We start from the raw sequence: 72,089 nt of genomic DNA on the forward strand, positions 1-72,089 counted from the left end.
ATTTCCCGCAGGTTGAGGATCAGAGTGACAATTAACTGGTAAATAATATGTACATCATAATAGTGCATGTGCATTATACTTCATTATTTTTGTTTGTTTTTAACATCATCAATACAGTATAGGTTGTATAAGTACTTTCAAGCTTTTAACTGATGTGGGAGGACATAGGGTGCCCCACTATGCATAATTTCCAACACTAACGGGCACCTGAGAAGAACCAACGACAATCCGTAAAGTAGATGAATACATCTCTCATGAAAAATAATCCAAAGACGCTAGCTTAAACTGACAGCGTTGACAGGAATGCGATTTGACTTCAACGACATTGACCATTTGGCCATGACCGCCTACATTACACTCACATAAAAATACGTTTTATCAAGACATTATGTATTTTTGCTTCACACTGAAGCGTACAGAGTTCAGTTCGGACAAGCGCGTTTTGTGCCAATTACGACACTTCAATGTTAACAGCGCAAATATACGATGACAAAGTACAACATTACGATGGTGACAATATGACAGTACGATGGCGAAGCACAACAGTACAATAGTGACAGTACATTGTTATGTCGTGTTGTTACAATCGTACTGTCGTAATATCACCATCGTGTTGTTACCATCGTATTGTTGTGCTTAACTATTGACTGTCGTTATATCATCATTGTACTCTCGTATTGTCACCATCGTATTGTTGTACTTAACTATCGTACTGTCGTTATATCATCATCGTACTCTCGTATTGTCACCATCATACTATTGTGCTTTAAAATCGTACTGTCGCGCTTTGTATATGAGGAAAGCAAGAGTACGATGGTGAAAGTACGACAGTACGATGGTGAAAATACGACAGTAAGATGGTGAAAATACGACAGTACGATGGTGATAATACGACAGTACGATGGTGATAATACGACAGTAAGATGGTGATAATACGACAGTAAGATGATGAAAATAAGACAAAAAAGATGATAACAATATGATTGATTCGCCATCGTTCTGTCACCATCGTTCTTTTGTGCTTTGATCTTTTCGTTCCCAGAGAAAACGCTCTGGTCCTATCAGAACACCGCAGAAATGTACTTTCTACTTATTTTCACATTCGTCTTATTGTTTTTACACTAAATTAATGTGAAGACTTTGGTATTTTAGTATAAACGGCTCAATCTTCAGATCAGTAGTTTTATTGCTAAGATTATAAAAATGGAAACTATTATTTTTGAACCTGAAGTTTCTGGCAAATACCACTTATTTAGGGAAAAGCTTGAGGTCACTGAAATAGGCCCACTTTGGACCATATAGGTATTTCCATGAGAGATATAGGCGGCGATCATTGTCTTTTACTGTTAACTGTTAAATGGATATCTCGGAATTAACATTTTTTTCTAGACATTTAACACATTAAAATTAAAGCAAGCCTACTTGCATTTACACATGTTTCAGTAATAGTCTGTCGTGTTCCGATATTTAATCTCTCCAGGCGTTCTTTTGATTAAAATATAATAACTCTTATTTATAACGATTCACCGTACATTTTCTGCATGGTATTTATTCACGTATTTTGTACCTTCCTTAATATCATCGTGCGTGTCATAGTTTCATGTTTTTGAATGAAGGTTTGATATCTACTATCAATTACCTAAATCCGAGTGACATAATCAATGAATCGTTTATTTGCAGATTATCGATTCAAGTATCTTGTAACTCCCTCGGTACCATGTACGTTTCATAGTACAATGTACGTGTTACAAAATCATGTACGTGTTACAATATTATGTACGTGTTACAATATATATAATGCATGTGTTACAATATCATGTAAATGTTACATTGTGATGTACATGCCTTAAAGATACGTATGTGTCATAATACCATGAACGTGTAACAGTACAATGTACGTGTTACAATATCATGTACGTGTTACAATATCATGTACTTGTTACTATATCATGTACGTGTTACAATATCATGTACGTGTTACAATATCATGTACGTGTTACAATATCATGTACGTGTAACTATATCATGTACGTGTTACTATATCATGTACGTGTTACAATATCATGTACGTGTTACAATATCATGTACGTGTTACAATATCATGTACGTGTTACAATATTATGTACTACGTGTTACAATATCATGTACGTGTTACAATATCATGTAAATGTTACATTGTCATGTACATGCCTTAATGCTTCGTATGTGTCATAATACCATGGACGTGTAACAGTACAATGTACGTGTTACTATATCATATAAGTGTCAGAATATCATGTACATTTTACAGAGTCATGTACGTGTACTGATGCTGCTTGTGTCATAAATCCATGAACGTGTTACAATATCATAAACTTGGCACATTCGCGTTTTGTATACATACCGTGTTTTTCCAGTTAAATAGAAAAAGTTCGAAATTTAGATACAATTTGATGGAAAGGCCCTAGAAGTTGTGAATACCAAATGCGAGGTGAGTTTGGCGAATCTTCATCTATTTTGACTACAGAGAATACCGCAGTGTCCCATACCGTACATAAATTTATGTTATATGTGATTGAAGGAATTAACGGGCGCTTGTTTTATTCGGGAGATAAAACACTTTTCTTCTTTTTCAATTTTGTCTGCGTACTTGTTAAGTCACTTTTAAGACGTCTGGATATGTCGAAAACAGATGTTGAAGGCTTACTGAATAAACATTTGAAACATTTATTTATGTTATTATCTATGTTTATGGTATTTTTGTATTTTTAAAGCAGCACGCCTCCAAAAGATGATAGAAAAACTACCGTCCTACTCACATTTCAAAAACCCTCTTCAAAAAACAATACATAGTTATAAAAGCAATCGAAATGACTCTTAAAAATGATCATATTTTACATTTTTGCTCTTGTTTTCTTTTTTTTTTTTTCCCCTCAAAATCGCAACCTGTGTTCTAGAACGCACCCAATCATAGTATGTTTTCCATATAACCTTGAGTGCAACATTCTTGTCCAATTTTAATCTTTTTCATCGTTATTTGCAATTTGTCTTATATAATGCTTTAGAATAGAATTTTGAAGCTATAGCTTTGTTTTTGTATTTTATAAAGGTTTGGTTGGTGCATTGTAACAAGCTTTTTGAATAATCTGAATGGAGTTTTTTCAGAGATTTTTGTGAAATGTTTGTTTTATTCATCCCATTATAACGGAAAATTGGGCCTCTGTGGCAGGGTGGTTAAGATGATTGATTAGATAGACACAGTGAAATTTAATTCCGCCAGGGATTACATTTTAAGATCAAATGTGAGGAAGTAATCTAGCTAGTGTATTGAAGGTCTGTGGTTCGACTCGGAGATTTGTTCATGCTTGTGATTATTGTACATGATCATGATCAAGAGGAAGTAATGTACAATGACTGACCATTTTCAGCCAAAATTAACATTATATAATAATGTTAAGTTAACATTCTACGAAATGAATTCTAGTAAACACTTTATGGTACTACTAATTCAAGAATAACATCACAAAATGTTGGTTATTCTATTTGAGTAACTACTAGTGCCTGAAAAAACGTTTTTAAAAAAGGGCAAGCAAACTGAAAGCTGACAAATTTTTTTTCAATTTTTAAAAAATTCCAAGTTAAAATTTTAATTTATCCGGCCCTCTTGAAATAAAAAAAATTTTTGGTGAAACGTAAAGAAGCTAATGTTTGGGAAATATTTGGGGTTTTTAAATTTAAACCCCTTTGAAACATTTTGACCAACAAACAATTATTTGAAATTTTTTTCGTGAACCTTTTTAAAAAAAAGGTTTTTTATAAGTTGTCTATTGTTAATCATAGAAAATGGCAAGCTTGGGGAAAAAATTAAAAAAAATTGGTGAAAAAGACCCTTCTGGAAAGGGGGTAATTAAAGGGGGCTAAAAAAAACTGGGGTGAGAGTGTTGCGAAACATATCCGATCTTCAAAAGATCAACTTGCTCAAGATATAAAAGAAATACATGTAAATATTAGACGAATTCGAGATGAAGTTATAAGAATGTTTGATGATTTAATAGATTCCGTCGCCTTGAGAGCTGAAACATTTCAAAGAGAAACATAGGAAAATCAGTCGAAGAAACAAACACTAAACGAGAAACATTTGGCTCATGATTTAATAGATTCCGTCGCCTTGAGAGCTGAAACATTTCAAAGAGAAACATAGGAAAATCAGTCGAAGAAACAAACACTAAACGAGAAACATTTGGCTCATGCAACATCTACTTATAAACGATTGAACGCATTTTCAAAAATGGGAACTCCTATGCAGAAATATATATATATAGAAGAACAGAAAATGGAGAGCAATGTAAATATCCTCTGCTTTTAAGTTTGAGGAAACATTAAAAATATCGCCATTACCAATTATTGAGTATGTTCCGGGACAATTTAAATGAAAGTATTATAGCAGGGAAGGTGTTATTTCCGTTGGCAAGGCAATGACTTTAAAGTCGGTTTCTGTAATTGATTTGAAGAAGACTGGAGATTATATTGGAGAACCCCTCTATTTGGGGATAGATTTTCTACCTGATGGTAGAGTGGTGGCTCTGGACAAAATAAAAACAAGAAATGTTAAGTGTACAATGAGAAGCTTGAGAAAGTAGAATCTTATCAACTTACAACCCATTATCTGTCGTTGTAGTATCTGAGGAAGAAGTAGCGATAACAAGAGGTAATATAGAATTTCTATTTGTTAGTAAATGTAATGTAATGAAATAAGTTCAAGTAGGAAAAAATAAGTAAATTATGATGATCCAAGACCTGTTCGTATTGTACAATTGACAGAAGAAAATCATGATTTTAGTGTTTACTTTCCAAAGAAGACATAGCTATAGGCACTAGCGCTAGTATTTATATAAAGAGCAGTGGTAAAGTGGTGATAACAGACAGAGACGAGCATACATATACGATAACAAGATAGGAACGGGAGTCGTAAAGAAGGATGATTAGATACAGGAACCACGTTGTGCAGCAGTTGGTCCTTCTGATACTATCCTAGTGTGCAGTCAAAAAACAAATACCATTGTACAGATATTACAAACAGGTCGAATACTATCATCGTGCAAGAGAAATATGGAATGCCCATATAAAGTTCATGTCTCACGCGATACATCATTTCTTTTTGCTACGAATAGCTGTTCTGAAAATTAGAAAATGCAGAAATTCAAAATGGTAACATACAGCATCATCAGTAATAAACAATTCAATATTAAAAATTTCAATGTTTCAATTGATATATTCTTTGTATGCCCCTACAAAGTGGGGAGCATATAGCGTTGCACTTGTCCGTCCGTCCGTCCGTACGTCTGTCGGCCCGTACGTCTGTCCGTACGTCCCGAAATATTGTGAACGCAACTCCTCTTAAACCGGATGGCAGATTTTGCTGAAACTTCCAGGGAAGAACAACCTTAATGTGTAGATGGTGGTAAAGGAAGGAATTTTTGCTGCGACCAAATTTAACAGAATTATGGCCCTTTGTTGATTTTTTCACTATATACTATGTAGAAATTTTGTGAACGCAACTCCTCTTAAACCGGATGACAGATTTTGCTTAAACTTCCAGGGATGAACAACCTTAATGTGTAGATGGTAGTAAAGGAAGAAATTTCTGCTGCGACCAAATTTAACAGAGTTATGGCCCTTTGTTGATTTTTTCACTATATACCATATAGACATTTTGTGAACGCAACTCCTCTTAAACCGGATGGCAGATTTTGCTTAAACTTCCAGGGATGAAGAACCTAAATGTGTAGATGGAAGTAAAGGAAGGAATTTTTGTTGCGACTAAATTTAATAGAATTATGGCCCTTTGTTGATTTTTTCACTATATACCATATATATGTTGTCAGTGGGGGCATCCGTGTCCTTTGGACACATAACTAAATTTCATTTTAGGGAACATATGCATTAAAATTGAAATTCATAAATTAATCGACACATTGAACTTTTCATGTACAGACTCAATCAAACCGAGTCTGCCATTTTTACGTAAGCTTATTGTGATTTATGTTCCGAAGGATCACCCTTTCTCAAAATGTTTATTTAGCACGGCTTATATGTAAGTAATTATGTTCTTTACCAGAGTTATCTTATTTTTTCATCATCACATAATGTGAACTTTATAACTCATGTCTACATTTGTTTCTAAATATCAATTTGCCGATGTTATCATTGTTTTTGCTCAAACATACGCCATATAATGTCAATTTGTTCTTTAGATACCTTTAATCCGTATATCTTGCCTGACCCGATAGTGATTTGCCTCCACAATTAGTTTACAGCCGATCAACACTTTTACCTATGTCTCTGATAATAATAATTCACACAAAAACATATTGTTTGAAAATTTTTGTAATATAAGCCCGCGCATTGCGTAGCTCATCTATACAAACGCTATCACTTATCTATTTGACTTTAATATTTTAGCTACAAACCTGTATTAAACAACATTAGAACAGAAAAGGCCCAACATCGTAAATTATTATCAGGGGTTTATAATTTATTATCTCTTATGAACAGACTCCAAAGAAAATAGAGACTGCAAGTGTCAACTATATATATTTGGTTTGGAATATTGCTCTTCAGGGATCTCCACTTTTACAGAATACAACAAACATCCAAACATTGAAGAATTTGTACAAACAGTAAAGGAATTATATAAAAGTCAATACAAAAAATAAACTTGTTACGAGCTCGAAGAGCATATACAAAGGGCCTGCTAAAATGAGCATTACTGTTACGCGACCAAAAAAAAGATAGTAATGTATATTTTGAACTGAACTTGTACTAACTATGGAGGGTAGTGATGGCTGGGGGATAATGCTGTTTCTCCAATTTGGAGATCAAAATAAAATTTATTTTTATATATATATATAAGAAGTTCATGAATGTAGGAGCACATTTGGCACGAATCTTTATGAGTCGATCAATCTGTTTTCTATTCAGAATGATTTTTAAGTATTTTTTTCCCCTTTCCCCATTTATTTATTTGCATTTTGTGAAAAATGGCTGTTTACCTCCTGTTTCAAGTTCAAATTGCTATGAAACTATAAAAAAGGTTTCAAAATTGTTCAAACTTAGCACAAATGTTGACTCAACCATAGCCTTTGTAACGGCATACTTATTCTATTATAAATTCGTATTACCATGGCAACGAGGCGACATCTCAAAATTGCCAACAATAACTATTTTGCGTTGATTTTTCCATCAAAACTGATTTCAAAGTGCTGCAACTTCTAAATGAATTGAGATAGAGTCAAAGGCTTTTCAGCGTTGGTTACACATTACCTGAAGATTTACCTGAGGATATTTTAGGTGAATAATTGTGTACAGGTATAAAAATATTTGATGGCTGTGTCGGTTACTATTAAAAAAGTGTTGACTTCCCTGATTAGTACCATCCTGTTCTATTATCTGATAGTGTCAATTATCTTGAAGCAATTGTTAAAAGAAGTTATTTGGAAGGTTATTATTTTCCATAGCGAACTTTTTTCACAAATATTCTCCGTAATCTGTGGCACACTTTTACTCTTCTTCCGTTTTTTCCCATTTAGAACAACAAAAAAGCATAAAATTTACTTTCCTCCTTGACTACATAATTATCCAAAAGCTACCTTATCTGTCAATCACTTTAGAATGCATATCACTTAATATATTTTAACGAAATTTTGGAAAATTTATTTTCCACAAAAAATTTGAAAGTCCATTAATTTGATGCATGCGCATATCATATATGTAATGCGTAGGAAAATACCTTCAATTTTTCCAAAACATAATGGCTTTTTTGCTCACCCGACCACAAAGTTGTCAAGGTGAGGTATAGTGTTGGGGCTATGTCAGTCGTCGTGCGTCGTCAACTTTTTGGCGGGCTGTTAACACTCTGGCAGACACATTTTTGATTGGATCATAATCAAACTTTGTCAGAATGTTTGTCTCAATAAAATACAGGTCAAGTTCGAATATAGGTCATCTCGGATCAAAACTAGAACACATGTGCTAAAAATATATAATAAAAAATGTTAAAACACTAGTGGCTGCAGTTTTAAACCAAATATCCTGGAAATTAATGAGGAATATTGTTTTGATGATTTCTACGTCAAGATTGAATATAGGCTATCTCCGATCAAAAACTAGATCACGGAGCTAATAATAGAAAAATCTTGTTAACTCTCTAGTGGCTGCAGTTTTGATTCAAATATTCTGGAAATAAGTCAGGAAGATTGTTTAAATGATTCTATGTCAAGTTCGAATATGGGTCATCTCAAGTTAAAACATAGGTCACAGAGGCTAAAAGTAGAAATATCTTGTTAACACTCTAGTGAATACAGTTTTGATACAAATGTTCTGCAAATTGATGAGGAAGGTTGTTTTAAAAATTTCAAGATCAAGTTCGAATATGGATCATCTCTATTAAAAAATATGGCAAATGAGCTAATAATAGATAAATCTTGTTAACGCTATAGTGGTTGCAGATTTGATTCAAATATTCTGGAAATTGATTAGAAAGGCATTTTGTTGATTTATAGGTCAAGTTCGAATAATGATCATCTCGATCAAAAACTAAGTCACAGGAGCTAAAAATAGAAAAAATATTGTTAACAGTCTAGTAGCTGCACTTTTGATACAAATATTCTGTATTGTTCAGAAAGGTTGTTTTGTTGGTTTCTAGATCAAGTTAAAATATGGGTCATATCCGGTCAGAAAAAAGGTAAAATAAAATATCTTTGAAATTGATCTGAAAATGTTTTTCTTAATTTCTATGTCAGGTTTGAATATTTATCTCCTGGCGTCAATAACTAGGTCACACCGTCTAGATAATTGCTTGGAGGAGTTTGAAATGGGTCATCTATTATGAAAGGCTAGGTCACAGGAGGTAATTGTTAACTCTCTCGTGGCTAATGTTGTTATCCAAATATCCTGGAAATAAGTCTGCAAGTTTAAATTTCATGATTAAAAACTAGGTCACACCGCCAAAATATGGAAAAACCCTTTCAACACTCTAGTCCATTTTGGACTTAATTTTCTTCAAACTTCGTGAGGATGCTTGCCTTAGTAATTGCTCGGATGAGTTCGATGGGTCATGTGAGCGATCTTGTTGATATATAGGAACGTGTTTTATATACAATTTATTTAAAATAATTCAATTTTTCCAATTTTAAATGCTTCGTTTTTATATACATTAATCTGAGTATAAATAATCAAAAAGTTTGAATGTATAAAATTTGTTTATTAGTTTGATTGGATTTTACGTCACACCGACACAGTGTATGTCATTTGGCTACGTTCCAGCTTTACTGGTGGAAGAAGACCTCAGGTGCCATTCCGTGCATTACTTCAGGCACCAACGATTACCTGAGTAGAACCACCGATGTTCCGTAAGCTAGCTGAATAGCTTACTCACATGAAAGAATCCAAAGTCCCTGTTGGGATTCAAACCAACAGCGGTGAGGGGCAAGTGGTTTGAAGTCAACGCCCTTAATCACTAGGCCACGGACGCCCCATGTTTATATAAAGTTAAGCAAGATGACGAACATCTACGTTACACTAGAAATCTAAGTGGAAATAGTATTCTAGATTAAATGCAATCAAATGAAAAAGATAAGAAAATTATTTAAACTACAAGCTGCCGTAATCTATTTAATTCTATTCTATTCTCATCGTTGGTTACACGCGGTATATATTAAGTACACACTACATAATCTACCACGTAGATAATGTAGTATGTAGGGAATATATACCGTGGGTAACCGACAATGTTCTATTCTGTTCCATTCTATGAAGCCTATGAAGTATACGTATTGCATCTAGATATTATAACATTTTAGACTACGGTTGGACATAACACTTGATTTCATAGGCATTGTTGCCGGTACGCATATGGAGAGACATAAATGAGTGTACCTTTGCCTCGGCTATGGTCACGTGCTTATATTATATGAAATGAATATAACATTGATCAAAATGTCACTCATTTATATAGTTCCATAAACTGTCTGCCACTTGATTACCATTTAATGAAGCACATTTGTTTGTGATGAATGAAAGATGATACAACTTTAACCTGCATATAAAATGGAAAGGTTTTTAATTTACATCCTCTTGTACGGTGGTGAAATTTTGATTTCATAAATTCACGATCTCAAAATCACTAATTCAACATCATTATTTTGTAAAAAAATTCGTGAAGTTGAAATTATGAATTTGTAAAGTTGAAATTGTGAAACTCTAAACGTAAAATCGTGACTTTGATTTAATGAAAAATAATTGTGTTGTTGAAATTAGTGAAGTTGATACCGTAAATTCAAGTAGCAATTAATTCCACTTTTAAGTATTGTTTGAAAATTATGATCGTTTAACAGAAAAATAATCGATTTTCTTTCTTAAAAGTATTTAACAATTTTTTTAATTAGCATTAATATAACAATGTCACAATGTACTCAGGGGGTATATTTTAAATGTTTAGCTTTTTCATTTTCTTCCCTTTTGAATATTTATTGGAGAAATATGTATGATATTTAGACAAACAATGTAATTGGAATATAAAAACACAAATACTATAACTCCAGAAAGTTATCTCTATTCATCCTGAAGAGCATGATGGAAGATATATGATAATACACAATAAAATATATATTTAATTTCTAACATAACTTTCATGTTATCGTTAACAATAATTGTATACATATAAATTACATTATGATATATATCACAGAAAAGTCAACTGAAACCAAGAAACTGGTGTAAATTTTATCTTATTAACTTCCTTGTTATTAATCCTGGAACTGTTTAATTCATGAAATGAATTTGCCTTTTTTGAGTTTGGCACAGTCCATTTGAAGTGTTTAAGATTTCAATATTAGAATAGAAAAAAGCTGGTCAGACAGCTCGAATGTACATGTTGGCTTGAGTGTATACTGGTGGCAAAGGCTAATCACTTTCTGGTCAGGCAGGATATAAGGGTTTATGTATTAAATAATAATAATATTAATTTAAGATAATAAAATTTGAATAACGTAGTGATATTATATCACAAATATTTGAAGAAAACAATCTTCGGCAAATTGATATTTACAAACTCATATTATGATTCTAAAGTCAACATTATATGATGATTAAAACATAAAATAACTACTACAGAAGAGACAAATATTTGAAGAAAACAATCTTCGGCAAATTGATATTTACAAACTCATATTATGATTCTAAAGTCAACATTATATGATGATTAAAACATAAAATAACTACTACAGAAGAGAACTGCTTTACATAAAAGCAAAGCTTAATGATAGATCCTTCGGAAACATTAATCACAATTAACACGGTTTGATTGAGTCAGTACATGAAATGTTCAGTGTGACGATTAATTGAAACAATGCATATTTGCTTAAAATGAAATAAAATAAACAGTCAATGAAATCATACATATTAAATTGTTTTCTCCTGATGTTAGCGATGTTAATCCGTCATAGCATTCTTCGGCTGCATTTTGATAAGCACACTTTTTCTAAGAATATTGTTTTATGTAAATGTCTTTTTTTGTCATGAACAGCTACTATGTTGATATTTTGAATTTCTGCATAGTATTATTTCCAAGACAGTTATTTGTAACAACAAGACATGATTTATCACGCGAAACACATACTCTATATGGATATTTCATATCTATATTATACGATGATAACATCTGACCTGTTTGGGATATCTGTACAATGGTGTTTGTTTTATTGCTGCACACAAGGATAGTATCAAAGGGACCAACTGTTACACCACGTGGTTCCTGTATCAAATTATCTTTCACTTCGACTCTCGTGTCTGTCTTTATGTCACATATGCAGACAGTATGCTCGTCTCTATCTGTAATCACCACTTTGTCGCTGCTGTTTATATAAGTACTAGCGCTAGTGCCTATCGGATATGTCTTGTTTGGAAAGTTAACACTAAAGTCATGCTCCTCTCCTGTCATTGATACAATACGGACAGGTTTTGGTTCACCAAACGTTCCAACTACAAATTGTTTATCATCTTTCATACATATGGAGTAATATTTCGATTTCACTCTACATGTCTTACTTGAAGTTATTTCATTACATTTACTAACATGTAGAAATTCTATACTGTATTCATTACCACGTGTTATCGCTACTTCCTCCTCGGATACTACAACAACAGATAATGGTATGTAAGACAGCTGATGTGATCCTACTTTCTCAAGCTTCTCATTGTACACTAAACATCTCTTGTTTGTGTTATCTACAGCCACCAGTCTACCATCAGGTAGAAAATCTATTCCTGTATAGAACGGTTCATCGATATCATCTCCCGATTTATCCAAAACAATAGCAGAAACTTGTGTTAAAGTCATCGCCATGTTAACAGAATTTAGATCTTTTTGGCGATAATACTTTAATAGCAATTGTGCTGGAACGTATTCAGTAACTGGTAATGGCGGAAGTTTTAATGTTTCATCAAAATGAAAAGAAATGTTCACCGTCATTAAATTCTGACATTCCTTCCTGATGTTTCTGCAGAGGGCATTGATTTTACTCTCCATTTTCTGTTCTGCTATATATTTCTGAACTGGAGTTCCATTTTTGAAAATACTTTCAATCGTCTCCAAGCACGATGTAACATCAACCAAATGTTTATCGTTTTGTGTTTGTTTCATTGTCAGATATTCTGATGTTTCTCTCTGAAGAGTTTCAGCTCTCTTGATGACAAAATCTTCTAAATCGTCAAACATTCTCATTACTTCGTCTCGCATTCGTCTAACCTTAACATGTATTTCTTTTATATCTTTAGCAAGTTGGTCTTTTGAAGAACGGATGTGTCTTGCAATACCCTCAGCATCTTCTCTAGCTTCCAACAATTTCTCCCCTAATTTAGAACCTACTGACGTCATTTTCCCTGCAATCTTCTCAATTTCTACAACGCTGTGACATTTTCGATGATTTACAATAGCACAAGTACTGCAGCAAAGTATGTTTTCATCTTCACAGAAGAATTTAAAATGTTTTTGATGTTGATCACATATATCTAAGGCCTCCATTATAAACGAAATACTTGTAGCATTAGTTTCTTTCACGCTCACCAATTCATGATTTATCAAGATGTTGAGCACGTTGTGTACATTTGAACAATCATTACATTGGAATTCATTACAAGTTGAACAAAACTTGTCAGCTACAGTTTGCTTATCCTTACTTAAACATGGTTGACACAATGTTTCCTTCACACGACCAGGAATTTCATCAACCTCTCCTATTTTATATCCACTTTCAGTCATTTTGTGGAACGATTATATTGTCTTTATTTGAGATATAACATATATACATGCATTTAAATCTCAAGGTCATTTTCGGCGGCACTGTATTACAGCTTTACAAACTTAGATACAATAAAAACAAGTCAGGTTTTAAGACTGATTTAAATTATGAAATGTTCATGCAAACTAGTATATTGTTCCGATCTAAATGTTATCTCTCTCATCTCTCGAATATTAACGTGTGGTTGATATAAACAATAGATCAATTTGGAACGCGGAGTTTATTTGGAGTATATGTTATGAAGCTATTAGGATATGAAACGTGTTTTTTCGAGATCAAATCTGCAATTGTATATATTGTTTTAGTATTTGTTTTCATTTTCAGAAGATATATTTTTTATGGTTTGTCATGTAAGCTCTCTCTCTCTCTCTTTCATATAGCTTAATTAATTCAATGTTTTGCACAATTGACCATTAAACTTATAATGGTTAAAGTGACATTATGCCCATCCAAAAGTATTTTGTCAATGAATATATAAAAGTCAAAAGAATTTTACATTTTGTTATTTATAATTTACTTCATATGAAAGGAGGTAATTGAAATATCTGTAAATGTCCATCGCAATAATCTGTAACTTTAAATTAATAAAATAGTGGGAATAGCCTTTTTATATTTCAGGTAGATATTTTGTTATCCTTAACATTTTACAATATCAACAACAGTCAATCTTAGGAAATAAACAGTCAGTTCAGATGCGCTTGACAATTAAAAAAATGAGCATATATTATGTAATTTTAGCAGTCATTGAACAAATTGAATATTATTATTACTCTACTATATGTGTATAGGAAGTATCGACACCCCTATTTGTCAATATTGATGTAAACAGATAATTGAAGGAATAAAAAATCTAGCTGTCAGAAATATGATATATTTGTTTTGACTGAATACGAGTAAGAACGAACGCTGTGACAGTATTTTAATTCATAAAATACATAAATATTCTTTTCAGTATGTTGTGCTCAATGCAAATATGTTACCTCAATGATACATAAGTTTAATAAATTAATGATATTAACCCATTTCAAGCTAAATTTTTTAAAAGGATTTATCAATTATTAATTTGAATAGTTCTTTTGGCAATTACGGATCTTTAAAATATATCAAAATATAAAAAAGCTACTAATAATACAGATTTAATAACGATGGTGACAAAATGATAGTGACACTATGACAATACGATTTCAACAGTACGATGGTGACAGAAGGATTGTAAAGCAGGACATTTTTGATGGCGATAGTCCATCGTAAAATCACCATCATAATGTCGTCCTAGAGAAAACGTGCTGGCCAAACGGATCACCGCAGAAATAAACATTCTTTTTATTCCTACTTTCGTCATATTAACATTAAATAAATGAGGGGACTATGGGTTATGTGTTTCCTGTGTAATTGTTTCTTAATCAAGGAATTCTCACAATATTTTATATGTATTTTAAAAACAATACAGCAGAAGGTCTGAAGGATTTTCCTTTTTACAAATACTTACTTCTTTCTTTTCAAAATATAGCCATTTTCTGTGATTTCAGTTTGTTGGAACGAACTATGTCCGTTGTGGTGACGAACAATGTCTCTGCAACTCGTTTAAGACAGTCATTGTCCGCTTTGGCTATACCCCCTGATTTTGATTTTATTTGCAATGAAGAAGAATAAAATTACATATAGGTATATAAACCTGAGTAACATAGTGGTAAGATAGTTAAGATCATGAAGTGCTCAGCCTATCAAACTTTAATTTCGAGTTCAAATCTGCAATTGTGCAAATTTTCAGTATGTTTTTTTTTTTTTTTTTTCAGAAGACATATTCTTTTTATAGTTTGGGATGAAAGTATTCTTTTTCTCTTTTATAAACCTGTAATACATTAACTGCCTTGCACAATTGAAAGTTAAACTTATAACGGATATAGTGACATTACGCCGATGCAAGGGTATTAAGTCAGTGAACGGGCAAATGTCAAAATAACTTTCTATGTTGCTATGATTCATTCAACTTTATAAATTATTTCGCATATGACATTAAGTTAGGGGGGAAATATCTATAAAGATAACATAAATACAAAAAATCTTTTTAAGGATTCAAACATAAATAGAAGAATTATCGACACCCCCATATGTTAATATTAATGTTATCAAATTCAGAAAGCAATTGAGAGCTGTAAGATATTTGATTTTCCTTTTGAGTGATTATGAATTAGATCGAATACGGTTTAAAACTGTTCACTTTGACATCTTAGTCGGCAGAACGGTATTCCGAGGGTACCGGGTTTAAGTCTCTGTTAGGTTGCACATCTTTCGCACCCTCTTACATTTGACGCCAAGCGGGGGACCGTGAATGCATATAGCTCATAGTTTAATTAGCATTCAACTGTAACCGTGAAAAAATCAGGTACGAATTTCAGTATAACGAGAGAGTATGTCACGGTTGAAAACTGTGCAATATTTAGGAGAGAAGAGGTGTAAACGGCCGGATAGCTCAGACGATAGAACCGTTGAACAGTACTCCGTGGGTCTTGGGCTCGAGTTCCGGCCAGGCTGCACATTTTGCTCACCCTGTCACATATGACAGTATCTCAATTTGCCAATTTATCAGCAATAATTAATAATGGAGAGCTATATGGTACCTCTTGAAGTGAACTTATATAATATTGCAGAATAATGTATACTTATGTTTTCCGCTTCAAAGGGAATCGCCTGCCATTATAACTGACTCGTCTACTGTTATTAATGTTAAAAAGATATCACACTGTCACTAGTAAATGAACATTAACTTAAGGATTTTACAACAGCCGTGTTATATTTCAATGTCACGTTTCTATACTGATCAGGGGAAGTTACCGCTACGAGAAGTATATTGTATCAGCAACGGTTACTTTTCCTTAGCAGTACAGAGGTGAGAGGAGGATGTTGTAGCCGAGAATATATTTACTGGTATGAGATAAGAAACCGTTAACTTTATACCTGTATTTAGGGTTAAATAGAAATGTTGAGTATCCTGAGAAAATAATTAATTGAATAAATTAAAGTGCAGAACTTTAATGACCTAAAACATACCTTTATTGGGTTCATATTGCGACAATGTAAAACTATCGGTTTTGAAGCTCGGACCGATATTAATTTATAAATACTTTTAGCCAAATTTCACCCATTTATATACCATAAAATGAATGCTTATTGTATGTCATTAAATTTCTGTCATTTATGTTCTATGAAATGCCTCCCATTTTATATAAGTCTGATATTTGCATAGCCACTTTAAAGCGTGTCAGTAAAGTAAAGGAAAATACCCATAAAATAGTTCCAATACAATATTTTCTCATCTCCTACGTTGTCCTTTTGAATAATAGATTAAATTATTTAATTAATATGAAGCACATTTGTTTGTGATGAATGAAATATGTTTGAAAATTTACTTGCGTATAAAATGGAATGGTTTTTAATTTAGATCTTTTTGTACAGTGGTGAAATTTTAATTTCATAAATTTACGATCTCAAAATCACGAATTTAACATAATTTTTTTTTCAAGAATTCGTAATGTTGAAATCATGAATTTGTCAAGTTGATATTGTGACACTCAAAACGTAAAATCGTGCAGTTAAATTCATGAAGTAGAAATCGTAATATCGTGTTGTTGTAAACGTGAATTTGTGAAGATGAGATCGTAAATTCAAGAGGCAATTAATTACACTATTAAGAAATATTTGAAAGTTTGGGAGTTTAAAAATCATTCTGAATAGAAAAATGATTGATGGACTGATTGATTGACATTAAACATATTTAACATTTCTTTTTTAAAATCTGCTTGAAATTCAAATATAAAACACAAATACTACAACTACGGTTAGTTATTTTTATTTAAACCCAAAGAGTATAATATAAGATATATAATAAGACACAATAAAATATATACATTTTCTTACATAACTTTCATGTAAAGGCTAACAATAATTCTATACATATCTATTATATTATGATATATTTTATAATAGGAAACTCAACTGAAGCCATGAAACTGATGTAAACTTTATCTTAATATCAACTTTCTTGTTATTTATCCTGTACCCGCTTAATTCGTGTTCACGAAATGGATTTGCCTTTTTAAGTTTAGTACAGCCCATTTGAAGTGTATAAGATTTCAATATTATAATACGAGGACTGTTCAATATATGAGACTGTCCTCATATATTTTTATTCTAACATGAAATATAACTAAATGTGGTATCATTATTACATATAACTTATTCTTGATCAGATTAGCTGATTGCTAGAAAAAATATAACGTAACATAGAAATTATTTCCATTTCAATAACCATAGTAAAGCGTTATCGCCCAGCCCGTTCTGTCTTATAAAACGTAACTAATTATATAAAGTAAAGCAAGAAACATTTTTTGCAATGACGTAAAACTCCGCCAATAGTTTGTACATTATATCAGTGACGCCATGTGAAAAAATGACGTCATTGCATCGTAAAACATTGATGTAATCAACATTTGTTCACGGTACCCTGACACGTTGTCACGTTAAGATTATGACGCAAGAACGTCTTGAAGTGCGGGCGAAATTAAGTTTTGCTTGCATTTAGGCAAATCGGCGACGGAAACATTTACAATGTTGTAAGAGGCTAAAGGGAAAGACAGTGTTTGTCGAATGTTAGTGCTTAGGTGGCACAAAAAGTTTTCTGAGGGACTCACATCTATAGGTCCGGCAGGAAAAGTCCGTGAAGCGTCACGCGTCACGTCAATTCAGTCAGCGCTTAATACGGATAGGCACAGCTTGCCGAAATTGCTGACGTGAGCGTAGGAAGTTCGCATCGTATACTGACGAAAGATTTAAGCATAACTATTATAGTGTTGAATAATCCTAATAGAAGTTTAGTAATTTATGTATAACATAACGACGTTTAAACTGCGCAAACGACGTCGCTGACGTCGCGACATGTTGTGCGGGGGCGATAGTGCAAACATAACTTTCTTATAAATTCTGTAACTTTAAAACTGTTTTATGAATTACTTTAACGTTTTCAGATTGTATTCAGAAATGAATGATCTTTGTTATTATGTATTGTATATAACCGTTGAATGTATCAAATAAAAGATATGAACAAAGTCTCATTATATATTGAACAACCCTCGTATAAAAAAAAACTGATCAGACAGGTCGAATATGCAAGCTGGCTTGGCTGTATACTGGTTGCAAAGGCTAACCACTTCCGGGTCAGGGAAGATATTAGGATTTAAAGTATGAAAAGTATGAAAATAATATGAGTAATACCTGAACAAATAACTTTGATAAATTGATATTTACAAACTCAAACATTATATTACAAAGCCAACATTATGTGATGTTTAAAACATAAGATAACTATGGTACAGAACATAACTGCATACGTATAAGCCATGCAAAATAAAAAAAATAAAGAAAGGGTGATCCTTCGGAAGCATTTATCACAATAAAATTACATGAAAATTGCAGACTCGGTTTGATTGAGTCTGTTCAATGTGACGATTAATTGATTAATTCCAAATTTATGCACGTATGCCTAAAATGAAATAAATAATAATATCAATTGAAATAATTGAAATAATTAATATTGAATTGTTTACTCTTGATGTTTGCGATGTTAAATCTGTCTGTCAAAGCATACATTGGACTACATTTTAACGATTTTGATACGCACACTTTTTCCAAGAATATTCATTTGAATATCGTTTTCGCTTAAACAGCTACATTGGTGCTAGAACAAATATAATTCCACGATCCTTCCATCATATGTAACCGATAATTTCTCGTTTCATTACTTTGTGCATTAAGTGTGTAAATCATCATTGTGAACCAGTAGATTGTGTTACTAACATGATATTTTGAATTTATGCAATTTTCTCTTTCCAGGACATCTATTTGTAACAACAAGAAATGATTTATCACGTGAGAGACATACTTTACACGGATTCTCCATATCTATCTTGTACGATGATAGGATCTGACCTGTTTTGGATATCTGTACAATAGTGTTTGTTTCTAAACTACACACCAGGATAGTATCAGAAGGTCCAACTGCTGCACCACGTGGTTCCTGTATTTGATCATCCTTCACTGCGACTCTCGTGCCTGTCTTGATATCATATATGTAGACAGTATGCTCGTATCTATCTGTTATCACAACTTTGTCACTGCTCTTTATGTAAGTACTATCGCATGAGTCTATAGGATATGATTTGTTTGGGAAGTTGACACCAAAATCATACTCCTCACCTGTCAATGATACAACACGAACAGGTCTTGGTTCATCATAAGTCCCTACTACGAAATGTCTATCATCTTTTAAACATATAGAGTCATATTTCGTGTTCACTTTACATGCCCTACTTGAACTAATTTCATTACATTTACTAACATGTAGAAAATATATATCGTTTCCACTTGTTATCCCTATTTCCTCCTCAGATACTACAACAACAGATAATGGGTTGTTAGATAGCTGATATGATCCTACTTTCTCAAGCTTATCATTGTACACTAAACATTTCTTGTTAATGTTATCCACAGCCACCAGTCTACCATCAGGTAAAAAATCTATGCCTCTATTGAACGGTTCATCGATATCATCTCCAGTCTTCTTCAAATCAATGATTGAAACTGGCTTTAAAATCATTGCCTTGTCAACGGAATTAACATCTTCCTGCAAATTTAACTTTAATTGTAATTGTCCTGGAACATATTCAGTAATTGGTAATGGCGGCAGTTTAAATGTTTCGTCAAAATGAAAAGAAATGTTTACCGTCTCTAAGTTCTGACATTCCTCCTTGATGTTTCTACAGAGAGCATTGACGTTATTCTCCATTTTTAGTTCTGCTATATATTTCTGCGCTGATGTTCCATTTTTGAAAATACTTTCAATCGTCTCCAAGCACAATGTTACATCAGCAACATGTTTCTCGTTTCGTGTTTGCTTCTTTGTCAGATTTTGTAATGTTTCTCTCTGAATTGTTTTAGCTCTCTTGGCGACGAAATCTTCTATATCGTCAAACATTCTCATTACTTCGTCTCGCATTCGTCTAACCTTTAAATGCATTTCTTTTATATCTTGAGCAAGTTGATCTTTTGAAGAACGAATATGTCTCGCAACACTCTCAGCAGCTTCTTTAGCTTCCTTTAATTTCTCCCCTAAGGTAGAAATTGGTGAGGTAATATTCCCAGCGATCTTCTCAATTTCTACAACGCTATGACATTTTCTGTGATTAACAATAGCACAAGTACTGCAGCAAAGCTTCTTTTCATCTTCACAGAAAAATTCTAAAGAACGTTGATGTTGATCACATAGATCTAAGGCCTTCATTTTAACCGAAATACTTGCAACATCAGCTTCATTCACGCTCACCAATTTATGACTTTTTAAGATGGCGAGCACGTTGTGTACATTTGAACAATCATTGCATTGGAATTCATTACAAGGTTGAACAAAAACTTGTCCGCTACAGTTTGCTTATCCTTACTTAAACATGGTTGACACAAATGTTTCCTTCACACGACCGGAACTTCATCATCTTCTCCTATTTTACTTCCACTGTCCGCCATTTTGTGTAAACGATATATATTGTCCCTTATTAGATATTACATATATACATGCACATATATTTTACATCTCCAGGTCAATATTCAGCGACTTCAAACAAACTAAGATATTTAAATGAAACAAATCCGGGGTTTAAACTGATTTAACTAAATAAAAATGATCATGTTAGCCGTAATATATTGTTCTGATCCAAACGTTATCTGTCGTTATCTGTTTACTTTAAACTTGGGACTCGGATGAAGTCTATATCTAAATTAAAAGTCGAACACGATAACGTTTACATTATCCGGTCGTACCATAATGAGTTATTCAACTTTTACATGTCACGGTGTATAGCAAAAGTCAAATAAGCATTGCTGTTCAAATTCGGTATTTACTGCATATGACCGGGTACGAAAAAAAGGTAGTATATTTTCAGTATAAATGAAATTTTAGGAAAAGCTGCAAAGCTTCACACCATCTAAGATAATGAGCATAAAGTATGCTCAATAATTAAATTCTTAAAGACAACAACAACAACAACAACATTTATTTAGCAATTAAGCATTACAATGCTTTTAGCCATAATATACATTTGACATAAGGTGACAAATGACACGAGAAATCATTAGCAATCAAATATTTTCTGCATAGAGAAGCTTACACAATAAATAAACTAGTTTGACATAGGTAAATTTAAATCGCTACCAATATAATAATTATCAAATTTCTAAACTATTCCTTAATTTATTTGAAAAAAAATTTATATTTTGATAAGTTTAACAATTGTCTTTCATTATCTGTGGACATCAGTCTATCGAATTTATTAAGAGTTGGCCACCTACAAAAATATGGTTTGAAGTATTTTTTCCTTATTTCTCGATTATATTGGGCAGACAAGAAGCAAATGATACTCATCTTCAATTATATTATCTTGGTTGCAAAAATTTACATATTCTATTAGTTCGTTCTAAATATTAAGATATCTACCTCTTTCTATTTTCTAAATTATGCGAAAGATAATCTAAATCTACTTAAGGGCAATCCGAAATTTCCTTTCACTTATTGAATTTAAATATGTTTCAAAGTTAAAAGATTGTTTAAACCTACAGAAAGGAAGTAAACGTTGTGAATTTTTTATGTTTGCATTACCCAAGCTTGATAATAATTATCTAATATCCTTTGTTTAATTTCTAAAAATGTTAAAATTTTCCCCATTATCTTGATTTATCCATATATTTGAAAGTCCTAGATTTTTTTAACATTGTTTTTATATGAAATGCCCAATTTTAATTATTGTATGTTATATTATTATTGGCATCATTCTTAAGCATGATATAAATTTGTTTTTGCAAAGAGTTGTCTGATTTCAGTAAATGGATCCAATATCTTATCATAATTATTTTTCTAAAATAATCATAGAACTCTCCCTAATTCTCCGTAGAGACCAGTAGTATTAGTTGATTTATTAACCATATAAAAGTTTTCGACAGAATTTTGTATGAATAAGTTCTATATCTGTTCCTGCATTCATTCCCAGGACTTCTGAACAGTAGTTTAGTACAGTAGCAACTAGCGAATCAAACAATTACTTTTTTTCACTAGTAGAAAAATCGTACTTATCAAAAAATTGAAAATAGTTTATGTAAAGATTTAGATGCATGTTCTGCAATACATTTTTGGGTTCTATTCCAATTTGCATTTTTGAAAAAATATACGCCTAAATATTTAAAAGAAGTAACATTTTCTAGTAGAGTATTATAAAGATAAAAATCATAATTTGTATGTCTACTGCCTTGTTCAAAAATCATAACCTTAGTCTTTGAAGTATTTATTTTTAGACCCCATGTATTACATTACAAGGAGAACTAACTCTAAACAAAAGACACAAAAATATATCAAAATTTGATACTTGTTTATTTTATGAATGGGAGAATACGGCCATCGCTCAATGAAAACTTAATTATTATTTTACATACAAAAGAGCGAAGAAAGCCCTGGGAACAGATGCTGACTCGTTCCTTTTTACTTAATACAGCACAAAAAAGGCTGGTGGCGAAAACTAAAAAACGCCACATGCGCAATTCACTTAGGTAGAAAAACAACTGTCCTAAATAACACAAAATTGTCCTTTTTATACTTTCTCATCATAACAAAAAGTCATTTCACTATTGCCGATACACCAAAAAACTCATTGGCTGTTACATCACCAAAGAATCTGTTCTGAACACAATGTCGCATTACCATAGCATAAGGTCTACCAAACTATATGTGAGCCATGACTTGCCTTGACAATCTGAAAAAAAACACATTCAAAAAAACCAGCAGCAAACAGAAACATTTGTTAATTTTAACATATTATTTTGCATAAACACGGGTGTGTGGAGGGCGGGTGACCAAAAATTTCAAGATACATTTAAACTTAAACATGATTATTTTACAAAAATATACCACCCTGTCCAAAAAGTTTGACCTTCCCTTGTACAAGATGGCGAATGGAAAGGTAGACTGCTAAATTCCGGTACAACCGTCATCTACCGTAAAAAATTAAACCATCAAGAATTACTCCCCTTGTAACGTGTTCAAGCATATAGGGCTTAAACAGTAATATATTTTAATATCATTTATCATTGATTGTAAGGATTCTGGTGATGTTGCAAATAACACCTTATCATCTGCGTATAAAATTAAAAAAAAAATTAAATCTTCATATGTGAATAATCCATCTAGATTAGTATTTATATTGTCAACAATATCATTTACAAACATCATAAACATCAAAGAAGAACTCGGGGGTCTCCCTGTTTCAACGCCAAGTGTGAGAGAATTGGCTCAGAGAGTCTATTATTAAACCTAATACGTAATCGAACAGTTCTATACATAGATTTTTATTGCGTTTACCATTCTAGAGCTAACGTTTTCACTTAATAACTTTTGCCAGAGAAATGATCTATTTTTCTTATTCAAAACATTTTTCATAATCAATGAATACACTATATACTTTTTTACCAGAATTTAATAATTTTGAAATAACAGAATGCAAAATGAAAACACAATCGACTGTACTTTTCCCTTTTTTGAAATCCGAATTTGAGATTATTAGCAATTTTCTCATATTGTTATAGTCCATTTAGTTAACCTATTTAAAAGTATCTGAGAATATATTTTGGCTATTATATTATTTAAAGTTACACCCCGATAGTTTTTTGCGTCAGTTTCGTCTCCCGCCTTTAAATATTGGTATAATATATCCATCTCCCCAAGCTTCAGGGTAATCAGAATTTAAGAATAATCTATTTAAATATATTAAGTAAGTATGGGAAATGATATCATACGACGACTTAATAATTTCTGCGGATATACAATCGGGACCACATGCCTTAAAACTTTTTTGTCCATATACTGCGTTCCGAATTTCATTCTCGGTAATATCTTTATCTAAATTTTCATAAATATTGGTTTCTTGTCTAAATTCTGATTCTTGATCATTAGTTTCAGGTATTTCCCCAAAAAGATTATTAAAGTGATCGTAAAGTTCATCTATTTCTATTTTTTCTTCACAGCTGTTTTTACTTTTATAGCATTTTTTTATTGACTTCCAGAATGTACGCGGTTGTGTTTTTGCAATTTCTTCTAAACGTTTCGCTTCATTAATTTTAAAATTTGTTTTTGCTTTTTTTTTATTAGATTGTATTTAGTTCTACTTTTGGTGTATTTTATTCTATTTTCATCAGTTTTATTTCTTAGAAATAAATTCCTAGCTATTTTAAATTCTTTTTTAGCCAAGAAGCATGATTCATCAAACCATTTCGACTTTTTATGTGTCCGAATTTGACATCCTTTCCGAATATTTTCATAGCATTTGAATACAAATATTTTGAAAGTGTCTCGGTCTGTGTTTCAACAGTATAGTTATCCCCAACGCAGGAATCTATATCAGTTTTATTTGCAAGTAGAAGTTCTAAAAAATCTTTTACTTTGTCATTATCCCAAATTATTTTGTTTTCAGTAACATTTTCTTTAACCCTGCTATATGTCTGATCATTAAATAGACGACATTTTCTATTAAAGGTAAAACATAAAGGTGCATGATCCGAAAATTCATTCCATTCTAGAATATCAAAATCAGAAATAAAACTATAATTCAAAAAATGTGATAAAAGATAATCAGTTACACTAAGTCCACGTGCTGAGCAGAAGGTAAAGTCACCTTTACCTTGATCTCCATGTATTCGACCATTAAGTATGATATATCCTGTACTTTTACACATAGAAATTAATTTTTTTCCATTATTATCAATACAATTATCTTGATTTATACGTATTGGTATATTACTAATTTCAACCATTAAATCATCATCATTATCAATATCAAGGTATCTATCATACTCTAAAATATCATTTAAATCGGACGTTCTTGAATTGAAGTCTCCTATTACATAGACTTTTCCTAATTTACTATATTTTTGTATACCTTTTTCAATTTCTTCAAAAAAATCTACTTCTTTATGATTTAATACATTTGAGCCTTTCGGCGGAATAAACAAATTACATAAAAATACATCTTCATTGATTTCAAAAACATCATGAGAAATTTTAAGCCATATAAGTCCATCATTGTTCTTTTCAATAACAGATATTTTACTTTTTAACTTATTACGAAAATATATTGAGAGTCCTCCACTATATCGACCTTTCTTAGTTCCTATGCTTTTATTACCAAAAATATGAACACTGCTATATCCTTCGATATCTATATTGTATGTATGTGTTTTACTTATCCATGTTTCGCTTAACAAAATTAGGTCAAACGAATTTATGTATTTAATAAATTCATCATCAGTTATCTTTCTCAATAAGCCATTAACATTCCATGAGATACACTTTAGCTCCTCTCGACATCCCTAGTTTGTAATTTGCTTAAATTCCTCACTGTCTTTATGTTGAACAAAAAGTCTATCACCGATCCACTTGATCTTATTTCCGGCTGCTTTTTCTCTCCGCATAATATGATTTAACGCTTGCCTTTTTTCTAGAGTGGATTTAGTGAGTTGTACTCCTACACCAGTTTTCAAAGATTTTAAATGCTCTTTTCGTTCAAAAGATGTTTTTCGGATCAATTCCCTATCCTTTAGCCGATTAAATTTTACCAAAATAGGCCTGGGTCCCTTTCCTTCTTTTGAACCAATTCTATTTACGAAATCAATTTGTATATCATCCGTTATATTCAGATTGTCTTTAATGAACCTTTTAATCGTTAGCTCACAGTCCTCGTCAACTTCTTCTTTTAATCCATAAAACATAAGATTTTCTCTTAATCCATGAAATTCCACATCATTAACTTTTGATTCGAGTTGTTGGTTTTTTTGCTTCAAGATTGTTCACCATTTCCTGGAAATTTTTACATTTTTCACCTAGCCTTTTAATTTCTTGCTTTGCCGACTCTAACTTCTTCTTACTTTCCTCAGTTTCCTGATTTATGAATGTACATGATGCTTCAGTTTGTTCAACTCGTATGTCAATGTCTTTGACTTTAGTTTCTAATGTATCAACTTTCAAACATACCCTATTTACGGCTTTTTCAATACTATCAATTTTAGACATTGACTTTTTAATTTGTTTCATATCGTTTATCAAATCAGCAGCCCAAGGTGGCGGGCTGATACCCTGTACACCGGCATCATTGAAAGGCATGTATGACTGTGGTGGCATGAATGTCATGTTTAAAGGGTTCGGAATGGGAGGGGTGTATGCCATACTGGATGGTATATTGTTATCCATTTCATAAGTCTTTGCGCCAAATTTGAAATAGTCCGGCGAAGAAGTATTAAGTCGTTTGTTTTGTTTACTCACACTTTGTGTACTGTCCGTTTCCTGACCACTGGTCAAACCGGTTTCCCCCGTTATATGTGTAAAGTCTGTGTTATCTAAGTTTATCGGTGAAATAACTTTCCTTTTTCCTCGCTTTTTCTTCGACTCTGAGTTCGCTTTATCACTATTTATCTTCGGAGGCATCAAGTATTAATCCTATATGTCACTCAAATAATATTCCTGTCACTTATTTTTAAATTTAACTATGCTTTAAATCAAGTTTTATTCCAAAATTTTACTGCTCGAAATTTCGTGTCCACACCCCATGTCACGTGATCTTAAAATTCTTAAAGATCCTTTTCTCTGTGAAAAAAACAACAACAACAAACTGGGCATCTATGAGTAGATGGGGGAAAACGTAGAGGTATATTAATCACTTGCAATATTACTTTGCCAATTAGATTAATTAATACCAGAGAAAATGTTTATATTTGGAAGTAAACATTTATGAAATAAATTTTAAAATGGCTGCATTGAAGGAAAGTAATCTTTTTAATATTTGTTTCAATTTACCGAAAGAAACGGATATCGTTTGTTCTTTACATCGGACAATACCAGTCCCACCTCTATGTTTAAACGCTTATAATGCCTCTTCTTTTTTATTTTAAGAGTATACATTGATAGTTAGTTTATGAGTTATAAATCTAAAGATCGTATTAAGCCAGTACCAATAAATGAGTCGTATCATCTGTGGAATCTGTTTAGCTAAGTACGAGTTTCATTCAACTGACATGATAAAATAACAATGTCACATGCAAATGCATTAACTAATGTCTAAACAAGATGAATAAAGATATCTATTCGGTGTTATAGTATTTATGTTTCAATAACTATTACTGTATTTAAATATCATACATCTTTCTCTAGAAAACTTCCAGATAAAAGAAATAAAGAATATTAGATAAATGTAAAAATTATAAAACTACATTATATTGATATATTACTACTGTTAAGTACATATAAGTTAAAAGCGATCATTCGATCAAATCTGTTTTTCTGTTCAGAATACGAATGGAAATTTCAAGCAGTGCTAAATTGTTTTGTGAATTTCATCTTTATTAATTCACGATCAGTTCCATAAATTCACGATTTAAAGTTCATGTTCACGAATTCATGATTTCAATTACAAGAATTCATTTTTTCAACTTGAAGAATAAGATTTTTCATTTTTCATTTTCATTAAGTTTAGTAACTTAAATTTTTCAACTTCAATTTCTAACATTGAGAATTCACGATATCAATTCCGTTACTTTACGAATTTACGATTTCAACAACACGAATTCATGACTCAACTTCATGATTAAGATTCCAAGAATTCAACCTGACGAGTTTATATTTTAGTTTAGTTAATACGAATTTATTTTAGTTATATTGTATTTGAAGCTATAAGCTTATTAAGACATTTTCGAATCTGTTCCTGGAACCAACTAGTACTAAGAAATGAATGTAAAGCTTATCACAGGAACAACAGCAATCCTTATGAAAATCACTAATTCCAACGTCATGTCGCGAAAATGTACATATTTTTCTTAACTTTGAATTTAAACCTCACAAATTCAACTTTATGTACTCTTAATTTCAACTTTATGAATTCTTGATCGTAAGTGTTTAACTCTTATACATGTACTTATACATGCGTCCAATTATTTTTATCTACATGTGTTAAATTCTGATAGACACATGCGTTTGATACTGATATGCGCATGCGTTAAATACTGATATGTCCATGCCTTTAAAATATGTTTATTCCTTAAGTACTTATCAATATGCTCATGCGTTTAGTACTTATATGATTATGTGATTGGTGCATTGTTTACCATGCTTATATGCCAAATAAGCAAGGGATGTGTCGAATCTGTACCACCGAACCGGCGTCTAAACGTACTTCCCGCGGGTTGAGGACAGAATGACAATTAACAGTTGAATAATATGTACATCATAATAGTGCATGTGCATTATTCTCATTATTTTGTTTGTTTTTACATCATCAATACAGTATAGGTTGTATAAGTACTTTCAAGCTTTAACTGGTGGGGAAGACATAGGGTGCCCAACTATGCATAATTTCCAACACTAACGGGCACCTAAGAAGAACGCTTGGTTTGATCACGGATTTATATTGTATAAATCCGTGATTTGAGTGAACCCATTTATGGAAACTGGGACGGACCTGTTACATTCTGTCCCAGATGGACAGTACTGGAAAGTGCAAGCTACTGATCACGCCCCCTGCCACCGACTTTAAAAGCGGTATTCAAAATTTAAATGCTGAAATTTCTAATTAAGAAACAGGAGCAGACAGAACAGGCCGAGTTAGCTGGTGGGGTTGGGGGCTGACCTGTCGACATAAACTATATGACAGGGGAAAAGCGCGTGTTTTTGGAGATTTGGCCAGGAATTTGTGCATGTGACAAAAATGTAATAGACGTCCTTATCTCATGAAAGGCAATTTATTTCTTATAATTAATTTGTCTATACTACTATTCGAGTTTTATTTCTCTACATTGGTGAAATTGAAATAAGAATATATGCACATGTATGTGAATTGGATCTCACCAATGTTCTGCAGTACTGTATTGTCTGAAATTATATTTTTTATAAACAGTCAATTTACTTGACAAATAATTAACTTATTAGCCGATTTACCAAAGTAAATGTGTTATTTGAAATACTGCTTTTTATTCTACAAAAGATAAAAAAAAATAAAACACTTATATTAAATAAGCATTTTATTCCATCAATGAATCTATTAAATTTTTTAGATATTTAAGAGGTAATTACAATTTAAATTTATTCAAGGCAGTCTGAAATATGAAATATTAATGCCAATGCAGGTGACCAGCCCACATAACGAGTACAAGACTTGTAATCACGTTATTGGGAGTTCGATTCCCGGGCTGGCCAGCTAAAATTACTAATCAGTCTTTCGGATGAGATTTTAAATATGATTGCTTAAACACTTGGCACTTTCACTTGGCACGTTAAAGAACCTCCAGATTCATGCAAATTTTCATGAAAAAATGAAAATGTGTTTAAAAGTAACATAACGTGAAGTGAACAAAGAAAGTAATTTACACCTTGCAAAAGGCACTTACAATCTACGTAAATTACCAGAGAGGTCAAAATATACATAAAAACCTCTTACTGCGTTAGTAACGCAGTAGAATTAAAGTGATTTCTACCGCAATATCAGTCATTAATCCCACATAACATGTAAATAATAAATTAGATATTTAATCTTTTTATTTTTCCTAAGATTTGAATACATGTTTCTAAAAATTGAATTTCTTGAAATATTTTGGCTCATCTGGAGGCGTGCAGCTTTAACTGTGTCCTCAAGATACAAGAAGAGATACATATGTAAATCTAAAATGTAAAAAGACTAATACATTTCTGGAGGACTTGACCATACAGGCAACCGGTGGCGAGTATAAATAGACTCAAAGTCACACACACAGCGTGTGCGACAGCATTAAATGATTTGATAAGGGTGTACACTATGACTAATATTCCATGAAACTCCAGCTCATGAACGTATCTTTGTATCTTTTGGCTGAGCAGGGGGTGGGTGCAGCTCTGAAGCCAGAGCCTATATCCGCCATGGAGAAACATTATACGGATATGATCATATAATCTTCAATGTGGCACTTTAGTGCCATTCCATGAAAAGCGACGTAACCACCGAAGTAAAATTTGTTTGTGCCTTAAACGAGAAAACTATGGGCGGTACTAGAAGGTGATCAGAGCTCGAGGTTATGAGGCCTATATGATAAGGAGCATATTGTATATGTATTGCGTCTAGACATAGCATTTTTCCATAGGCATTATTGGGGCGTATATAAAGAGACATAAACGATTGTACATTGAATAAATATACCGGATTGGAACTTGGCCCAACGAACTATTGAGAAACATTTATTTTACGATTTACCCTGGGCCTTGCTCACATGTTATATAACATGACATGAATATAACTTTTAGCCAAATATCACCCATTTATATACCATAAAATGTCTGTTAATTGTATGTCATTAAATTGTTTGTCATTTATATTCTATGAAATGTCTGGCATTTTATATTATGTCTGATATTTGTATAGCCACTCAATTTAAGATTTTAAAGCTACATGCCTCCAGATGAGTCAAAATATTTCAATGAAGTCAAACTTGAGAAAAATGAACTAAGATGAAAGGAAAGTAAATTGTTTCAAGATTCAAGTAATATTTTAAATATAATATGTGATTAATGACTCATTTTTCAGTATTTATAACTATATTTCTACTCCGTTACTAACGCAGTAAAGGTTATTTATGCATATTTTGACCACTTTTTTGGTAATTAATGTGGTTTGTAAGTGCCATTGATAATGTGTAAATTGCTTCCTTTTGGTCCCTTCACAATATTACACATTCAAATACATTTTCCAAATTTTAATGAAAATTAGCATGAATATGGAGGCGTGCTGCTTTAACTTTCATGAATTCACTATAATTACAAAATTATGAATTTTTTATCAAGAATTCGTGAAGTTGAAATCACGAATTTGTAAAGTTGATATTGTGAAACTCAAAACGTAAAAGCGTTAAGTTAATTTCAGCTAGTTGAAATCATAAATTCGTGTTGTATTCGAGATCATTAATTCTTGCACTGTTATGTATGACATTTAGATAAGGCAATGCAATTAGAATATAAAACTCAAATACTGTAACTCCGGTTAGTTATATTTATTCATCCTGATGAGCATGATAGTAGGTACATTGATAAGACACAATTAATTATATACATTTTCTTACATAACTTTCATGTAATCGTTAACAATAATTCTATACATCTCTACTTTTTTATTATATTATGATATGTATTATAATAGAAAAGTCAACTTAGTATATATATAAGCCGTATTAAAAAAAACTATTAAAAGGGAGTTTACATGTATAATTATGATATTCAGATAAAGCAATATAATTAAACTCACATACTATAACTCCAATAAGTTATATCTATTCGTCCTGAAGAGTATGATACATGTATTAGGTATAATAAAGGACACAGTAAAATTAATATATACTTTTTATAACATAACTTTTATGTAATGGTTAACTATAATTCTATACATATACATGTATATTTTCTTATGATATATCTTATAATAGAAAAGTCAACTGAAGCCTGCTTGCCGTGAAATAGAGTTTGGGAGATTCCATTTGAAATGTATAAGATTTCAACATTAGAATAGAAAAAAGTTGTTCAGACTGCTCGAATGTATGTGCTGGCTTGGCTGTATACGGGTGGCAAAGGCTAATCACTTTCAGGTCAGGCAGTTTGAGGGGTAAAGGTATAAAAAGAACGTAATTACATTATATCACAAATTGTTTAACAAAAACAAATCAGCAAATTCATATTAACAATCAAATGTATGATTATACAGTCAACATTATGTGATGATTAAAAACATAAGATAACTATGGTACAGAACGCAACTACTTTACATATAAGCAGTGCTAAATAAAAAATTTAGAGAAAAAGTGATCCTTTGGTAAGGTAACACTAATCACAATAGTATTACACAAAAATAGCAGACTCGGTTTGAGTCTGTACACGAAAAGTTAAGTCTGTCGAATAATTGATGAATTTCAAGTTTATTGCTCGTCTGCTTAAAATAAAAGAAGTATATCAATTGAATATTAATTGAAATTATTAAATATTGAATTGTTTACTCCTTAATCTGTCTGTCATAGCATACATTGACTTCATTTTGATGAGCACACATTTTCACAGAATATTGTTGTATTCTATATAATTGTTATAATATCTTTTTCGTTATGAGCAGCTACATTGGTAATAGACCATCAGTATAATTCAATGATCCATCCATCATATGTCATCGATAAATTCTTGTTTCATTCTTTAATAACTTTGTGTATGTGCGCACGCGTGCGCATGCGCTGTGCGTGTGGATCTTTTATGTGAAACAGAGAATAGTGCTGTTATGTTGATATTTTGAATTTCTGCATTTTCCCATTTCCAATATAGTTATTTGTAACAACAAGAAATGATTTATCACGTGAGACACATACTTTATACGGCATCTTCATATCTATCTTGTATGATGACAATACCTGACCACTTTGGGATATCTGTACAATGGTGTTTGTTTTACGACAACACAACAGGATAGTATCAGAAGGACCAACTGCTGCACCACATGGTTCCTGTATCTTGTCATCCTTCACAACGACTCTCGTGCCTTTCTTGATATCATATATGTAGACAGTATGCTCGTCTCTGTCTGTAATCACCACTTTGTCACTGCTCTTTATGTAAGTGCAATCGCTAGTGTCTATAGAATATGTCTTGTTTGGGAAGTTAACTTTGAAATCATGCTCCTCTCCAGTCAATGATACAATACGAACAGGTCTTGGTTCATCATAAGTCCCTACTACAAACTGTCTATCATCTTTCAAACATATTGAGTAATATTTTGTTTTCACTTTTAATGACCTTCTTGAAGTTACTTCATTACATTTACTAACATGTAGAAATTCTATATTGTATCCATCACCACGTGTAATCGCTACTTCCTCCTCAGATACTACAACAACAGATAATGGTTTGTAAGATAGTCTATATGATCCTACTTTCACAAGCTTCTCATTGTACACTAAACATTTCTCGTTTTTGCTATCCACAGCCACCAGTCTACCATCATGTAGAAAATCTATGCCTGTATAGAACGGTTCATCGATATCATCTCCCGTCTTCTTCAAATCAATAGAAGAAACTGGTGTTAACTTCATCATCATGTTAGCAAAATTAACATCTCCCTGGTGATGAAAATTCAATTTTAATTGTCCTGGAACATATTCAGTAACTGGTAATGGCGGCAGTTTTATTGTTTCGTCAAATTGAAAAGAAATGTTCACCGTCTCTAAACTCTGACATTCCTCCTTGACGTTACTCCCCATTTTCTGTTCTGCTATATATTTCTGTACTGGAGTTCCATTTTTGAAAATACTTTCAATTGTTTCTAAGCACGATGTTACATCAGCCAAATCTTTCTTGTTTTGTGTTTGCTTCTTTGTCAGATTTTCTAAGGTTTCTTTCTTCAGAGTTTCAGCTCTTTTGTTAACGGAATCTTCTAGATCGGCAAACATTTCCATTACTTCGTCTCGCATTCGTCTTATCTTTACATGTATTTCTTTTATATCTTCAGCAAGTTGATCTTTTGAAGAGCGAATATGTCTCGCAACACTCTCAGCAGCTTCTTTAGCTTCCTTCAATTTCTCCCCTAATGTAGAAATTGGTGAGATAATATTCCCAGCAATCTTCTCAATTTCTACAACGCTGTGACATTTTCGATGATTAACAATAGCACATTTACTGCAGCATAGCTTCTTTTCGTCTTCACAGAAGAATTCAAAAGAATGTTGATGTTGATCACATAGATCTAAGGCCTTCATTTTAAACGAAATACTTGCAACATTAGCTTCATTCACGCTCACCAATTTATGATTTTTCAAGATGGCGAGCATGTTGTGTACATTTGAACAATCATTACATTGGAATTCATTACAAGTTGAACAAAATTTGTCAGCTACAGTTTCCTTATCCTTACTTAAACATGGTTGACACAAGTTTTCCTTCACACGACCAGGAACTTCATCATCCTCTCCTATTTTACATCCACTATCCGCCATTTTGTGTAATGGTTATGTCGTCCCTTTTTATATACGTGTATATATATTTAAATCACGAAGTTAATATTAAGCGATTTCACAAACTTAGATATTTTAATGAAACAAGTCAGGGTTTTAAACTGATTAACTAAATATAATGTTTATGTCAGCCATAATATATGTATAATATATTGTTCCGATCCAAACGTTATCTGTCGAATGTTTACATTACGTTGCTACAAACAATAGATCAACTTGGAACGCGGAAGTTAAATTTCCATGAAATCTATATTTAAATTATATGTCGAACACGATAGTGTTTACATTTTTCGGTCGTTCCATTATGATATTATGGGTTGTACAAGTTATTCAATTTTTACATGTTCACGGTGTATAGCCAAAGTCAAATACGCGTTGCTGTTCATGTTCGGTATTTACTGCATATGACGGGTACGAAAAAGATAGTATATTTTCAGTAGGGTCTGTCCGGTGAAGTACGGACAGTCAGTATAGTACGGACATGTCTTTAAAAAGACAGGTGTTTTTTCCACACGTCATCGTATCACGCGCGAATAACTTCCGTGTTTTTCAAGTACATTTGGTTGTTTTGATTACGCGCACACGTTTTACTAATGACCAATCACATGGAGACAAAACAACGCATGCGTATTGAAGAGACCACCACTTCCTTTGCTTACGTCACACAAAGTTGCTTAAGCGCGAATTTTAAACCTGCAGTTTGCATCATTAAAATTCCAAGGTATACATGCATTGGAGCTTTGTATAAATGTATTTACTTTGAAAAATATCGTTCTAATTTTAAAATAAAAGTCAGAATTACGATAATGAAAGTGATTTTACCCTCAAAATATAAAAAATAAAAAGTGTCCGAACTTTCCCGTCTCTTTTGCATGCCTGAAAACTACGGACATGTGATTTAACCATGTCACGTGAAACACAAATTAGATCAATAATTTTATTGTTGTTGTTTTTTTCAATTCAATTAATATGCATTATTGATTTGCAACAGAATATAAAAGACATGCATAAGAAAGCTAAAACCTATTTATTTGTAGATGTTAATGATTTTTCCCTAATCTATTTTTATAAAATTTATTTCACATTGTAGAAAAACCGGTAAAAATGGCACGGAGGGTGAACATTCTGTCCATAATATATTGAATGAGTGTAAGTTCAATACTGAATTTATTGCACGAGTTGAATAAAATTATGTTATGCAAGCCTCTGGCGAGCATAATTTTATTTTATTCAACGAGTGCACTAAATTCAGTAATGAACTCACACTAATTTAATATTCTTTTTATCTCATACCCAATATAAAGACCGTTTAAAAGTGAAAAAGAGTCATTTTTCAATTCAAAAATGACGTGTCTATAGTATAACGCTTACATTCAGCGCGTCTTCACAATGTTTGTAAAACGCTAATGAAGTCTCGTTAAAATATGCACGGCCGTGCAATACCATTTTTACGGAGTCGCAAAATTGGCACGAGTGTGTAATAAAATAAGTTATTGAATTCCTTGGACAGAGTGACAAACGTGACACTTCCTTTTTTACAATGATTATATACGTCTAACACCTGCCAGCAACTGTCGTAACCGTGCCCAGACTAGTCTCATATAGGGTCAAAGCACATCTAAAAGTGTCATTGATGTAATACTCAAGAAATGAATGCGTTTCATAATATAATTGTTAACTTTTGATTCCACAGAGTATTATCTGGACTAAGTATGATTAAAAACATGAAATATGAATACCAACCTCGTACATGGATATTTCACCAAGAAAAGATACACAGATATCGTACACTGTAAACCTCAAAAACCCCTAAGAAAAATTAACAAGCACGCACAAACACGAATGTTTTCTCTTTGCCGTTTTATCCGGTGTAACAATATTGAATATTATAATAAAATAATAAACCCTTTTTCAGTATGCCAAGAAAGTGGGTTTATACGAAGAGGGGTAAAACCCAACTTTATAATAAAACATCATTAGATGATGCTGTTAATGCCGTGAAAAAGAGGGTATGTCTATTAGACAGGCTGCTAAGCATTTCAATGTACCAAAGTCAACCATAGGAGATAGAATTAGCGGAAAACACGAATTACATGTCCCTAACGGCCGCCCTCCCCATATACCTAAAGCCATTGAAGACAAGATTGTTGATGCGGTAAAAAATGGCAGCCCGTCGAGGCATTGGGCTTACCAGGCAACAAGTCCTAAACAGAACTCTTGTTCTGACCAAGCGGATGAAGATAGGTGGAGGCTTCCCCAACTTCAAAGCTGGAAAAGGTTGGTGGGACGGGGTCCGGCGTCGCCATCCAGATCTAGTTATCAGGAAGCCGGAGAGATTATCCTCTACACGGGCAAGAATGATGAACAGAGAAGTGATCGGAAAATATTTTGTTGATCTAGGTTTGTCAATTTTATATAGGTCATGACATAATTGAACGCCGGCATGAGCTAGAACACTACCTTTGACGTCATTTAACAAATTACGTCAAAAGACGTTCACGTTGTAACTTATGTTATCAATGAAAAAGTAAATTATTGAAATGTTAAAGATAAATATGCGTTTTTGACAAGTTTTTTTTATTTATTTCAAAAGTTGAATAATTGTCCTTCTATAAGAATTCAATATGTCAATTTAAAAAAGTGACATTAAGGTTTGTTTTTCTCATTCCGGCGTTTATTCGTAATAATTTCCGCGAGAATTATTAAGTACATACAATATAAAAGTAAGTACTTTTAATATCGTTATTATTATTTATAAATACTCGCAGAAGAAATTTGCAACTCATTTCGGAAAGAGATCATCATAACTTCTAATTTCTCAGTAACCTAAAGAAGTTGTCCTATTTAACTGCACTTGCTTGGAAATTTGTCTTCAATAAATTGCATTCAAAGTGCAAAAATATGCAGTAACAGTTCACTACATCATCAAAGGGACAGACATTTATACGATAAATAGAGGATATTGAAACAGTTTAAGTTTAGTACTGAACTTACTATATATGGAATTTTAAGGAAAAGCGTCATGGCTTCAGACCATCTTAGATAATGAGCATTAAATACGAGGGTTGTTTTATATGAGACTCTGTTCATATTTTTTATTTGATACATTCAACAGTTATATACAATACATAATAACAAAGTCCATTTATTTCTGAATACAATCTGAAAATATCAAAGTAATCCATATAAAACAGTTTTAAAGTTACAGAATTTATAAAAACGTCATGTTTGCACTATCGCCCCCGCACAACAATATGTCGCGCCGTCAGTGACGTCGTTTGCGCAGTTAGCGTCGCTTTGATGAATGGAACATTCATAGCTTTTCAAAATATGCTTCCGAATGCAGAACACATCTTTGGTGACGTGCAACCCACTGATTGAAGATAATTTCTTCATACCACTCACTTGTTGTTAACTTTATAATACCATTTACTGCAGTCTGTGTCAAATTGCGCGCCCTTCAATTGAAGTTTAATATAAGGGAATATGGCGAAGTCAAACGGTAACATAATACATAAATGCATTGTTTTATAACAGATAGCTGATAATGTTTCATTATTTAATAACCTTAATGCATTTCCTATTTACTGATAAAAATTGAAGCAGGAAAATCTAGATTAACATATATTTTTATATCTGATATTTGTCCATATTTTAAAAAAATAAATGACAATTCTCGCGAGACTCATTTACACGAGATTAGGTCAAAACAAAATGATATTGTAGTTCCAGTAACCTGACCGGCCCTGTACTTCCGCACCTAACCAAGAACATTTTATTGCAAAAAATGGAGTATCCTATAGTGTAAATATCTGACATACAGTTAAATTTTAATAAAATACTAATTAAAAAAATGTTTTTCCGACCTCCCTAACCTACTATTTTTCAGCATTTTACCAGAACCTCAAGATCATTTTGTGTTGGCCTTATGACGTCAAACACACATGCCAATTTTTCCCCTCGAGGCCGGAGTGTAATAAATTGAACAAATTAAAGTGCACAACCTGTATTACTTAAAGCATACCTTAATTCGGTCCATATTGTGGCAATGTAAAACTTTCGGTTTCAAAGCTCGGATATATATTAATTTATTAATGGGTATAAAGTAGGTCATTTTATAAATACACACCATGTGGAGCATAAAGTCGTTCTAACTATTTCTATTGACGTATTATGTGTGGTATAGGGCAAGGCATTCTTTTATTCGGGCACCATACGCTGTTTTTTATAGAATCGCTTGAAATCGTCCTATTGAACGTTCTGTGATCACCGCCTTATGAATACATATGAGGATTTCACGAAATTACAAATTTCGCATTGTCATGTTTAAATGTTGAATTATGAACAAGTAGGTGTCATGGAGGCGTTGGCGGTAACTTACCAGCACCGTCCATGAACAGGCTAAATTAAAGTGATTATGTAATATTTTTCAATTTTGCCGTTTTGATCGTTCTTTAGGGTTTTTTTGTTGTATCGCTCGTGCAACTTGATAATCAGCTGATCTTTAAATTAATTATTAACTGTAATAATTGTTAGATTTGACTATGACTTTCAAAATATTTACCGTTACAATAGTGAAAATGTTTAGGATAAAGTATATATGCCTTGAGTATAAAAATCTGGAAAAAGAGTGGTCCCTCGGAAAAGACTGCCCCATTCTTTGTATAGAATGAAACTCTACTAATACAGATAAACTGAACATAATGTCACTTTATAAGTATATAAGCCGTATTTCGTTTAAAATTTTTAAACTTTAAATGGGAGGAATATGTATGATATTTACACAAAGCAATGAAATCAAGATATAAAACACAATACTATAACTCCGAATAGTTATATTTATTCATCTTGAAGAGCATGATATTAGACATATAATAAGACACAATAAAATACATACATTTTCTAACATAACTTTCATATAATGATGTAATGGTTAACAATAATTATATACATATCTATTATATTATAATAGAAAAGTCAACTGAAGCCATGAAACAGATGTAAACTTTATCTTATCAACTTTCTTATTATTAATCCTGAACCTGCTTAATTCATGAAATGGGTTTGTCTTTTTAAGTTTGGTACTGTCCATTTAAGTGTAAAATATTTCAGTATTAGAATAAAAAAATAGGTTTAATGCTTTTTTTTATTTACCAACGGTAAACAGACTGGTCAGACAGCTCGAATGTACATGCTGTATCGGCTGTATACTGATGGAAAAGGTTAATCACTTTATGGTCAGACAGGATATAAGGGTTTAAGATATTAAAATAACGTAGCGACATTATATCACTATTATTTGAACTAAAAGAAACTTCTGCAAATTGATATTTACAAACTAATGTATAATAATAAATACAGTCAACATTTATTATGATGATCAAAAACATATGATAACTATAGTTCAGAACATAACTACTTTACATGAATATAAAATTTTAGAAAAAGGGTTAACCAACGGAAACATTATTCATAATAAAATAAAATGGTACTTTGATTGTGGTGTACAATGATGATATTCAAATTCAACGCACGTGTGTCTAAGATTTAATAAATATATCAACTGAAATAATTGAAATCATACATATTGAATTGCCAACTCCCGATGTTAGTGATGTTAAATCTGTCTGCCATTGCATACAGTGACGGCATTTTAATAAGCACACTTCTTCCCAAAAATTCTTTTATAAGAATGTCTTTTTATTATAAGCTATAACATAAGTATAATTCCAGGATCCATCCATACATATAGCTGTTATGTTCTTGCTTCATTCTTTAATAGATATGTGTGGGACTGCGTGCTTGTGTGCGTGTGTGTGAATCTTCAATGTGCTTTAGAAGATTGTGCTGTTATATTGATATTTTGAATTTCTGCATTCTCATATTTCGACGAAAGTTATTTGTAACAACAAGAACTAGTTTATCACATGAGACACATACTCTAAATGGATTTATAATATCTATTCTGTACGATGATAAGATCTGACCTGTTTGAGATATCTGTACAATAGTGTTTGTTTTCATACTACATACCAAGATAGTATCAGAGGGACCAACTGCTGCACAACGCGGTTGCTGTATGCGGTCATCCTTCACTGCGACTCTCGCGTTTGTGTTGATATTATATATGTAGACTGTATGCTCGAATCGATCTGTAATAATCACTTTGTCATTGCTCTTTATGTAAATACAATCGCTTGAGTTTCTAGAATATGTCTTGTATGGAAATTCAAGACTATAATCAGGCTCCTCTTCTTTCAATGATACAATACGAACAGGTCTAGGATCATGATAAGTCCATACTACAAATTGTATATCATCTTTCAAACATATAGAGTAATATTCTGTTTTCACTCCACATGTCCTATTTGAAGTTATTTCATTACATTTACTAACATGTAGAAATTCTATTTTGTATCGATCACCAAATGTTATCGCTACTTCCTCCTCAGATACTACAACAACAGAAAATGGGGTGTTAGATAGCTGATGTGATCCTACTTTCTCAAGCTTCTCATTATACACTAAACATTTTTTATTTTTGTGATCCACAGCCACCAGTCTACCATCAGGGAAAAAATCTATGCCTGTAAAAAAGGATAATTGATATCACCTGATTCATCTCCCGTGTTCTTCAAAACACTGGAAGAAACTGGTTTTAAAGTCATCGCCTTGTCAACGGAATTACTATCTTCCTGGCGACAAAACTTTACAAGTAACTGTCCTGGAACATATTCAGTAACTGTTGATGGTGGCAGTTTTAATGTTTCGTCAAAATGAAAAGAAATGTTCACCTTATTTAAGTTCTGACATTCATCCTTGATGTTTCCGCAGAGAGCATTGACTTTACTTTCCATTTTTTGTTCTGCTATATATTTCTGCAAGGGAGTTCCATTTTTGAAAATATTTTCAATCGTCTCTAAGCACGATGTTACATCGGCCAAATGTTTCTCGTTTTGTGTTTGCTTCTTTGTCAGATATTCTAATGTTTCTTTCTAAAGTGTTTCAGCGCTCTTGACGACGGAATCTTCTAAATCATCAAACATTCGCATTACTTCGTCTCGCATTCGTCTAACTTCTATTAGTATTTCTTTTATATCTTGAACAAGTTTGTCTTTTGAAGAGCAAATGTGTCTTGCAATACCCTCAGCATCATCTCTAGCTTCCGACAATTTCTCCCCTAAGCCAGAACCTGATGACGTCATTTTCCCTGCAATTTTCTCAATTTCTACAACGCTATTACATTTCCGATGATTAACAATAGCACAAGTACTGCAGCACAGCTTCTTTTCATCTTCACAGAAGAATTCAAAAAGTTTTTCATGTTGATCACACTCATCTAAGGTCTTCATTTCAAAGAAAGTGCTAGTAAAGTTACCTTCTTTTAAGCTCACCAATTTATGAGTTTTCAAGAATGCGAGCAAGTTGTGTATATTTGAACAATCATAACATTGGAATTCCTTACAAGTTGAACAAAACTTGTCAGCTATAGTTTGTTTATCCTTATTTAAACATGGTTGACACAAATTTTCATTCACACAATTAGGACCTTCATGATACTTTCCTATATTTCTTCCACTTTCCGCCATTTTTTGTAACGTTTCTATTGTCTCTATTTGAGAAATTACATATAAACATGTATTTAAATCTCCAAGTCAATATTCAGCGACACTGTAATATAGCTTCACAGACTTAGAAATTTTGATATAACAAATCAGGTTTTTAAACTAATTAAACTAAATAAAAGGTCATGTAAGCCATTATATCTTGTTCAGATTTAAACGTTATCTGTCTAATGTTTACATGTCGTTGCAACAAACAAAAGTCTCAATATTTCGACTGAAAGACTAGCCAATTTTACAATATCATATTATGTCTCCACCAAAATGAACTGATTTAAATTTCATGTTTTTCTGTAATATGAAACTTTTCACACTAGCATGTTTATTTGTTGTTATAAACCATAAAGTGTAGTTAAAATAATCATAAATTAAAAAATAACTTAAATTACTTAAAAATAACATTGAAAAGTTACTGTCGATTCAAATATGATCGAGAATGGGAAATCTTAAATTTCAAAGTACATAGGGTGGCAGAAAACTAGCCATACACGAAAACGAATCACAAGGAAAAAAGATAATTGGATTTTAGATGGCCTGATAGTGTAGTGGGTATGGTGTTTGTTTAGCATGCGGATGGTCGTAAGCTCAAATTCCACAAGGGGGTAATACTTTTATTAGGCCTTTAGTATTATATTATTTATTTTATACTTTCTAATTTATTATTTTCTTATACATGTACATGTATATATATCTTTGTTTTTTATTCACGAAAATGCTATAAAAATAGGTTACAATTCAATTCAGTTCAATTATTCAAACCTCTTTGGCACACTCAGTCGCGCCGGCGCTAGCGTGTTCGTCTCCAGTGCCCAGAGTGTACCTCTGTAGGTGATTACCACGGAGAAATGGCAAGCTTTTCACCAAGTGGCTTAATCAAAAGCTAATCCTTAATCTGCTAGCACACACTGTCCTCGTAATAGACAACGCACATTATAACACTATTTGCGATGACCAACGAAATAGGTGCAAAAAGTGTAATGACGTCCTTCTAACAGCGCCATAACATACACCTCATCCTAACAGCACAGGACTTGCGCGCTCGCAATAAATAAGATGATTTTCGTTGCAAGCCATTATGTCACATGTAGCACAAAAGCTCAATTGAATACCTGTGCATTGAAAAACTATATTATTTAAAAAAAATGGAAATGCTGGGATTTGAACCCTCACCAGAATAGTTGGTAGACCAGCGCGCTACCACTGCACCACAATATCTTACTGCAAGTTGTAAGGCCCAATACGTATTACAATACTATCTATACACACATGACTTACGTTTTATGAATTGCACTGATCCATGCTACATGTATGTTTACAACGGTATCTTCAACAGTATTGTTCACCAATATTGACCTGGCACTTCATTAATTTTTGGACAGGTCATATGAATAAACATTCACCATTGCCTATCGATATATTTGCTAACTTCACTCGTCATTGTGGTGTGGTGTATTGGTATAGATGTCAGACTACCGATCTGAAGGTCTCTGGTTCGATGCCTTACCAACACCACGTTATGATTCTTTTTAAAAAATTAATCGCAAGAATTAATTTGAACTCGTTTTACTACACCTGGGTTTAGAATACCTTTTAAATGGTGTATTTATGCTAAATTATGTCTTTTATTTCATTAATGTGTCTTTCAACTACTGTCTTTTTGTGACATTATGCAATTGTATATGCTTAAACGCATACACGCTATAAAGGCGGTTATTTAAAATTATACATAGGTAGTACACACAATAAAAAGGTTTTAAATAGTTTAAAGGAATCATTATTATGGCAATTTCAAAATTGAAATAAAAAAATCGCTGAAACAGGATTCGAACCTTCCAGTCTACGTTTACATTCTTCAATTCAAAACTCTTCACCATCTGCTTTAAGAGGGAATTGTAATTTACACCATTTTAACAATAAGATACATGTATTTGTATTCATATTGATTTACAAGTAGATCGTAACGTTTACGGAATATACCAACTACAGGGTCAAATGCATGAGTGCCAGGTCAATGTTGTTGAACAATACTGTTGAATTTTATTGATTTCGGAACCGTTGTCAACATAACATGGATCAGTGCACTACAGAAAAGGTAAGTCATGCGTGTATGGATAGTATTGTTATACTTATTGGGCATAATTATTTGCAGTGTAAAGTTAGCGCGATTGTCTATTAACTACAAGTATACTGGTGTGGTTCAAATCCCAGCATTTCCATTTTTTTAAATAATATTTTTTTTCTCAATGCACGGGTACTTCGCAAATGTGTGTCATGCATATAAAAACACAATAAACAAACTCTCATTCTGCATTTTAAGGAAACTATTACTGTCTCGAAAAGACGAAAATAGTATCTAATAAGTCATGTTAAATATAATTCAATTGAGCATTTTTGCTACAAGTGACATAATGGCTTGCAACGAAAATTATCTATTTATTGCGAGCACGCGAGTCCTGAGCTGCTTTGTTGAGGTTGATATTGTGGCGCTGTTTTAGGGACGTCATCACATTTTTTTTCTACTTGATTTCGTTAGAAACTTGTCATCGCAAAAGTGTTATTAGGTGCATTGACTATTAGCACAACAGTGTCTGCTGGAAGATTATAGGGATAAGCTTTTGATTAAGGCACTTGATGAAAACCTCGCCATTCATTTCTCCGTGGCTATTACCTATTGAGGTACTCTCTTCGCACTGGAACCAAACACGCCAGCTACAGCGCGATTGAGAGTGCCACGGAGGTTGAAGGCATTGTTTGCATGGTTGAATTGAATTGAATTATAACTAAAACATTCACGTGAATAAAAACATGGAAATTATAATACATGTAAATAAAATAATTAGTAAAAAATGAATAATAAAATACAAAGGTATATCCCCCTTATGGGATTTGAACTTTCGACCTCATAAGATTTCCCATTTTTGTTCATATTTGAATCGAGAGTACCTGTCTGGTAAACGCAATAACCAATGCTGTACGCGATAAACATATACAAAAGCGCTATATCGTAAAGGTGTTTGCATTTAAATTTAGAATCACTTGTGGCGATGAATACATACTCAAAATTATATTATCGAACCCTTGTCGCCAAACAAATAATAAAGTTTTAACTCCAACAAAATGTCAGTTCAATGATTAATTTACATCAGCAAAATTATAACAGTATATTTATTTTCATCCCACATAAAGAATCATTATAATCAACATAAAAGTATCATTAAAAATTAAATAAATAACGGACAGATTCTATGTATATGACTGACTATAATAGAACGACTTGTTGACAAAATAAGTTGGAGTTATCAACGCTCTCTTTTTTTATCCCAATAGAAACATTTAAATATTTGTAAAAAAAAACATGGTTCAAAGTATCTAAGAGTAGTCTACCCGGTTTTGATCTTGTAATCATATTGATTAGAAAACACATATTAAAACAATTGTCATCAAAGTGCGTATTTTTCCAGTATTCCTTTCAGTACGACATGAATTCAAGTAGCAAGAAAGTCATTCAGATCCTTTTCACAGTGGCCAAATTTGTTTAATAACAAGATCAGAACAAGAAAATATTTGTTTCAAGCGGAGAAAGACGTTAAGAAAAGAATGACCTCTTGTTTTGTATTTAAATAGTTTTGAAGTATATTCAATTCAAGCACAACGCATCATAAGTTGATATTCCATATGAGATAAAAGTAATATAATTCAAATCTGGGACACATTAAATAAAAGAGAAATTTAAAGAATAATTAAATTGTTGTTTTTGTAAATAAAACACATGTATACATATAACATGACTTACAGGGAAAATGACATATAGTTGTAGTAATTCAAGGCTTACATTGTTTAGGGCATAGCTTCAGACGTGCTTTGAATTATCAGCAGAACTTACGAAAATCTTTAAAATTTAAAAATGGCATTTGCCTTGTTAACAATACTTTTCTTCCGGTCTTATTTATTTATTTATTTCGTTGAATAAATGAAAGTAAATAATTATAAAAAAAAATCGCCGGCATTATCTTGGCGAGTGACCCATTTATTTTTAGGGGTTTGTTTCTTCTAGTAATATAGAATTCAATATGTGGTATTTTTAAGAGATGTCGAAGATTTAACAAATAATTAAATTTAATAAACTTTCGAAAAAACATGTACACATTCTCGTAAATTGTACGTTAAAATTGTAATATTATATAGGTAATCATACGGTATTTATCAATAGCAGGATGACGTACATTATCAACGACTCGCATGTGTATTAAGCTATACCAAAAACCTTTGAGTTATTGTCTAGGTACCGGAGCTCCAGATCTTCACTAATTAGTTCATATAAAAGGCTAAATAAACATTTGAAGAAAGGAAAAAGTGCATACTTCAAGCCAGTCCACCGTTACACAATCGGAACGTCCTCGGCTATTATCTATAATAACCTATTGAAAGTAGGTCTACCATGTGGTTTCAGATATAAACATAAACAGAGATTGCAATCTTCGGTAATGTAAACGAATGTATATATTTGACATACAAAGGAATATAAAGTCATAAAGTACAATTATGATTGAAAATATGTCTGACAACCGTTATTTTGCAATTTAAATATGCCCACTGATGTATAATTTTAAACATATTCGACTAATTTTCAACAAAGTGGCATTTTGTACTTTCAGTTTCAGAATCTACAACCGTAATAGTCAATATATAACTAATGTATTGTTTGCTTTTGTATCTATGAATTCACTTATTTCAGGTGGAAATTTATTTGAAATATTGGAAATAAACTTGTTAACAACTCCCAGCATGTTTACATGTTTAGTTTCTTAGAGTTGGTTAGTCCGAAAATCCGCATCCGTTCTGTGTATTCATACTATTGTGTTCGAGGTCCTTATTCGAAGACTGACGGAAAGGGCCGAAAGTTGCGATTGTACCGTTACATCGAGTTTTAGCATAGTAAAACAAAAAAGTTGACGTGTGTATTGTTTATAAGCGTTTGCATTAATAACATCAAAGTTTCTTATCAATTATCTCTTAAATTTATTCTATTTTAAAAATAAGCTGTGCAGATATGTATTTTTTCAAGAAATATTGAGTTTAAATTAATATTTGAAGCTATAACAGTTAGCGACGGGATTCTGGAAGCAGCCACATACACATAAAAGGAAATCTTTGAACGTAGGTGTGTTGAACGTGACCTTCTTTTATTTAATAAAAAAATTCCTTACGCACTCTACTGTTGGGCTACTCTACTCGGACAAGGAAGTTCTTTGAAGTCTATATTTACATTATACATTCGTACCATTTTGATTATAATGAGTTGTGCAAGTTATTAAAATTTAAACATTTTGCATTTTTATTGCAATTATAGAAAAAAAATGTTAGTAGTTATGGGTACGAAATAGTGGTAAGAGAGTTTCGGTCATGAAGTGCTCGGGCTATGACACTTATTTTTTAGTTCAAATCTGCAATTGTGCACATTTTTAGTATGTTTCTCTTTATTTTCAGAACAAATAATTATATCTAATAGAACTAGTTTGTCATGTTAGTTTTCATGTTCCTGTTGATAAAGCTGTAATTTATTTAATGTTTTGCACAATTGAAAGTTAAACTTTTAACGTATATAGTGATATTATACTCATCCAAGGGTATTTAGTCAGTGAACCGACGAAAGTCAAAATAAGTTAACATTTTGCTATGATTCCTTTCAACTTTATACATTATTTCTCATGAACAATAAATAGTTCATGTTGCCAAAGGAAATTTCTGTAAATATACATCTGAATTTACCTGTACCATTCAATTTTTAATAGAGTGGAGCAGCAGTATATATCTTTCGGGCAGAAACATGTATTTGTTATCCTAAGCAGTTTACAATATCAACTGTTGGTCAATCACCAATTAAAATATACAGTCAGTTCAGCTAAAATTGACAAGAAAAATATGATTATAAATTAAATATGTTTGATAATATAATAGTGGTTTGTATTATTTGGAGACTCTGGAGTACATCCGCTACATTTTTAACAATTTTGGCTCATTTTCTTCCATTGCTATTTATGCAGTCTTTTATTTCCCTAATTATAGACTGCGTTGACTGTAACTCGAATGTGTGAGTAAAACTAAATGTTCTCAAAGTTAATACCAACGTAATCGTATGATATTTAATTGGGGGAAATATCTAAAATATATATATCAAATATATATAAGATATAAACACAAAATTATTTTCCAGAATTCAAACCAAAGCGAACACTCTACCGCTACGTTATTACGCAGAACGAACTGTTAAGGTGTAAAATATAAGAAATTCCCCACCCCTATTTGTCAATATTGATATTATAAAATACTACAAGAAATTGCGAATTCGAGCTGTAAGACATGTGATTTTTCTTTTGAGTGGATACGAGTAAGAACGAAAACGGTTCAGAACTGTTCACATTTTAAGGATAAAAGAGATAGTTCAGTCAGCAGACGCTGGGAACAGTATTCTGAGGGTCTCGTGTTTAAGTCTCGGTCAGACTGCACATTTTTCACACCCTGTTAATTTGGCGCCAAACGGGGGACCGTGAATGCATAAAGCATAAAGTTTAATTAGTAATGTCTTGTAACCCTGGTAGAGCCGCAGAATGGTACTCGGTGGCTCTTGGTTCGACTCCCGTCCAGACTGCGCATTTTTCTCATCATGTGACACATGACAGTATCCCAATTTGTAAAAAACATAAAATAACCTTTACAGTAATTTGAGTTTAAGAAGATATTTTTACTCAATGATAAATATACAATATCAATGGTATTAATCCATTTCCATGTAAATATATCGAATAGATATCTCCAACTTTCAATTTGGAACAATTCTTATTACAAATCCGGTTTTGAAAATATATCAAAATTATTTGAAAATATATCAAAAATAAAAACAAAATAACCGACAGTACGAAGCTTCATTAGACTGCACTTATGTGCTCGTGTAATACTTAATTTTGATCCCGATGAAAATTGACCCAATGGATCATTTTTTAACGATTTTGATCAAGTTGGCAAGGAGCTAATAACAATTTGCCAATCCATCAGCAGTAACTAATAATGGACATCTATATGGTACCTCTGTAGTGAACTTTTAGTTAATATATCATTGCAGAATAATGTATATTTTTGCTTTTTTCGCTATCAAATCGAGTCGCCTGTTTTTATTAAAGTGACTGCCTTGTACTTTTAACGTTTAAAAGATATCACTTTCTCCTATCAGTATAGAAAAGTGAGGAGGAAAGTGCGAAGAGGTTGTAGCAGAGAATATGAGTACGCGTATGAGATGAGAAACCGTTGACCTTATACGTGTACTTAGGGATAAATAGAAATGTTGAGTATGCATAGAAAACAAAAAACTAATTTAAGTGCACAATTCTAATTACTTTAAACATACCATAATTGGGTTCATATTGCGTCAATGTAAAACTATCGGATTTTAAAGCTCGGAAGATATCAATTTATTCATTGATATACTGTAGATCATTTTATAAATACACTCCAAGTGGAGCATAAAGTCGTTCTTACAAAGTCTTTTAACGTAATGTGTGATATAGGGCAAGGCATTCTTTTATTCGGAGGCCATACGCTGCTTTTTATGTAATTGCACGAAAACGTCCCATTAAATGTTCTATGATCAATCACCGCCGTATGAATACATCTTAGGATGTCACTAAATTACAAATTTCGCCATTGACACGTTTAAATGTTGAATAATGATCAAGCCGGTGAAAGGCGGGGGGGGGGGGGCGTGGGCGGTAACTTGCACTTTCCAGAACTGTCAATGAATAGGCTAACTTAAAGTGAACATAAAATATTTTTAGTTTTGCCGTTTTGGGCGTTCTTCAGGGTTTTTTGTTTTTTTTGTGCACCTTGATAAGCAGCTGACTTTAAATTAATTATAATAATTATTAGATTGTAGTGTAACATACCAATAATTTTTCAATCCATAACGATATTTTACGAACACTTGTAACATGTCTTTCATTTCTCTAAGTTTTTAATCTTTCTAAGCAAAACAATGGCAATGTTACAGAATCTTTGTAACTTTAGTACATTTTTCTCGCCATTTTAAATTGTCAAGTAAAGTTGATTTGACAATAAATTTCAAACCATTAACTGTTTTAATGGTGATTGACCGAAAATTGATATTGAAAAGTGTTTAGGATAAAGTATATAATTATGTCTTAAGAATAAAAATCTGGAAAAAAGTGATCCCTCGGATAAGACCGCCCACTGTTAAGGGTTAAAAGAACGTTGAGACATTATATCACTAATATTTGAACAATAACTAAAACTTCGGCAAACAAATGTATAAGTATACAGTCAACATAAGGTGATTATTAAAAATAAGATCACGATGATACAGAACATAATTATTTTACATATCAGCTGTGTTAAATAAAGAGAATGGGTGATCCTTCGAAAACATAAGTCACAATAAAATTACATGAAACTTGCAAACATGGTTTGATTGAGTCAGTTAATGAAAAGTTTAATCTGTTGATTAATTGATTAATTTCAAATTTAATGTACGTGCACCTAAAATGATTATCATAATTATTAATTTAGAATTGTTTACTTCTGATGCTAACGATATTAAATCTGTCTGTCATAGCATACATTGGCTACATTTGGTAAGCACACTTTTTCTCAGCGTTTTGTTTTATTTGAATGTCTTTTTGTTATAAACAGCTACCTCGGTTCTAAGTATAATTCCATGATCCATCCAACATTTGTTATCGATCATTTCTAGTTTCATTTCTTAATACTGTAAATCTTCTATGTTAAACAGAAGATGATGTTATATTAATATCTTGAATTTCTGCATTTTCTTCCTACGAGGACAGTTATTCGTAAATCAAGGAATTTTTTATCACGTGAAACACATACTTTAGACGGATACATCATATCTATCTCGTACGATGATAATATATGACCTGTTTGAGATATCTTTACAATGGAGTTTGTTTCACAACTACATATCAGGATAGTATCAGAAGGTCCAATTGCTGCCCAACGTGGTTCCTGTATCTGATCATCTTGCACTACGACTCTCGTGTCTGTCTTGATATCATATATGTAGACCGTATGCCATCTGTAATCACCAATTTGTCACTGCTTTTTGTGTAAATACAAGCGCTTAAGTCTAAAGGATATGTCTTGCTTGGAAAATTAACATTAAAAACATGCTCATCTTCTTTCAATGTATCTAGGAAAGTTTTTCATTTGGATATTGCATAATAAATGATATGTCAGTTCATTGATCAGCAGAAAATTTCAGTGAAAAGGGGATTGATCATCTTGGGACAATTTTGTTTGTCAACCCTGTGTAACACAAATCATTTTGATGTGTCAGGCATGTCATTCTCCTAGAAAAATAAAAATTAATACAGTTTCTGACCTTTAATGACAGTATAAGAAAAATTAAAACTAAGATCAAGCATATGAATAGGTGTAACTTGCGCCGAACATTTTCGTAAATGGTGGATGTCACTACTTTTCTTTTTTAAATATCAAATTAATTAAATAAAAAAATAATTGAGATTATATACTTAAAGACCACCCACTCGGATAATACGAAAAGGTCGGATACATAAACACAAAACCCGGTACACATTCGGAAGTATGCGCCTGAATATGCGGTCCAGTTCCCGAGTTTCTTTGATAGTTTACAGTAAAATGTTGTGAAAAGAATTGCAAAATTTTCAAAAGTGCCATTGTATTGGGTGAATGACACACACATATGACACATCGTCTTCTTTACGAGAGCTAGGTAGAGGAAGCAAATAATAGTAGTATTAGACGATGTCAACAAATAATGGATAAATTGCAATTACCTGTTAAATGCAGACTGATCACAAATATCTAGTTACAATTTACCGTTATTCCAAAATGTAAATTTCATATAAATTGATACTGTATGGATAAATCATAGAAGCATTACAACGAGTGTAAGGGGCATTACTTTTTTGGCACATATCAGCATAGACATGTTTAGATAATTGTGGCATAATCATGATAACTACACTCGAACAAAGTATTGCAACATATACATTAACATTGTTACATGTACACTGAAGCGTATAGATAAACATGTACCCGAAACTACGAAACGTGTCTGATACCAAGACGATACACATTATCCGGAGATAGTGTTTATTAGTCCCCTACCGGTTTAACCGGAGGGCACTTTATGTTTACCCTCCGTCCGTCCGTCTGTCCATCTGTCAGTCCGTCTGTCCACAAACTGGATCACGCAATAACGCAAAAAGTACTGAAAATATTTTTATGAAACTTGATATATGAATAAATGGAGTATGGAGATTATGCACGTCTTTTCCTTTTCTTCCTATGTTGGAAATTCTGGTTGTTATTGCAATAAATAGAATGAAAATATGGCAAATTTAACACATAACTGGATTCAGTTATAACGCAAAAGGTCCTGAAAATATTTTTATGGAACTTGAAATATGGATAGATGACAGTCTTGAAGTTATGATATTTTTTTTCTTTTCTTCCTATGTTGAAAATTCCTATGCTATGGCAACAAATTGACTGAATTTCAATATTTCTGATTCTAGTTTTTACGCTTTTTCACAATAAGTTCTTTATTTCTTAAGGTACGTACTTCAAACTTTATATAAGTTTCTGGTTATCAACCACATCATATGTGACAAGGTTTACAAACTATCATAATTACCTGCCTTGAATTAAATTTTTTATGGAAAAGTTGATTTTTAAAATAACTTCTTTATTTCTTAATGTATCTACATCAAACGTCATATATATGTTTGTTATTATTACTCAGCATTTTTGAGAAGGTTCAATACTCTAGCAAGACTATTTCCAGAATTATGTTCCCCTTGAACTTAGATTGTTTTCGAGAATTTGGTATTTTTTACTCCAACTTCTTCATTTATTATAGGATTTACTTTAAACTCCAACATCACAATAATATGACAAGGTTTATTAATCTGGAATCTATATTTCCAGAAAGATCTCCTCCTTAAACTTTAAATTTTTTTCATCCTTTCTTAATAGATTTACTTCAAATTCAAAATAACATTCATTATCAACACTACATTATATTTTTTTTTTCAATTTTCATCTTTGTTACTATACATGTTAATGCTTTATTTGAAAATTGTTACTTTTCTTCTTTGTCACTATAAATGGTATCTTTAAACTTATAATAATTGATCTTTGTTACACTCGCATAATGTATGACAATGTTCATAAATCTAGCATCTTTATTATTTCCTCTAAGAATTTTGCTTTAAGAAATGTTATATTTTGGTAACAGGGATATTTTCAAAAATAACTTGAGAGTCTCCTTCAGTCTGTCTGTCTGTCTGTCTGTTCATAAAAACTGTTTCCTGAGATCACTTTTAAAAAAAATCCAAGAAATTTACTTAAAGCAGGGAAAAGTTGAAACATTGGTCATGCTTATTCATCGTGAGAAAATTGGACCTTTTGGTTATCTGTTGTATGTACTAGGCAGGGAAACATAACACATTTCTATGATATAGACAAACTTAAAACATGTAATTTATTCATTCAGTGGTATAATTGAATGGACAATGGCCCATCAGAATGATGCTGGGGTTCTAACCGGTAGGGGACTTATGTATTGCTTGAAATACTATGACAATTGCTTGTTGAATATGATTTTCCTATTTTAGTAGGTTAATACTAGATATTTCATTTAATCAGAGCTACAATCGACACCAAAATATGTATGTATGAATTTGTCTTTCAACGTTCTGTGAATGAAATATTCAGAATCTATGATTCCCTTTAAAAATTCCATTTTGTTTAGTTACGCCTTCGTTTTTCTTTGAAGAATGCGCATGCAATATTTGGGATTATTTTTTCATCCACAGTCATCTGATGACAATGTCAATACCGTTATTTCTGATGTATAGTCTGGTTTTATTGACCTTTCAATTATGAATACACTGTAGCACTCATTTAAATATTCGATCCCACTTCGATTCTGTTCGTATGATTTACGATAATTAATATGGAATATGGAGTATGAAACAGAAACACCAGCTCAATATGAATGTTCTCGTCATATCTGCAATAGCACAGTCGGTTAAGTGATTTCCTTATATACGGGAGGTTTGTGGTTCGATCCCTACTTTTGCCATCGTTTTTCGACATACTTCTATCTTTATTGTTGTGGTATATTTAAATGAAAATGTCCAAGTGATTGCCGAATTGTCTAGACGGATATGAAACAACTTAGAAACACTGATTAGTCTTGTTTTGCTTTGTATTTTACTGCATTGAAATGACATTTATTGATTTTAATCCGAATGAATTTCAAATATCAATTGTTAAGGTATCTTATTTATAATATAGACTTTACCAAACTTAACCAAAATAATTACAAATATATTAAAAACGAAAATAGCAGTGTAAAGAATAGTTATAACGTCAATAATGTAGAAAATAGTTATAAATAAGAAAACGAAATATGGAAATATACGGGCTTGATCTTACAACACGCATGCTATCTCGAAATTTTTAATATATACGGATTTCTGATGCATAATAAGCTTTTAAAGATTTATAAAATCTGCATTTATAAAACAATTTACCCAGGGGATATTTTTTGGATGTAAGGCTATTTTCATCTTCTTTTCTCTTGAATATTTACAGGAGGAATATGCATGATATATGATATTTAGACAATTAAAGCAATGCAATTAGAATATAAAACTGAAATACTATAACTCCTGAAGAATATGATATAAGGAATATAATAAGACACAGTAAAATATATACATTTTCTAACATAACTTTTATGTAATGGCTATCAATAATTCTATACATACCTAATATATTATGATACATCTTTAAATAGAAAAGTTATCTGAAGCCAAGAAACTGATGTAAACTTTGTCTTTTCAATTTTCTTGTCATTGACCTGCTTAATTTGTGAAATAGATTCGCCTTTCTTGAGTTTGTTACAGGCAATTTGAAGTGTATAAGTTTCAATACTAGTATGCCACTGTTAGAACAGAAAACAAGCTGGTCAAACATGCTGGCTTGGCTGTAAACTGGTGACAAAGGCTAATCAATTTCAGCTAAGGCAGAATGTGAGTGTTTAAGATATTACAAAAACGTAGTGACATTATATCACTAATATCTGAACAAAAAATTATTCGGCAAATTAATATTTACACACTCATGTATAATTAAATAAAGTCAACATTATGTGATGATTAAAAAATAAGATAACTATGGTACAGAACATAACAACTTTACATATAAGCCGTTCTAGATAAAAATTTGGGAAAAGGGTGATCCTTCGGAAACATTAATCATAATAAAATTACATGAAAATTGCAGACTTGCTTTGAAATGTACAATCTGTCGATAACTTTAAGAAATTCAAATTCGACGAATTTAAGATTAAATTAATATATCAATAGAAATCATTGGAATCATTAATATTGAATTATTTACTCCTGACGTTAGCAAGGTTTATTATAACCGTCATAGCATACTTTGGCTGCATCTTGATTTGCACAATTTTCTCAGCATATCGTTTTAATTGAATGTCTTTTTGTTATGAATTGCTTCTTCGGTGCTATGACATAAGTATTATGCCATTCTTCATCCATCATATTCATCATTTGTTAATTCCTTGTATCAGTCTTTAGTAAATGTGTACGTGGATTTTTTGTACGTGCGTACGTGCGTATGCGTGTGTGAATCTTCAATCTTATATAGGAGATTGTTATATTAAATTGATATTTTAAATTTTTGCATTTCCTTATTTCCAGCACAGTTATTTGTAACAATAAGAAATGATTTATCACGCGAAACACATACTTTATATGGATATTTCATATTCATCTTGTACGATGATAAAATCTGACCAGATGGAGATATCTGTACAATGGAGTTTGTTTCACAACTACACACCAGGATAGTATCAGAAGGACCGACTGCTACACCACGTGGTTGTTGTATCTGATCATCCTTCACTACGACTCTCGTGTTTGTTTTCATATCATATATGTAGACAGCATCATCGTCTGTATCAGTGATCACCACTTTGTCACTGCTTTTTATGTAAATACTAGCGCTAGTGCCTATAGGATATGTCTTGTTTCGAAAGTTAACACTAAAATCCTGCTCCTTACCATCCAATGAAACAATTCGAACAGGTCTTGGATCATCATATGTTCCTACAACAAACTGTCCGTCATCTTTCAAACATATAGAGTAATACTTCGTTTTAACTTTACATGTCCTACTTGAACTAATTTCATTACATTCACTAACATGTAGAAATTTTATCTTGTATCTACTACCACTTGAGATCGCCAATTCCTCCTCAGATACTACAGCAACAGATAATGGGTTGTAAGATAGCTGATATGTTCCTACTTTCTCAAGCTTCTCATTGTACACTAAACATTTCTTGTTTGTGTTATCTACAGCTACCAGTCTACCATCAGGTAGGAAATCTATACCTGAATATAACGGTTCATCTATGTCATCTCCTGTTTTCTTCAAAATAATAGCAGAAACTGGTGTTAACTTCATCGTCATGTTAATAGAATAAACATCTTCCTGACGATAAGATTTTAAAAGTAATTTTCCTGGAACATTTTCAGTAACTGGTAGTGGTGGCAGTTTTAATGTTTCGTCAAAATGAAAAGAAATGTTCACCTTCTCTAAGTTCTGACATTTATCCTTGATGTTTCTGCAGAAAGCATTGACTTTACTCTCCATTTTCTGTTCTGCTATATATTTCTGCAATGGAGTTCCTTTTTTGAAAAAACTTTTAATCGTCTCTAAGTACGATGTTACATCAGCCAAATGTTTCTCGATTTGTGTTTGCTTCATTGTCATATTTTCTAATGTTTCCCTCTGAAAAGTTTCAGCCCTCCGCACCACAAAATCTTCTAAATCGTCAAACATTCTCATTACTTCCTCTCGCATTTGCCTAATCTTTACTTGCATTTCTTTAATATCTTGAGCAACTTGGTCTTTTGAAGAGCAAATATGTCTTGCAATACCCTCAGCATCTTCTCTAGCTTCCGCCAATTTCTGCCCTAAGCCAGAATCTGATGACGTCATGTTCCCGACAATCTTCTCAATTTCTACAACGCTGTGACATTTTTTATGATAAGCAATAGCACAAGTTCTGCAGCAAAGCTTCTTTTCATCTTCACAGAAGAATTCAAAAAGTTTTTGATGTTGATTACACAGACATAATGTCTTTATTTCCAACAAAGTATTTGTAGCATTAGCTTCTTTCACGCTCATAAATGTATGATTTTTTAAGATGGCGTAAACGTTATGTTCATTTGAACAATCATAACATTGGAATTCATTACAATTTGAACAAAACGTGTCGGCTACAGTTTGTTGGTCCTTATTTAAACATGGTTGACAAAAAGTTTCCTTCACAGGACCAGGAATTTCATCAACCTCTCCTATTGTACTTCCACTAGCTGCCATTTTGTATGAAGGTGCTGATGTCAAACCTTTAGCAATTGTATATACCTAATTTGTCTAATGGCACTGTATTCTTGCTCCAAATTCATATTTAAGCATATTGAAACACATACGGTTTAAAGATGATTTAATAGTATTAAATGTTGATATCATTTTACATCCCATACGTTATCTGACATATGATTTCAATCACATGGTGTATTAACAATGATATCAAAACATATTTGATGTCATCCTTTAGTGTATCTATCTGTAGATTAAAGTGTCTATTGTATTGAGATATACCAGTTTTTGCTATACAAATATTTAAAGATAAGATACACATTGCTATCCAAACTTTATCAAAATAATGGGCAGTTATATTTTCGTACTTGCAGCAGTTTGAATTTGATACAAAATTATTTTCTTCTTCTTTAATCTTCTGTTTTGTCCTCCGGTTATGTTTATATGCATGTGAAGTTTTTTTTTATTTTTCAGCTTGTTTTGACTGTCCCCTTATGTGAGTATAGATCAAGGTAAATTTGTGTGGTTTTACTCAAAAACATACTTACAAAACAATCATGCTATCTAACAAATACGTATTTTCTATAAACGACAGTCTTTGACAAAACAATAAATTCTCTATAATGGCAAAGCCTATGTCTGCATTTATCACAAAGGATAAATGTGTCCAATTATTGTTCGTGTGTTTACATGACTGTTGATGATTTAATGAATAATATAATGATCATGAGTGTATGATATGAACAAGATAAAACGTTTTAAATTCAATTGTAGTGTCCATGTATATGTATAACTTTATGCGTATTACTTTTTGTTTCTGTCACAATCATATGATAACAATAAAACAATGCAAACGGTCACGTGCAACAATCTTATTGAATTGCTGTCTTATTGATTTAATTATTCCCTTTGATTATGTGTTGCCAGTTAAATCGAGGTATGGGGTCAGATTTTAAACAAAGAAGGAATGGTACTTTAGTATCAGAAAGGTGTAATCCTAATTATGTTGAGGGCAAATAAATAAACACTGATATTGAAAACATAAATATTTTTTCTTCACTTTATTCCAGAATGTATAAAATAACCCTAAACATCTTTCCGATAATGGTGTTTAATCAAAGACATATGGAGTATGCGAGTCCCATACCTTCTTGATCCGCACTTTTATTTTTTAGATCGATGCTATTTTTTGCAAACCCTACGTCAAATTATTTTTGCATATTATTTGGACATGGTCTCATGCCCTGTATATTGAACATTTTTTGCCCTTTTAACTCCCAAAATACCATGATTCAAGAAATATAAACGTATGCTTCTGACAAAACTAAAAAACTATTCTCTCACGAATAAACATGTATTTTTTCTCATAACATGCTTAAGAATATCATCAAGTAAACTTGATAAACGCGTGAATATTGTTGCTGCTCAGCACTAAGAATAATTCAAATGAAATGCATATTGATACACTTACTGGTAAATATTCTCGCAACAGACACAATCCGATGTTTCGGTTTGATAACTGCATTAATATAGGTCAGCTGCACTTGTGATAGATTATGTTTCCTATGTTTCCATTCGATACCGTTTTATGTGAAGTTTGATGCGAATTTCCATTCTGATGTGAGAATCATCAAATTCGTCATGATTAAGCCAACATACATTTGACAAGGTGCGGAAAATGTAATATAATGTGCAAAAAAGGTACGATCGGATAGTAATGTATATTAATTTATAAGAAGAATACATATATTGACTGACATTTGGCATGCGATATCATAAATGCTTTCAATTAATGTATGTCAGTTATATTTATATTTGAAAACATAATAACTTCAGGAAAATGAAGCATATATAAAAAGAAATATAGTTTAACGACGTAATGAAATTCTGTTCAAACTTGTTTGAACCATGCCATACTAATATCAAAAATATTTAAACTAGTGCATGTAGAAATATTGATTTTAACTTTAAATATTTAGGGGCGGTGAAGGGCAGGATCTACAATTTAAGTGTCTGTTGTTTTTTTCATACATAGTAAAGCATGCTTTTACCTACATGTATTTTCTTTTTCCACTTAAAGGCAAATTGTTTCAAGTATCAAATAAGTAATCAATAAAGACACGCAATTTTCACTTTGCATGGTTAATATGGATAAGAGCGCTGAACGCTTACCACTTGACCTGCTAAATTTGTGTCAATGATTTTTCTTGCTTTTAAGTTTGTGCATTAACAGATTTCATTATTGAAATACAAAATCTATTAACAGTTGAATCTGGAAACACCCACGAGTGTGCATGATTACCTGGCTCTATTCTGCTGGTAAATGCTATTCATCTTCGGTCCATGCACGGTAGATGTTACCTTACTTCTAATTCATCAACATAATTTTATTATAGCTTTGGTTTGTATTTAAATATGAAACAGGGTAAAATTTTAAATATTCCTTGCGTTGATTCGTTGATAAAATTATTAATTTATTAAGAGCCAACAAACTTTATTATTATTACTATTAAAGAAATCACCCTGATAACAATCGATGCGAGTTTAAATTTAATAGAAGGTTAGTGAACCTTAGTTTGTGCAGAAGCACGAAGACGTATTCAAAGCCCGGTACCTTTGGGCGAGAGATTCAATCAATCTTTCTCGTCATTCTTGCATATAAATATATGTTTATACCCGTAATTCTGCGTTAAGTTATATTTTCCGTAGACAGAAAACCCTTTATCATATTTTACACGTTCTAGGGCGATGCCAAATTACGGTTATGTTCTGATAATGAAATTAAAATTGAACAAAGACGAGCGAACACAATTTTACTAGAATATCGCGAACGTTTCTCACTTTTCGGAATCATGGATAATGGTGTGTGCCTGATTTAAAAAGAGGCATGTTCTAGAAAGATTGTAAACGTTCGCCTTATTCTATCAAAACATCTATTTGTATTATATGTTTGTTCGCTTAAAATCATGATATTGTTCTTGTTTGTGTCGCATATATGTACATATTCTTAAATGATACAACAATATAATCAAAACGTGTAAATAAGCATTTTATTGAAAATGTCCAACATCAACGAGTTTCTAACCCTTCCCGCTTTGAATCTTGTATTTGAATGTTCTCCAACACATACGAGACATTTAGCAAAATGATGTATGTCAAAAGAAGCTGGCAATGCGAGGAGTACGTGCGCTTACAATTACTGAAATACAAATTCTATTTCCATAAAAATCGCCCAAAGTTTAGTTATTTATCGGCACCAAATGGTGAAATTTTCATTAATGGTCACGTGTTATTTCTTGTACATACAAATTGTATGAGTATTGTTAGTGAAGAAGCGGGACATCGAACCCTAGTACTATTTTGAGGCTTTTACAACTCGACTACAGATACGATCAATAATAATTTATGTTTTAGCATCAGGCAAAACAGGGCTGAGACAAATTATGATTGTGTTAATTGTTAATGATGCTTGTTGATACGTTCGTACAACTTGATAAATAATTGATTTTTCAATAAATAATTGTCAATAATAATTGCTAATTGGAAGGATGTAGAATACATACTGTAATATAAACTTAAGTATTTTTACGTACACTTCTTTTCATTTATTTATGTCTCTTTATTCTAAGAATAGATATAGCAGTGTTGAAGACTTCAATACTCACCTGAAAATATTGTGAAAGAAATGGTCTTCATCATAACATCTGAACAAATTTGAATTCATATTAAACACTGTTTTACTCTAATCTAATGATGCATATTAGGGACATTTGTTCATACGTATGAACAGAATATCTTAAATTGTATTTATTTTGTGTAATTACTGTTGATTAAACCTCTTATTTTTGTCTCCAATTTCGTGGACATTTGTTCAATCATCTGTGAGTTTGTTTTGTTCAGACGTATGAACAAATTCACTTTAAAAAATAGACACAAAGTAATTGAGATTACATAATATACATAATTATGAACAAATCCTGACCAGTTGATAGGTGTTTTTTTTAAATTTTTGTTCATACATATGAATAAAATCGAAGCGGCTTATTCATATGCTATTTTTCACCCTGTGAATTTGTTTTGTTCATACGTATGAACAAAATCGAAGCAGCTTATTTGTGTGCATTTTTTCACTCTGTGAATTTGTTTTGTTCATACGTATGAACAAAATAGAAGTGTCTAATTTTTGTATTATTTTCACTCTGAGTTTGTTTTGTTCATACGTATGAACAAAATCGAAGCGACTCATTTATATGCATTTTTTCACTCTGTGAATTTGTTTTGTTCATAGGTATGAACAAAATAGAAGTGTCTAATTTTTGTTTAATATTCACTCTGTGAGTTTGTTTTGTTCATACGTATGAACAAAATCGAAGCCGCTCATTTATTAATAAATGCATTTTTTCACTCTGTGAATTTGTTTTGTTCATACGTATGAACAAAATAGAAGTGTCTAATTTATGTGCTATTTTCACTGTGAATTTGTTTTGTTCATACGTATGAACAAAATCGAAGCGACTCATTTAAATGCATTTTTTCACTCTGTGAATTTGTTTTGTTCATACGTATGAACAAAATAGAAGTGTCTAATTTTGTGTTATTTTCACTCTGTGAGTTTGTTTTGTTCATACGTATGAACAAAATCGAAGCGACTCATTTATATGCATTTTTTCACTCTGTGAATTTGTTTTGTTCATACGTATGAACAAAATAGAAGTGTCTAATTTATGTGCTATTTTCACTGTGAATTTGTTTTGTTCATACGTATGAACAAAATTGAAGCCGCTCATTTATATGCATTTTTTCACTCTGTGAATTTGTTTTGTTCATACGTATGAACAAAATAGAAGTGTCTAATTTTTGTATTATTTTCACTCTGAGTTTGTTTTGTTCATACGTATGAACAAAATCGAAGCGACTCATTTATATGCATTTTTTCACTCTGTGAATTTGTTTTGTTCATAGGTATGAACAAAATAGAAGTGTCTAATTTTTGTTTAATATTCACTCTGTGAGTTTGTTTTGTTCATACGTATGAACAAAATCGAAGCCGCTCATTTAAATGCATTTTTCACTCTGTGAATTTGTTTTGTTCATACGTATGAACAAAATAGAAGTGTCTAATTTATGTGCTATTTTCACTGTGAATTTGCTTTGTTCATACGTATGAACAAAATCGAAGCGACTCATTTAAATGCATTTTTTCACTCTGTGAATTTGTTTTGTTCATACGTATGAACAAAATAGAAGTGTCTAATTTTGTGTTATTTTCACTCTGTGAGTTTGTTTTGTTCATACGTATGAACAAAATCGAAGCGACTCATTTATATGCATTTTTTCACTCTGTGAATTTGTTTTGTTCATACGTATGAACAAAATAGAAGTGTCTAATTTATGTGCTATTTTCACTGTGAATTTGTTTTGTTCATACGTATGAACAAAATTGAAGCCGCTCATTTATATGCATTTTTTCACTCTGTGAATTTGTTTGGTTCATACGTATGAACAAAATTTGTTTCAAAATAACCACAAAATTATGCCAGTGTTCATACGTATGAACGACAACCTGCCATTTAAAAAGTGGGTATTTTTGCTCTGTGTCAGTTTTTGTTCAGACGTATGAACAAATTTGTTTCAAAATGACCACAAAAGATTGTGATGCAGTGTTCATACGTATGAACAAAAACCTTACAAGTTGAAAACAAAATTGTTCATACGTATGAACAACATTGAAGCGTCTGTCTAATTTATGTGCTATTTTTCAGTATGTGAGGTAATTTGTTCAGACGTATGAACAAAATTTTGTTAAAAAATACTCAATATTGCTGAACTTATTCAGTGTTCATACGTATGAACAAAATCTTGACAAGTTGAGAAAAAAATTTGTTCATACGTATGAACAAGTTTGAAACTACTAATATATTTGTTATTTTTTACACTATTCTTGTTTTTTGTTCAGACGTATGAACAAAAATTGTTGAAAAATAAAAAATATTGCTAAAAATTTTCTGTTTTTGTCTTATTTTGCCCAAAAAGCAGTATTTTTTAGTGTGTTTTTTCAAAGAAATAACTCTTAAACGGGCCAAAAAGAGGGACACTCGGAAAATCCTCTTTTATTCTGGAAGCAGATAACTTATGAGTTTAATTCTTACTTTTTTAAAAAACACAACATACCTACTACCTATTGTCGGCTTGAGCTTGAAATATGTATCAAGCTGCGTTGTGTATTAAAATCAAATATTATATATATATATTCAGTTGAAAATTTCATGCGCATCACGCAAATATGTTACATAAAATTTGACGTTTTCGCTCGCCTTGTAATCAAGAGGCCGCTAGTTCTTGCAAAAGGGGATTATTCTCCGTGACAATTTATCCCAGGCGTCATTTGAAATAGTCATTTGTCTCTTACCGTTGAAAGTTGAATGTGACCATGATTAAATCAATAACAGTATTTTATGATGCTGCTGATGTTGATAATCATGGTCATTGTGATATAATGTTGATGATAATAAAGAGAAGTACGATGATTATACTGAAAGTGACCTTATTGATGATATATATATATAAATTGATTATATTATAATCGTCCTAATGATAATGATTGCGAATCTGTGGTCAAGATGATGAGGATGACTTCGACGAAAATTATTATGCTAATTATGATTATTATGATCGTAATGATGGGCATGATTATGTAAATCTTAATAATGATGAATTCGATGATGATATTCTTAGTATTTGTGATGATAATGGCGATTTTGATAAGGATGATGATGACGACGATGATTTTAATGATGATTATGATGATGATGATAATTATTGTTATGATATCAAATAGTAATGACAATGATAATTTTTGTTATGATACTCAATATAAGGATAATTATAATTTTGTGAAGTTGATATTTAAATTATTATGATGATAATGATGATAATCATAATATTGTTGCTTCTCATAATGATTATTGTCGACTTGATAATTGAAGTAGTTATCTTGTTGATCATTGCTTTGATAGGCAAAAGTACGATGATTGCAATATAATAAATATAGATAATCCTCAGATGTTAGTGGTGTTTATTCTGTTTGTGAAATCATACATTAACTGTCTTTTTATAAGCACTTTTCTCAGCACATTTTCAATTGAATAGCTATGTTGTTATATTAGCAGTAATATGAGAAAAAAAATAAGTATAATTTCATGATTCATCAATCATAAATTACCGGCAAAATTTTGTTTCAGTCTAGTAAAACTTTGTGTGTACATGTATATATCTTCTATGAAATACAGATAATTGTGATGGTATATTGATATTTTGAATTTCTGCGTTTCTTATCTTTCGGACAGGCGTTAGTATCATAGGAAATGATTTATCACGAGAGACATATACGTTACAGGGATATATCATACTTCAAAACAAAAGCAGATACTTCATTGCCATGTTACAGAATTGTCATTCTTCTTGCGATAAGACTTTAATAGTAATTGCCCTACATATATTCAGTAACTGGTTATGGTGGCAGTTTGAATGAAAAATAAAAAGAAATGTTCACCGTCTATTCCTTCTGACTTTTTCCTTGCTGTTTCTGCAGAGAGCGTTTCTGTCACTTTAAATGTACTGCTATATATTTCTGCACTGGAGTTCCATTTTTGGAAAATACTTTCAATCGTCCCTAAGCACGATTTTACATCAACCAAATGTTTTTGGTTTTGTGTTTGTTTCTTTGTCAGATTGTCTTATGTTCCTTTCTGAAAAGTTTCAGCTCTCTTGAAGACTGAATCTTCTAAATGGTAAAACTATTCCAATTTTTTCTCGCATTCGTATCCGTAAAACCGTTTATATTTATGGCAAGTTGATCTTTTAAGAGCGAATATGACTCGCAACACTTTCAGTAGCTTCTTTAGCTTCCTTTAATTTCTCCTCTAAGGTAGCTATTGGAAAGGTTATTTTCCCAGCAATCTTCTAAATTTCTGCAACGTTTCAATGGTTAACAATAGCACAAGTACTGCAGCAAAGCTTCTTTTCATTTACTTAAACATGGTTTACACAACGTTTCATTCACACGACCAGGAACTTGATCGTCTTCTTCTATTTTACTTCCACTTTCTGTCATTTTGTATAGTGTCCCAATTTGAGAAATTAATTAAAATCTTAAATCTCGAGGTCAATATTCAGCGGCACTGTATAAAAGCTTCATTATATCTTGTTCTGATCCAAACGTTATCTGTCTAATGTTAACATTTCGTTACTTTAATCAACAGACCTATTCGGAACGCGGAAGTTAAAGATCTAAGATTGTTTTTTTCAATTACATTTAAGAGATATATTTGTTTTCAGTGAATACGAGTAAAAACGAAACTATGACTACTGTGTCTCAATTTGTTAAATGCATGAAAATAACCTTTACAGTATTTTTTGTTTACGGAAGATATGTTAACTTACCTGAATGATAAATATACAATACCAATGATATTAATTCATTTTCAGCTTAATGTATCGAATAAATTTATCCAGCTTTAAACTTGAAACAGTTCTTATGACAATTGCGGGTTTTAAAAATATATTTAAAAAAAATACCAACTGTACAGAGATTAAATCGGCTGCACGGATGTGCCGACTGTCCCAGCTCTTTACAGGTTCCAAAGGCTAATCACTTTCGATTAAAGAAGTAATGGCTTACCCAAGTAAGAATAAGGGTAAAGAGTAGAGTTTTAATCAATATTGTCAATATTTCACGGTAAAGATCTGTTAATTAATCAGGGGAGAAAATGTGTAAGGTCGGTCAGAGAGCTCAGTTGGTAGAATCGCCGAACGATATTCCGAGTATTCTGGGTTCGAGTATTTCTTAGCCTTCACATTTTCCCTACACAGTGACCATCATAAACTCTTTCTACAGAACCACATCGCATATACATCTATTATATGACAACTAACACTGTAACAAAGAAACAAATATGTATCAGAGTTCCAAAACATGTATAACTACCTCTTGGCACAGGTTCGTTTATTTAATCGTTCTATGATTAGATCCTAGAAAACATAAATATTTACAAAAATAGATAAGAATAGATAAAAATACAATATCACAGCAATTGAGCGATGTGAGTAATGCTAGAAATCAGCTTGACAATACCTTAAACTATTTCAAATTATGTTCGGGAAAGTACCAAATTGAATTGTTATGGACTTACGTGCTCGGGTACAGTTCAAATAAAGAAAATTTAAAGCAAAGCGCTGCAAGCACTAGAGAATTCTTTGCTTCACTCCTTCTATCTTTTCTTAGCCATGTTAAAATGTATTTAATCCTTTTTTAATTGAATAATTGAATCGTCGGGAAAATAATAGAAAATCGTTTTCCAAAAATAACAAAGCGGCAAATAACCTATATTATAGTTAACAATAGTTGAATTTTGCAAATATTGTTTTATTAATCGAAGACAAGATGTTGAAAATGAAAGATAGTTAATATTCACAAATGTGCCACGTAACACGTACATGGTACTGTAACACATTTATGGTATTATAACACATACGCAAAATCGAAACACGTACATGACACAGTGCATGATACTATGACTCGTACATGATATTGTAACATAAACATGGTATGTAACACGTACATGGTACTGTACCACGTACGTATAATGGCACATACTCAGTATCAAGACACGAACATGAAACTGAAACACTGTATATGATACTATGACACCTATATAACTGGAACATAGTATTGTAAAACGTATGAACATAATAAAACGCACATGTACATGGTATTATGACACCTAATGGTGCCGATAGAGGTACATAATACATGAACAATGACCAGCAAATAAAACAGTTTATTGCCTATATATCTGTTTTACTCTGGTTAACTCTGTTTTACCAAAGTGTTACTAAATATCATAGGAGTTGGGGTATAGCCCTATTTTATCCTTTGTCTTATGGACATGATACAGGAAATATGCTAAAGCAATATCAATATTTATCCGGTTTTAATCATGTCTAGATCTAAGCTTTTGATATTTGACACATTTTAAGCGAAAAGCACGAATCTGATCTGCTCTAGAAAAACTACTTTAATCTCTTTACCCCTTGTAAAATACGCATTATCACTTGTGAAAATTCTTCAACACCTCTTTGGATTCGCGTTTGCAGACTCAGAGGACCACCTCCGTTACTTTTTGAGACTAACATGAGGATACACAGCATTGTTGATTTTTTAAGATATTGGAATCTACTGCGGTTTCTTCATTTTGCTTTTTATTTTTGTTTTTGCAGAAATCCGAGAGCTCTGTTTTGGTCTTTCTCTCACCCTGGTCAACACTTACCTTAGATTATTGCCAGGAATAAATATAAAAGGGATTTTAAGAAAGCACATTAAATAACTAAACCTGGAATCGGGACCTGGTCCAACGACCAATTGAGAACGAATAAAAGCGGCATGTGGTTCCCATGTAAAAGAAAATAATTTTATGCTTGTGCTTTTAACGAGAAAGCAATGGGCGGAACTAAACAAAATTGACTTTTGAAAGGGATAAGAGCTTATGTGTTGTATGCAAGAAGTACATGTATACATATTGCGTCTAGATCTAATATTTTAGACTGCGGCGGAACATATTTATTTTTATGTTTTTGCCTGGGCTATGCTTCGGTGCCTTTATGCTTATACCATATGACATGAATATTGCTTTTGTATTAAATGTCTGCTATTTATTAGTACCATGAAATGTCTTCAATTTATGTATACTATGATATGTCTGCCATTTTATTTATGTCTGACATTTGCATTGCCATTTTAAGACATGTTCTTAATTGTTCATTAATATTAATGATTATAATTATGATAATGACACTATTAATATACTTTCACGAATTAATATTAATGGTTATTATTATGTTAATTATAATATTAATATACTTTCACAAATGTAATTTAAATCAGAATTTCATATGGTGACCAAAATGTCTGAAACACAGAACGGCTGGAGTGGTAAAATAGCGGAACATGCTAGTAAGCTTGCTATAATGTCGACTGTTCAATACACTATAAAGCCTACACAGATGTAGATTCCAAGGTACCATTAAAAACATGTAGTTCCAGTAAGGTTTATTTTGCATTTGCCTCAAAAGAAAAATCCTTTACGGTCCGAACTGGGCCCCTTTTTATTGACCCGAAGCTTTTCTTTTAATAAGTGACATTTCCAAGTAACTTTAGGTTCAAAAATTATACTAGTACATTGTAGTTTCTATTTTTACAATCTAAGCAATAAAAGTACGTATCTGAAGATTGAGCCGTTTAATATACTAAAATGCGAAAGTCTCCTCATTAATGTAATTTTAAAAGAATAAGATGAATGTTAAAATAAGAGGAATGTACATTTTTACGGTGTCATGTTAGGACCAGCGCGTTTCTCTGTGAACGAAACGCGCGAAGCACAAAAAAAACAATGGTTACAGTACGATGGCGAAGTGCACAGTACGAAATTGGCAGTACAATGGTGACAGTACGACAGTACAATAGCAAAGCACAACATTACAATGGGGATTGTCCATTGTACTGTCACCATCGTACAATCGCACTGTCACCGTCATACTGTCACATCTTTCTGTCGTATAGTTACCATTTTTCTGTCGCATTGTTACTTCTCTCCCCTGTAGGTTCGAGTCGCGTCAGTGTCTTTGGATTCTTTCGTATGATTAAGCTATCCAGCTAGCTTACAGAACGTCTGTGTTTCTACTTATGCCCGTTTGTGTGTGAAATAATGCACAGTGGGGCACTTGAGATCACAAAGTTTATTTTTGAAGTTGAAATCATGACCTTGTGTTCTTGAAACCGTGAATTCATGGAATGGATATAGTGAAATGACAATTTCATCTTTATCAATTCATTAAGTAATAAGATGCACTAATGAGAATTGCTTGATATTTCGTTTTAAAGTATTCTGAACAGGAAAACAGATTTGATCATATGAACATATAAGCATTTAACAAGTTTTTAAATCTAAAAGTGATGTAAAAATATATCTAGTTTGATCATTTTAACGTGTCTTTATTCTTCATTTCTTTAGTCGAGCGGAAGATATATGATATTTAAATAAATCAATAACCAAAACATTATATGACTCAAATGCTATAACTCCGAAGAGATATTTTTATTTTTATTCATCTTGAGTGACAATAAAGGGAGCATGAAATTAGATATCTGTTAAGACATTGAAACATATGTACATTTTCCAATATATTTTTCGTGTAAAGATGAACAATAAATTAGCAAAGGCTAAACACTTGACATTAGCAGTGTCACTAGACAGTGTAGTTTATCAACACTTACATATGAAAAGAAAACAAATGAACAAACAAATTAAGATATTGAAACATTGATATTAGCAAACAAATGTATAATAATTATACAGTCACTATGTGATAATTATCGATAAATAAGATGTATGATACAGAACATGAGTTTATTTACATATATGCCGTTTTAATCTGTCAATTAATCTAACGTAAATGCGCCCAAAATGAAAATCAATGATCAATCCATCAAATGTCACTGCACAAATTTGGTTTTAGATTTTAAAAACTTTGTGCATATATATCTTTTATTTGATTCATAAGATCACGTTATTATCATGATATTTTGAATTTCTGCAATTTCCTATTTCCAGGACAAGCATTTGTAACAACAATAAATTTTTTATCACTTGAGACACATACTCTATACGGATATGTCATATCTAACTTGTACGATGATAAGATCTTTCCTGTTTGGGACATCTGTACCATGGTGTTTGTTTTAAAACAACATACAAGGATAGAATCAGAGGGACCAACTGCTGCACAACATGGATCCTGTATCTGGTCATCCGTCACTACGACTCTCTTTGTTTTGAAATCAAATAGGTAGACAGTATTCTCGTCTCTATCAGTTATCACCACTTTGTCACTGCTCTTTATGTAAGTACTTGAGCTTTTGCCTATAGGATATGTCTTGTTTGGAAAGTTGAAACTAAGATCATGCTCCTCTCCAGTCAATGATACAATACGAACAGGTTTTGGTTCACCATAAGTTCCTACTACAAACTGTCTATCATCTTTTAAACATATAGTGTCATATTTCGTTTTCACTTTACATGTCCTTCTTGAAGTTATTTCATTGCATTTACTAACATGTAGAAATTCTATATTGTATCCACCACCATTTGTTATCGCTACTTCCTCCTCAGATACTACAACAACAGATAATGGGTGGTAATATAGCTGATATGATCCTACTTTCTCAAGCTTCTCATTGTACACTAAACATTTCTTGTTTTTGTTATCCACAGCCACCAGCCTACCATCAGGTAGAAAATCTACACCAGAATATAACGGTTCATTGATATCATATCTCGTCTTTTTCAAACCAATAGTAGAAACTGGTGTTAACTTCATCGCCATGTTAACATAATTATCATCTTCCTGGTGATAAGACCTTAATAGTAATTGTCCAGGAACATATTCGGTTACTGGTAATGGTGGCAGTTTTAATTTTTCGTCAAAATGAAAAGAAATGTTCACCTTCTCTAAACTCTGACATTCCTCCTTGATGTTTCTGCATAGAGCATTGATTTTACTCTCCATTTTATGTTCTGCTATATATTTCTGCACTTGAGTTCCACTTCTGAAAATACTTTCAATCGTCTCTAAGCAAGATGTTACATCAACCAAATGTTTCTCGTTAAGTGCTTGTTTCTTCGACAAATTTTCTAATGTTTCTCTCTGAAGAGTTTCAGCTCTCTTGACGACGAAATCTTCTAAATCGTCAAACATTCTCATTACTTCGTCTCGCATTTGTCTAACCTCATCTTGTATTTCTTTTATATCTTGAGCAAGATGGTCTTTTGAAGAGCAAATATATCTTGCAATACCATCAGCATCTTCTCTAGCTTCCTTTAATTTCTCCCCTAAGCCAGAAACTGATGACGTTATTTTCCCCGCGATCTTTTCAATTTCTACAACGCTATGGCATGTTCGATGATTAATAATAGCACAGGTACTGCAGCAGAGCTTTTTTTCATCCTCACAGAAGAATTCAAAAACTATTTGATGTAAATCACACAGATCTAAGGTCTTCATTTCAAACAAGGTATTAGTACTATTAGCTTCTTTCACACTCACCAATTTATGATTATTCAAGATGGCGAAAACGTTGTGTATATTTGAACATTCATTACATTGAAATTCATTACAAATTGAACAAAACTTGTCAGCTACAGTTTCCTTTTTCTTACATAAACATGGTTGACAAAAGGTTTCCTTCACACGACCAGGAACTTCATCATCCTCTCCTATTTTACTTCCACAACCCGCCATTTTGTTTAAAGATGCTGTTGTCAAACCTTTAGAAATTTTATTGGGTTAATTCTTTTAGCAGCACTGTAATATCGCTCCAAATTCATTCTTTAAAACATTAAACCATCTCCGACTTAAAATGATTAAATAAAATAAAGTTTCA

The 72,089-nt window shown here is 32.0% G+C and overlaps 6 protein-coding genes across 6 annotated transcripts; all 6 read right to left on the reverse strand.

Annotated features, from left to right (window-relative positions):
- Positions 1-11,566: 11,566 nt before the first annotated feature.
- Positions 11,567-13,297, reverse strand: LOC132740208 (uncharacterized). Its single transcript, XM_060728066.1, has one exon. It carries the CDS (start codon positions 13,295-13,297, stop codon positions 11,567-11,569), a length of 1,731 nt encoding a protein of 576 aa, XP_060584049.1.
- A 5,888-nt stretch (positions 13,298-19,185) lies between these two features.
- LOC132740202 (uncharacterized) lies at positions 19,186-20,673 on the reverse strand. Its single transcript, XM_060728058.1, has one exon. It carries the CDS (start codon positions 20,671-20,673, stop codon positions 19,186-19,188), a length of 1,488 nt encoding a protein of 495 aa, XP_060584041.1.
- Positions 20,674-32,747: 12,074 nt separating this feature from the next.
- On the reverse strand, positions 32,748-34,731 carry LOC132740203 (uncharacterized). Its single transcript, XM_060728059.1, has one exon. The coding sequence runs from the start codon at positions 34,455-34,457 to the stop codon at positions 32,748-32,750; it is 1,710 nt and encodes a 569-aa protein (XP_060584042.1). The 5' UTR covers positions 34,458-34,731.
- Positions 34,732-41,470: 6,739 nt separating this feature from the next.
- Positions 41,471-42,064, reverse strand: LOC132740204 (probable RING finger protein 207 homolog). Its single transcript, XM_060728060.1, has one exon. The coding sequence runs from the start codon at positions 42,062-42,064 to the stop codon at positions 41,471-41,473; it is 594 nt and encodes a 197-aa protein (XP_060584043.1).
- Positions 42,065-55,861: 13,797 nt separating this feature from the next.
- LOC132740205 (E3 ubiquitin-protein ligase TRIM71-like) lies at positions 55,862-57,592 on the reverse strand. The gene has a single exon (XM_060728062.1). The coding sequence runs from the start codon at positions 57,590-57,592 to the stop codon at positions 55,862-55,864; it is 1,731 nt and encodes a 576-aa protein (XP_060584045.1).
- A 12,630-nt stretch (positions 57,593-70,222) lies between these two features.
- LOC132740206 (uncharacterized) lies at positions 70,223-71,947 on the reverse strand. Its single transcript, XM_060728063.1, has one exon. The coding sequence runs from the start codon at positions 71,945-71,947 to the stop codon at positions 70,223-70,225; it is 1,725 nt and encodes a 574-aa protein (XP_060584046.1).
- Positions 71,948-72,089: the final 142 nt, after the last annotated feature.

This window comes from Ruditapes philippinarum, unplaced genomic scaffold (genome assembly GCF_026571515.1).
Source record: "Ruditapes philippinarum isolate M1 unplaced genomic scaffold, ASM2657151v2 ctg2379_1_1_1_1, whole genome shotgun sequence".
In the NCBI taxonomy this organism is placed as follows: domain Eukaryota; kingdom Metazoa; phylum Mollusca; class Bivalvia; order Venerida; family Veneridae; genus Ruditapes; species Ruditapes philippinarum.

What these genes read in the sequence shown, in the direction of transcription:
- LOC132740203 (XM_060728059.1), bottom strand. Translation starts at nt 34,457, where the DNA reads ATGGCGGATAGTGGATGTAAAATAGGAGAGGATGATGAAGTTCCTGGT.
- LOC132740204 (XM_060728060.1), bottom strand. Translation starts at nt 42,064, where the DNA reads ATGGCGGAAAGTGGAAGAAATATAGGAAAGTATCATGAAGGTCCTAAT.
- LOC132740202 (XM_060728058.1), bottom strand. Translation starts at nt 20,673, where the DNA reads ATGAAGGCCTTAGATCTATGTGATCAACATCAACGTTCTTTAGAATTT.
- LOC132740208 (XM_060728066.1), bottom strand. Translation starts at nt 13,297, where the DNA reads ATGACTGAAAGTGGATATAAAATAGGAGAGGTTGATGAAATTCCTGGT.
- LOC132740205 (XM_060728062.1), bottom strand. Translation starts at nt 57,592, where the DNA reads ATGGCAGCTAGTGGAAGTACAATAGGAGAGGTTGATGAAATTCCTGGT.
- LOC132740206 (XM_060728063.1), bottom strand. Translation starts at nt 71,947, where the DNA reads ATGGCGGGTTGTGGAAGTAAAATAGGAGAGGATGATGAAGTTCCTGGT.